The following is a 65,860-nucleotide window of genomic DNA, read 5'->3' as shown; positions in this document are numbered from 1 at the left end:
ATCGGTGCGGCGTCTGCAGTAATGCGGACTCTGCGCCGGTCTGTCGTGGTGAAGAAGGAGCTGAGCCAGAAGGCGAAGCTCTCGATTTATCAGTCGATCTACGTTCCTACCCTCACCTATGGTCATGAGCTGTGGGTCGTGACCGAAAGAACGAGATCTCGTATACAGGCGGCTGAAATGAGTTTCCTCCGCAGGGTGGCCGGGCTCTCCCTTAGAGATAGGGTGAGGAGCTCAGTCATCCGGGGGGGGCTCAGAGTAGAGCCGCTGCTCCTTCGCATCGAGAGGAACCAGTTGAGGTGGCTTGGGCATCTGGTCAGGATGCCTCCTGGACGCCTCCCTGGTGAGGTGTTCCAGGCACGTCCCTCTGGGAGGAGACCCCGGGGAAGACCCAGGACATGCTGGAGGGATTACATCTCTCGGCTGGCCTGGGAACGCCTCGGGATCCCCCCTGCAGAGTTGGCAAATGTGGCTGGGGAGAGGGAAGTCTGGGCTTCCCTGCTTAGGCTGCTGCCCCCGCGACCCGACCCTGGATAAGCGGCAGAAGATGGATGGATGGATGGATAAATTGTTACATGCTATGAAACATTCATCCATTAAGTGGAGACACCAACTTTTATTTCAATACATATAGTTCAAACCCTCCGTCATGATGGAAACCAAGTTAGACAAAAACAACAAGTCGAGTGGCCAGGGTTCTTCCGAAAGCGTCATATAATCTGCTTAATACAGAAATGTTTCAGACAGGAAGTACCCTTCTGTGGGACCACTGGAGACCTCGGCCAGACTGAGACAACATACATTTTCAAGTTGACCACCAGAGTTTCTTGTTCATCCAGTTACACGAGTACCTCTTCAAGTGTTTTAGAGGTCCTGGTTATTTCATAATAACTACTGGTGTTGTTTCCATGGTATTTTATGTGGCATTGTTTGCTGTTATGTAATATCACAGAAACAAATAATGGGATATTTTGCATCTCTTACTTGTGGTTATACATAGAGAATATTGATGTTTTTTCCATTTTATTGTGTTATTTGTCTATGTCTGATGTTTTGTCATATTACTATGAAATAAGATAATAAAATGGAAACATTTAGTGGATAATTTTACGACCCTCATTTGTGGTTATTACATAGAAACTGTCCATTTATAATTAGGTAATAATGACATTATGTCAGCATAATTACTCTTTTATTTATGTATGTTTAGATATTTGTAGACATTTTCAGACAGCGACCAGATAGTTAGCACAATGTTAAGTAAGCTAAGTTAATTAAGTTATACAGCAGCTCAGTGCTTTTTTTTAATTTATTTTTTTATTTTATTTTATGCTGAAGTCTCGGTAGCCGGGATGTGGCCTGATCTTTGATGATTGGTCTGGAGAACAGGTATGGTTCTATGATTTCACGGACTAGCATGCAGAAGCATTTTGACATCTGATGAAGCAATAAAATATGTCATTTATGACTGGGATGTTGGGAAGATAAAATTCTTGATTTATTTTGTCAACATTACCTCCCACAGTAGTGTCCAAATAGTTAGGAAATTACCGTATAACCCTTTCCAGACAAGTGCAATGACTATTTCACTAAAATCATGCTGATGTCTTCACTTTACCAGCAAACAGAAGAAACCTGGAAGAGTCACACAGTTAATGAAGTGCATCTTATTAGCAGCAGCTGCTAATTACTCACATTTTGTTAAATGGATAATGACAGTCCACTGTGGCTGATCTGAGGTTGTGAAAATTGGGAAAGATCAGATAATTATGCCCTGATTCATAAAACTTTACTCTTAAAAGATAATTTATTTTTTTTCACATGACTGATTTGTCATGTGTAGCTTGCATTTATAATCCTGCATAAGTTATTCTCAGAATCATACTGAGACCATCATTATTTTTTTCTGTTTGATTGAACTGGAGTTGTGTGGCCCCACTGCAACCCCCCCCACCCCTCTGCAAACTTCGAGGCACAAGCGTGAAACTCTGTGTAACATCTGATTTGGACAGTGTAGCATTTGATTTGGACTGTAGCCTGATGCCCACTGAGGGATTTATGTGCATAGATGTCCCCTTCACTGCAAAGCAAAAGGCAAACAAACGCACATTAAAACCACATCACTGCCATGGAGTTTCAATTTGACCACAGAAATCCTTGTATTTCCATTCATTTTCAGTTTTAGTCTGGTAATGACTAAGAAATGTGTTATTGGGTCATTACCCTTTTGGTTTTATTTGTAATCCACTTAATTCTAACAGGCAGAATTCCTCTGTTAACATCCAGCTCTGTTTTTGGCTGCTCCCAGTGTAACTAATCTGGGCATAACTGGTCTTCTACTTCTGCATTCCCTCTCCTTTTGCATTTTTTCAGGAAGAAAAACAGCTTTATTTTCAGAGGAGAGAAGGAGAGCATTGGAGCAGTTCAGTCCTCTGCACGTTTCTCTGCAAGCTGTTACTGCACTTACCTAAAACACCTGAACACCTAAAAGACCAAATGAATATTTTCTTTGCTCATTGGCACAGATAATTTCCTTGTTCAGGCTGAATATGGGTATTCTTGCTTACAGAGCACCTTTGGCTTCATGCTTGTGACATTTTATAATTCCCCAAACCATGGAAATTACCTTTAACTGCATAAGCTATTGACATTTGCCTTGGTTTTACAAAGTACTTTAGCAGACTTTAAAATGTCTTGTGGATGTTACTTTTTGCCACATGACTGTAATGAAAGATGCAGACCGCCACCTTGATCACTAACTGATGGTAACGTTACAAAAACCTTGTTGTGTCTTTTACTAAGGTCCTGAGCACAAACAACTGTAGGACCTGTGTTGTGTCCCCAAAACTCTCTGAGACAGAGCAATTAAAGCAACAAAGAAAGACAAATAAGCCCTTTTCATGCAATGGATCAAATCGCTCTGTGTAATATAAGAGGTGTTCCTCACCCGCAGAGATTTGTTACCCAACACCACAGCTCTCTCAGAGCTCTACAGACACTTTTACCAGCAGCATTAGTTTCATTTTAACTAGGGATGCACCAATACCATATTTCACAGGGAGTACTAGTACTCATTTCTAAGATAATGAGGATAAGGTCATTTTTGGTACATTATACCCATAACTGTGACAAAACACCTAAATGCCCAGAATAACCTTTTCTCACCAAGTTAATGCTAAATTCAGATATGGCATGAATGGTACAAATACAGTCCTGATCACACAAGTGTAAACTACGTACTAAGTAGGAGGTCACAAAATGAGCAAATTACTGTTTAAACATGTGAGTGTAATGATAGAATAAGTTGCTAAGAGTTTTCCCAAAGGAAGGAGTGAGGACCTGGGGCTCAGTGAATGTTGGACTTTGATCAGGTGGCAAGAAAAATGGGTCCATATGAATGCTGGTGTGTGACCCGCCACATCTGCTAAACGTGGGTCTATAAGCAGCTTGTTATGGTAACAATAGCTACATATGAGTCTATGAGGGTTCAGGTCGAAGAAAAAAAGCGATAGAAACAATGCTGACATTAATCAGGCATTATACCAATTCCAATAAATATAAGGGAATTTGCAAATATCTGTTTACAATAAGCCAAGTATGCATCACTTGCATGCATGAATAATATATCTGTACACATGAAATGTACTTGTACAAGATGTTTTTACTTTAACCTCTGTGCAGGAGCTTGAGTTTCTTGCAGCAGTAACAAATAATTTTTTACTTGCCTACATATGGATGGAGCACATTCTTGCAGCTTCCTGATCCCTGCTTCCATGGAGGAGGAGAAAAACTAGCTGCCCTGCATTTTACAGAAGAGAAACACACACGCTCAGTCATTAACTTCCCCTTTTATTGCCCAGGTAGCAAGGCAAAAAAATGTGCTATATGCAGACTTCTTTGTGGTGCAGCATGTCCACTGACACACACATGGTTAAGGGATTCAGGAATTTGGGAATAAGCTAAGAATTGTTTTCACCATAAGTGGAGGAGACAGAGGAATGCCTGCCCAAAATCCTTCCCAGACCAGATAATTTCTAAATTAGTAAAGGAAGTCAGTGATGGGAGAAGGATGATGAGGTGGATGGGGCATGATTGAAGTTTCCACCTTCTCCTCACCCTTCTGATCATCTCATTCAGTGGTCCCACACCCTACACTAAATAAATATACCATCTAGTCTGGTTCTGTTTTATATCCTCCGCCTCCCCTCCTTGCAAACGCCCTCATTTCTGATGCCCTTGACTTTATATTCCATGTCTCCGATGCTAATTCTTGGAGGTTAGGACAATAAACACAGCAGTGATGGATCCAACCCAGAGGAGGCTAAACTTCCTGTTTGCCCAGAGGTGCTCTTTGGGAGAAAAAGCAGAAGACTGACAGGAAAGTGTTGGATTAAAAAAAAAAAAATAGTAGGAAGATGAAGAGATAAGTTTGTAAGTGCTTGTGTTTTTGTTTTTCTTATCTCATTTACACTGGTTTAGGTTGTGAATAAGGTATGAATTGAAGTTGGATAGAGTTTGTAAAGTTCAGCCTGAACTGTTCATGGTCAGCAGAGGAGAGGATATTGCAGAAGAAACACAGTTTTGATATCATATATATAGACGTTAGACAAGAGGAATTTCATGGATGCGTCATTTAAGGTCTAACTTTTGATAAACTTCTATGACTGAGCTTCTCTTCATCTCAGTCAATTATTTCATGTAACCCAACATCAACGTAGAAATCGCCAAAATCTCTCAAACTGCAAGAAACCTCAGTTTTACAACGGATGACCATTCATCCTTTTTGATCATATTGTATTAGTATCTTGGTAATGTCAGATTTTACTTTATGACATCAGGTTGTATCAGACTCAGCTTGCCACCCAACTGTAAGTACAGCTTCTTGTTATCTCCCATCTCATTGCGCTTCATCTCCTCATGTAGTTTCCCCATGTATGCAAAGTGAAAGCCCTTCAGACCCTTCTGGTGTTTGATCGTTCAAAAAGGGCCTGTTTCTCCACATTTCCTTGTTGTTTCCTGGCTAGCCACACCTACTCACATCAAACCCAAATCAATAATGCTGCCTGCAGAGGTGTTCTGCCCAAACTCAGCAGTATAAACTCAGTCAGAGGTGCATGCTCTTTCTTGATCACATCATGTCTCTTAAAAATATGTTTTATACAAAAGTCCAATCAAAAGTCCAGATTTGTGGTTCAACAATGGTAGAACAAATAAATACCGTCAGAACCAGGACATCCCTTTCTAAACCTCACAAATTTTTTTAAAGACTAATCTTTTCTGTGAAAACATAGGTTGAACTTTCACTTTGGCATGCTGAAACAAATACTTTCACAGCCAACGCATGCGAAGAATCCATCCAGGAAAACGGAGGAAAAGCTGATGTATGTAATGTATTAATACTGTGCATCACCGCCAAAGAAAGCAACACTTTTGTCATGTTCATGTGACACACACAATATGACAGATTGAAATTTTTTAAAAGCATTTCACTCTGAAACAGGCTGAAGACATTTCCAGGATTTATTATGTGATCAGAATTTGTTGTTACATTAAAGTGCACTGTAGAGAAAATTCTGCTGCATCAAATAATAGCTGAATTTTGAGTTTTATGCATTGCAAGGAGTGTCAGTCTGTCTGCAGAGAGCCATATGTCATATTCATGGGGAAAAACCAAGCCTCCCCTGCAGACCGTCATTTAAATGCATAAGGAGAATGCATCACTTTACTAATCTGAAGGACAAAAAAATGACATCTTCCACTGTATAAACACAGCAAGATACACCCAATGACAACACAAAAGCACACTGTTCAGAATCTAGGACATTCTCAGAGCTGAAAAGGCATCACCGTTTCTTATTCTTGTTTAATTATAGATCAACAAGCAGCCATCAGCCTATTTGTGGTTATTAAAAGGTGGGGACACGTGCTTTTCAAACTTTGTACACCTGAAGAAACGTCAACCCTTTTGAAAGCTCTGTGTGGGGTTATGGACTTTCTCTCCCGTCTTTCTCTGTGTCTTACATCTGGCTGCAAACATCTTTAGGATTCCATTAATACCACAGCAAGGGGGAAAACCCCACAGCTGAAAAAAGCTGCCTCAGCAATCTGAATGCAGGCCAGCTCAAATCAACCCCAACAGCCTCTCCGTCTCAATGGCTTTCCAAGAGACAGGCAGAAGAAGAAGGGATGAGGCGCAAAGAGGGAGGTTGCTTAAGTCAGAGGAAAACTTAGGTAGTTAGCGTGTTAGAGGATTATATGAGTAGATCTGATGTTTTTGATACAACTATGCAGTTCCTGTAATTGTGCTGTAAAAGCAGAATCAGCTAAGTCAGCCCTCTGAGCTCTCTGGGTGTCCTGTGACACTTTCACACGCTTGCATCCCTCATGATACTCTCACATTTCCAGGCGTACACTGAAGAAACACCTGAAAATAAAAAAAACTATAGTGTGTACCCTAGGAAAGTGGAGACCCTATAGGGACGTGGTTATTTGTGCACATGTGTGCGAGGCTGTGCATGAGTGATGTGTGGTGGCTGTTTGTAGCCAGGTCTGTGTGGGCCCCTTCAGGCTGTGGCTCTCATTCTGTTCAAGCTGCACCATGTGTTGCACACATGTTCCTGTCTGCGCTGTGAATCAGCCTTTGTGTCTTTGAGCAGCATCCTTGACAGCAGTTGCCGTATTTCCCCTTGAGACACAAACTAGCCTCGCCTGCCTTTCTACCTGAGTAAAAGAACTTTCACCTTCAATATGTTTTACAAAGTGGGTGCATACACCAGTGGGAACTTAAACATTTCATTATGGAGCAATTCTTACCACAGGGAAAACCTGTTTGGTTACTCACCAATTTTTTTTTTTCCAGGTCTACTATGACTGATCCATATCAGCAAGAGACAATGGTATTCTGTAGTCCAGTGGGCCCAGTGTGCCACTTCTCATCCACCCAATGTGCGGGTTGAATTGGCTCGAGGACGTACCACAGTCCAGCATGACTTCTGCTCTGGCTAACAGCTCCAGTGGAGCTTAAAAATTCCACTTCTAGTCTCCATAAACAGAACTGACATGTGATGTACATAAAGAGAGATAAGAAGGAAATGACCCATCTTGCTGCAGGACAGCTGGGTTACAGATGCACTTTGGCATACCTGCAGAATAATCATTTAGTTCACAACAATTAACCCAAAAACTGCAGAATACAAGCATTGGAAATTACTGCAGTTCTCATCATCCAGGAACAACACTTTATCAGTTTTTTGGTAGCACTTTAGATTACACCTTGGTAATTATGTGGTAATATGATGTTAATACAGAAGAAGTAACTGGGTAATACGCGCATAATTACACATGGTAATAACAAAGGTAATATTCTAGTTGTAGCACTGGGCACACCATGGTAACAACAGACAGAGAGTAATAAGTTACCTGCAACCTACAGCAACAGGATGGTAACAAATTTACTGAGAAAGTTGGTTGTACTACATTAATACTGTGATAATTACTTGTAGCTGAAATGTCTACCAATATCCATACATACTTTAAAAAAAAGTTTAATTATGATGTCATTATTACCTAAATATAATGTGCAAAGTATGTGTATTTGTGGACATTTCCGGGCAGCCACCAGGTAATTAACACAATTAGATTTAATGAACGTGATCTCATGTAGGCAACTGCTGATATGTTGTATTAAAGTCAAACCGGCTGTTATGTTCAGGAGCCATTCTCCTCCAAACAGCTTCCCCAGCATGAACTCTTCCTCCCTTCTCTCAAATCTCTGTTCACATTCTGCTCCAGCTGACTCACCCTAAAATCCCACTCATATACTGACAGTGAATCCCAGAGACACACATACATGCACACACCCTAAGCGACCCCTGACCGGAGTGGAGCTCAGCACATTCTTGTGGGGCATGTTGACACCATGGCAGGATCTACAATATGAGGAGGTTCTGACACTGGGAGCATTTTGTTATTCTTTGGTTTTTGCTCTTCTAGATATTTCTCCATCTCAGAGCCACAGACCAAACAAAAGTTAGGCCAAGAATTCCAGTTGCACCCCATGACATTAGTAGATGTTGGAACGGGAAGTGAAACGACGTGTATTATTAAATCTCTGACTTAGCTGAGTTTACAGCCTTGAATTATATATTCAGTATATTTATGTATAGTTTTAATATTGAAGCAGATCTTTGCAGGGTAGACTACTGAACCTTACACTGCATCCCGCTTTCATTGTTATTAAAATCACATATCATCAAGTTATGACTGATATCGCCAAAATAGTTGGCTAAAAGATCAACAGCTGAAGTTATATAATGAGATTTACAAAGACGATCACTTTTCCAAACCAGATGCATCCAAGGTACATAAACATCCACACAATGTTGATATTAATTAGATATAGTAGTAATTTTTTTTTTTACCAAAATGTGTTATATTATGCTATAAAATATATAAAGAAGTTCTCATTTGCATTCTGTACTGTATGTGAATAGTAAGCAAATAAATTCAAAACAGTAACTTCCAATTTAACAACACTTTTACAGTTTTTGCCACTCAACAAATCTTCATATATATCCATATATCTATATCTAAATCTATATCTATATCTATCTATCTATATATACATCTATCTATATATACATATATATATATATATATATATATATATATATATATATATATATATATATATATATATATATATATATATATATATATATATATATATATATATATATATATATATAAAACCAATAGGGGCATCCTGTCAAAGACACCTAGAGGTGACAGAGGGTAATCGCAGGTTGTTTGTTAGCTCTCACATGAATCACACCTGTTCCCTTTAAAAAGCCGCAAAATCCTCCTTAGGACCCAAGAAGAGGAGCAGATGGTGCCGTTATACAGAGCACTTTAAACCACAAGACTTCAGTTGGAGCCCTGGATTTTCTTCTGTTATGTTAACTCTTTACTGTGCAAATGACCATATTTCATTGGACATACAAAATGTCTGCATGCAAGTCCAGGAAATCATCGAGCCGCCCCGAGTTTTCCACACCAGTCGTCAAAGATCATGGTACACCCCAGCTACTTTCTCTGAGATCAGTATTCAGCTCAAAAGTGAAAAACTGTAAATACTGCCCACTAACTGTTGAAGAACCTCTGTTATTAAAAAAAAAAAAAAAAAAGTCTTGTAACACACTCCAATCTTATAATCACACTCATTTCTATGGCTGAAAATGTAAATTTCCATGTGAGAAATACAGGGTTAACCTTTGATCATAAAACTGGTCATTTTACATGACGACTGGTTGCCAGGGACATGCAGTCACAGGTAGATGTGAGTTCACACACCACAACCCTCAGTCTTCATCACATGGTCAAAAGTTTGTGCAGATGACGCCATAGATCCGTATCCATCATCAAACAAAGATTTAAGCTTTTATTTAAACAAATGCCTGTTTATCTTACTTCTATATTACAGGTAAAAATGGCTTCAGACAGATGTTAATGTAGCCAAACAGATGAAGCACAGAAGCCTGTAAGTTTGTGGGTGGCTGGGTGAGTGAAAGCAACTGGGATTAAAATCCATCATGACAAATCATGCATTTTTTTCTGCTTGTGTAAATACATACTTTGATGTGTTGTTTTTTTTTTTTGTTTCGTTTGGTTTTTTTTGCATTAGTTGAATGTGTTTGGTGTGAACGAAGAGCAAACCTGTTGTTTTACTTTATCAAGACTTTTCGTAGGAGTATACTGGTCTTCATCATAAAGAATTCTGTGACATAATGGTAAATAAATCCAAGGTATTGGCTTGTGTTTAATCAGCTGGCATTGTGATGGACTGGCAGCCTGTACAAGGTGTACCCTGCCTCTCACTTGGTAGTTACCATGGCAGCCAGGACTCTGCATGGAAAACCAGATGTAGCCAATAGAAAGATTCATCGATAAAGCAAGAAAGTGGCTGCAGCTTCTATATCACAGCAGGAGCTTGAATTTACCCACAAATAGCAGAAGCTAACAGAGAAGATCCAAACTAAGTGAAGTAAAGTGATTTATGAAGCATTAACCAAGCGATCATTGCAAATTCTGGCACTAAGCTTTTTTGATTCAGATAAGAGGTTCACAAGGAACTTTTATCAGTGTCATTCATAAAATCCTTGGCTTGCTCGCTTTGATATGACTTTACAAGGAACCCTGAAACAACCTCAATCAGACTGATGATTTAAACAATTGGAACAGCTTTGCAAAAGTGGAACATATGACATTTTTTAGGAATCAAGAAAACCACAGATACTGGTCCACAATGAGCCAGGTTGCCTAACCATTTTATATTGCACATAGCTTATGATATTTGTAGGTTAAAGCCAGCTGTTCGCGGAGCGGAGAAAGTGAGCTATGGGGTTGTTTTACTGTATTCCTACTCTGAAATGAATCTGACTAATTAGCAGCAGCTTGTTGTGTCCCAGGTCTATAAATAGGTTTCCTTGTGACTCAGGCATCCTTTTAGTAAGTCCCCCTCAGTGGTCTTAGAATGTCTTAACCAATGTGGGGAACAGGATGGCTAATTTAAAACATATGTGGACAAAAAAAAAGTTTACAACAAAGACAAGCAGAGACGTTTCATCCCGTAAGTGATAATGACTTGATTTCTCCTGTGCGTCTCATGGAATTAGCCTTTGATCTCAGGGAAGTCAGCCTGCAGGTTGAGCACAAAATCACAGGAGAATGCAACGACTTTAAAAGTTACAGGTGCTAAGCTTATATGCGTAACTGGAAAATGACGTCCTCCCCTTCTTTCCTACTTAATTTGTCACTTTTAGTATCGCCTGTCTGTTTGCTGTGTGCGTGTTTGTGTGTGAACCATGCATGCCTCATGACACATTCACTGTTGACGATAGCATGACTCAGATGCCAGTGGAACAGGGTGCGTCTCCCCCAGCCAACTGTGCATACTTCTGAAGTCAAGATTTGCAAGTGTCTTTCAGACAGTACCCTCATTTGTCAATAGAACAAGGGTCTGGGGGCCTGTAGGAAGGAAACTGAAGCCACTTATGATGATTGTGGAGCTATCAGCAACATTCAGCAGAATGGTCATGTGTATTGTTTGTGTGTACTTCACTCCAAAACATCTGAAATGTCAGCGTGTGTATCTGACTAATCTTACTTAAAAGTCATGTATCAAAAGCAAAACATCACTTCAGAGAAAAGTCTCTTACCTTGAACAACTTCTAGGATATTTATACTCTCTATATGTAATATGGATACTGAATTTAAAAAAGACAGAAAGCCATTTGATGCCGCAGGGCTCATCTCTGGCCTCGCATGCACCCTCCCCCTATCCTTCCCACCTCTCTCCATCCCCTGACCACTTCCTCTTGCCTTTGAAACTGGGTGCTCTTCTCTGCTACTGCCATACAGGATACCCCACATCCTGTTGGAGACAGGAAGGAGCCTTGCTCGTAGCCCCAGACGTGAAATCTGTTCTCCAGCAGCCTCCAAGAACTCTTTTACACTCCCAAATCACTTCCAGCAACAACACGTTACTTTGGCTCACTGCAGAAATAGTAGTGGACACATGATGGCCCTGAAAATGTGAACAGTTTTAATCATAAAATGCTCGAACTTAAAATGATCCTGAAGTCTGATCACAACAGCTGCAACCAATTTTCTGAGACATCTTTGGATGGGTCTCAGTAAAGACAGTCCAGACCTCCATCTGCTGCAGAACTAGTGGTTTTGGTTGCTGCGTAGATAAACCACATGGAAATCAGGAGTTTGCATACCATCGATGCAGCTTATATAAACGCACAGTCAGGATCCATCAAAAGGTCAGCAGAGAAGAAGCACCTCTAACGGTCAGAACGTGATGAAGGCATACAGAGTGAAATTTATAAATAAATTCAAAGGTGACATTGGTCTTTGCCAGTGTAGCTGTGCATCTGCACCTCTACGTTAAAGGGAGTCAACCCAAGAGTCAAAGCCAAAACCAATCATTCTCTGAACTCATTTGTCACTTGTTTTCAGAAAGGCAAGCCAGCCTGTCAGAATCCTGCTTTTTAGTTCCATGAAAACAGGCACACACCCAAAATGTTTGGCCTTGGTCCAGATAGAATAGCGGGGGTGGCAGCAGCGCTTGTGACCATGAAGTGAAATAGCTGCAGAGCAATAAATGGCTGTTCTCTGTCCTGTCTAAATTCTACCAGGACTAATCAGCGTCTTTAGTCTGTCAGTTTACAGGTGTGGGAACTCTTCTCTGCCAGGCAGCCATCAAATATACTCAAGCAATTTCGATCATTAATGTTTAGCAGAGCTCTCAGAGCTGCTGTACAGGAAGCTGGCACAGGGACAGGTTCACAGACCACTCCCACGCCTTAACCAGCAGCAGACAAGAAAACTGCTGGGAAATGGACTCATGGCCCAGAAAAACAGAACTCAATTTACTTAGCTTGTATCTGAGTGGGTCAGATAACCTGCATGCTTTCAGCATTTTCATTTAAATAGTCCATCTCAATCAAGGTACAACCTGATTTTATTATTCCTGTATCTTGTTTTAAATCTAGAAATACAGTAAGGTGCAAGGCTTAATCCAATATGTACAGTATAAACAAAACACATGGCTGATGCAGGGGAAGGCAGGCAGATGGGAGAGATGAATTCCAGAAATGAAACATATGAATGAGAGATGTGGGAGCACAAAGCAGGCTGAAAGTATGCAGGTCTGGTTATAAAGCATTTTAGCTGGGTGGGACAAACTGAAGTGGAGCGTGATTGGATGGAAAGGGACTTGTGACCAGCAAAGACCGATGCACGGCTCCATTTCTGTCAGTTTATATAATTTTGCTCCAAGTGTGCCAATATCAGCTGTGTAACCCTGTGTGCTTATTTTTGCTACCAAAGTGACTCTGTGTGACTGGATTTGTGGTCCAAGGCTCATAAAGTCTACCTATGGGCCCTAAAATTGTCTCCCCGCTGCAACACTGCTCTCAGTGCGATATGGACAAAAATGAATTACAGTTTCAGTGGATGGAGAAGAATAGTGAGAATAAGTTGTGCCGTTTTATGGTAGGCTCTCTTCATTTTCGTTCCATCCTCGGCCAGGTTTTATGTAGCCTTTATGCAACAGTTGGAACGTCAAGTGTGTGTTCAGTGAACAGTTTAGGATGCCAAGACTTTCTATAGAAGAATCTAGAAAAGATCCATGACTGTGATGCCTTTTTGTTTTCTAGGATAAGTGTTGGTGCACATCTGCAAGATGTCGCTTGATTACTTTGAACAGATTTATTACTTTAGTTTGTGCTTTATTGCACCCACACAGGTGCATCACATAAAAGTGAGGCCACTAACATCCCTTTGCAGGATGTGTCAGTAGTGTCAGAACATGATTGGTTCTGTCTGTTGCCTGCTGTGAGCTTTGTATATTGCGTTTTCTTTGTTATTTAATATACCTATGTACCTCACCATGCTTGTCTGTGTAATTCAAAGCATGAGGCCAGCGCTTCCAGTCAGCAGAAACAAGAGACACCTAGTGGTCTATTTTGATTAAATGCTGAGACAATAACAATACTGACCACAGCGAGCCACTGTTATCGCCTCATTGCCTCGGTGTCAAGAGGATTTTCTACAGATGCTTTATCTGTAGTCATGTCTTGATCTTGCTGCTTCGGTTAAAGAGACAGGAGCTAAAAACTAGAAGTTAGAGCTTATGTGTGTGTGTGTGTTGGGGCGGGTTGTGCACTGTGAAAGATGTGATGTGATGATGTGCATGCAAAAGAGAGCTATCAGGTGTGTCCTTCTGATCTCTAAAGTTTTACACTTTAGTATGTAAAGATTTTATAATCAAAACCAGTTTTTATAATGTAAAGGACTTTAAGCAACATCTGTATGAAAAGTGCTTTATAAGTAAAGCTTGATTTGATTTGATTTGATTTGATAAGACATATGCTTGTCTTGTATGTCACGTGTCATGTATGTTCCCCCTTCATCATCACACCTTCTCCAGGCCTGTCTGACAGGGGCATTATTCCAGTAGTCTCCAGACAAAGTACATCCTTCAAATGAAAATCTCTGCTTTCCTACATCCTGCTGTAATGCACACGTTTTGTAACTTGTCATCACTTCTGGACTTCTTGTGTTGACATGTTATAAAACAGCTGACAACCAATGTTCTCCTTGAATTTTGAAAATGGGCCAGCATCCTCCTTCTCCTTCATGTTTTATAACTGCAACAGCCTTGTGGGCAGCAGGAAAGACACATGGGGCTACTGATCTGAGGAATAAGAGTGTGGGGGTAGGGTGCATGGACTTTTGACATTTGAGAAGTTAATATGCTTGAATTTTCAAAGGGGTCAATATAAGATAACCCCAAAGTACATTATTTATTAAGCTCCTGACAGACCAGGTGGTCCGTTTCCTATCAGACCTACTCATTCTGATGGTTAGCACCCTGAGAGTCTCGGCTGGTCATTACTCTGGATAACCATTACATCGACGCTTTAATTTCAGGAATGCCCTTTAATGAATACGCTATATGCAAACATATGTTTCTATGCTGTTACCTAAAGAGCTTGAGCAGCTCTGAGGAGCACAGGCATGGTTTCTTCCAGTATCTGAGGCATCTTTGTCAGTGCCAGCATGCCATTGGTAGAAGTGGGTCAGTCATACAGTGGAGTTAACACATGCATCACATGTGCACCTGTAAAAACAAATGGAGGGGAGAACAGAGAACTGGAATGGCATCACCCCTAAAGTTTTCTTTCAAATTTGTCATTTTTAAGGCTCTGAACTCCTCTGTATCAAGGTTGTGAGTAGGATTGTGATGAATAGATTTATTTTGAAAGCACTATACGAGAATTATATGAGTGCAATTTGTAATTTGTAGCTGTTGAACTTGGTGCAGTCTGTTGTAACTACCCTATTTGACTGAGGACAAGGACATTCGCTTGCATGAAAAGCCAAGAGCACAGCGGCAATATATTTTATTACCTTATTTGCATCCAGCGGTCGGTGCTGCCAGTTATAGCTCTTTATAGTTTAGTCTATAGCTCTGTACAACTCAGCAGTCTGAGTCATACAGATTAATGCAAACAAGTCGCTGCCAAATAGCTTCTGTGGTTTTGAATGTGTATGTTTAGGCATGTTTGGGAGGAGCAGGGTGTTATTTTATGTCAAAGGTCTCACAGATGCAAAACAATATTCAGTCTGAAGGTCTCTATAAAAGGAAAGCATAACATTTCTGTTCTGTCACACCTTAATGAACAGCAACGGTAAAGTAATTATGAAAACAAGAAATGTTTTTGCATAGCTAACAAGAGCTAACTTGCTTTTAAGAACATGTCTGACAATTTTCTTCTCAGAAAAAAACAATCAGGAGTTGACAGGTCTAATAGTTCTACTTTGTTTTTGCCATCTCAGCTTTGCCTTCAGTGAGTTAACATGTACCAAGGCTGACATGAGGTGTTTGATAAAAGGTGGTATTTGAATAAAACTTCTAAACAAATCATGGTGCAAGTGCAAAGGTGCAAAATTATGTCCCTGTTGGCCTTGTAGATAAGACGTTATATTCTAGGAATAATGAACACTTTGACTTGCTTTCATGTTTATGTATTAAACTAAAGTAAATGATGGCCCGACCAGGACAATGCCTGATGACTTCCAGACCCCTGAAGGAAATATAATAAATGGTGCAGTGCAGTGTGGGTGTCGCTGTCAAGTCTGCAAGTCTGGAGAACATCAAACAAGAGGGAAGGTTATGTTCATATCACAGGTCAGCTCACAGCATCCCTCAACATCAGTCCTGCAGAAGGAGAGTGTATGTAAACAGCCAGTGGGTGGCATACACTCGTTTGACATTTGAATTATCTCACTGTGGGTTTACAACAAGGGATATGTCGATGAATTAGGGTCTTTTTCATTAAATTTTTGGTTTGTATGAGCCAATGTGAAGAAACTAAATTACTCTTAGTAAGTGTAAGATTGGAAGCCAGGATGTGGCTCGGCATCCGTTTGTAGGAAATTTAACAGCTTTACCTCAGTGTGTAAATCATTTTATAAGTTTACTCACATTGTCTGAACTTTTTCTCATCACAAATATGAAAAGGTGGCTTTTCCCACTGTCTCTCCCCCATGTCTGTCTAATTCCCTCAGCATAGGCACCGCGTCCTGCATGACCTCCACTAAACGGCCCCTTCAAAGATTTTCTCTTTTAATAAATGAATAAATTGCTGCAGGCCTGTAAACTTTACCAGCTGTTTTGTTGCTCATTGCAGTTTCCTGCGTGGCTCATGTGTAGGGTGGAAAATGTCCCTGACAGCTTGTCTGTTAAGACTCTGCTCGTTCTCGTAAAATAATGCTTTATTTCTGTGGGATTTTTTCCAGCGCTTGGACTTGTAGGCCCGTCTCGACATTTCTTCCTATTGAGGGAAACTTGTAAAGAGGAACTCCTGTAAAGTGGTTCATTAAAAATGTTTATAACTCCTAGTTGATTAAGGGAGTTTTTATTTCAAAAACACAGATCATTATGTAGCATCAACAAAGGACTCGAGGAATGCACAAGCTAATACAAAAGATCACCTTGTGTGCTAATTAGCAGCCAAATAAAGACCACAGCCATCAAATGTTTGTTTTTGTTGTTTGCACAGTCTGTTTTGCACAAGTAGTAACACAGAGCTTTTAAAAGTTACAGTGATTAAAGGCTTATAACTCCATGAGAATACAAGTTGTTCACTGACTTAGCAGAAAAAGACTTCATTAAGGCTCGTTCACCTGACTAAGAAGCAGCTAAACAAATAGGCTGGCTCTGGATTTGAGTCTTTTGCTGGTTATAGAGTGAAAGGTAAATACCCCACTTTGGGATGTTGGCTGCATTTGAAACAATCCAGAGCAGGTAACCCTGCAGTCCAGGAGCTGCTCCTGGCAAAGTGAAGTTTGCCAAGTGCATCGACTTTAAATATACTGAGGGTGCCAGCTGTGCACACAATTCATAATAACTTGAAGTTCACTGTTTATTTACTTCCACAGACATTTCAATCTGCCACCCTGTTGAAACATTTCTGCAATGTTTATCAAAAAATGTTGAAACCAGTGAGCAGCCACTGCGCCCTGGTGAAATATTGTTGTTCCAGTTGGCAGCTGCAGCCCGTCATTTTCAGTGCAGTAATAAGAGAGTTTACCTGCAGTAATCATCAGCTTCGTATCTGCATGGTTGCAACAGATGTGTCCTCTCCGCCCCTGCTGGTTCAGAGGCAGACTGAGTGTGGGAAAAACGGAAGACTGTCTGAAATCTGCTGAGTCTTTTAAAATAATTTGCAGTAGTACATCAACCAGAACAGTGAGTTCATAATTATATGTCATAAAAATGAAATTTTTTACATATAACTTGCATCTTTTTTTTTTCTTTTTTACAATGTTAGAATTTTCTTTAAGATTTAATGCAAAAACAAACAAACAAACAAACAAAAAAAAAAAAAACTAAATTTGAGATGCTTTTAACTTAAATAATTGAATTTTTACTATCTATAATAAAGTATCCACATAGTTTTAAGGTAGGGCTAGTCACTTAATACAAATATATAAAATATTAATTAATTTAAAAAATATGTGAAGAAACTGATACATTTAACAATGAATAGCAAAATGTAGATATACAAAAATAAATTTTGAAATATATGTATAAATAAATGGAAATGTTAATGCATTACCATGTTATTTTGAATTAAATTGATACCTATAATTTAATTGTTTTTTTTTTATCTCTTTAGTTTTTAACCTCAATTATTTATAAATATTGTGAAAAAAAAAAAAATAGAAATACAAAAAAATAAAAAATACATGGGTGTTTTTTCCATTGAGAAAATTAAATAATCAGTCACATTTATCAATAATACATGGCTGTGTTTATTTTGTTGATCACTAAATAACCAAAAGTATATGCAAACCATCAGTGTTTGAGGGATAACCTTAGTATTTATCAAAACCTGTCAGTGATAATATAGAAATGAGCTTTCATGTCTCAATCTTAAGAATTAGTATTCATTGTTAAATTTAATTCATTCATTCATTCATTCATTCATTCATTCATTCATTTTCTTATCTGCTTAGTCCATAACAGGTCATGGGGAAGCTGGAGTCTATCCCAGCAATCACTGGGTGAGTGGCAGGATATACCCTGGATTGGTCATCAGTCCATCAGAGGGTCACACAGAGAACAAACAACCATCCACACACACACACACACACACACACACACACACACACACACACACACACACACACACACACACACACACACACACACACACACACTCCTAGGGACAGTTGAGAGCAGAGGTCTCCAACTCAGTCCCACGAGGTCTTCAACCCAGCAGGTTTTCTGTATTTCTGCTTCAACACACCTGAATCAAATTAAATGGATCTAACAGCCAATCAGGTTCTGCATAAACAACCAATAATTTGAATCAGCTGTGTTGGAGAAAGGATACATGGAAAACCTGCAGGATTGCGGACTTCGTAGGATCAAGTTGGAGACCTCTGATTTAGAGTAACCAATGACTCTACCATGCATGTCTGTGGACAGTGGGATGAAGCCAGAGTACCAGAGAGAGAACTGATGCATAGAGCGTGCAAACTCCACACAGAAAGACCATAGTTCAACACCCCCCCCAACAGTAATTGTAACAATAATAACAATAATAATCACAAGAAGAAGAACATCAACAACAGTTTATTATTAATGAATACTTACTACTAGTAATACTAGTAATACTAGTAATTATTCATTTATTATCCCAACCGCTTAGTCCAATGAAGAGTCACGGGGAGGCTGGAGCCTATCCCAGCAGTCTTTGGGCGAAATGCAGGGTACACCCTGGAGAGCTCACCAGCACATCACAGTGCCACTTCAGTAATTAATAAAGTATTTTTCCTTTTTATTTGTTTTCACTTCCATAAAGTGAAAATATGTGTGTTATGTACACTGACCTATGCATGTTGTCTAAATAACAGTTTCTGTATAAAAGCTTTAAATGTGATTGTTATTTGTGTTGCTTACATGAGCTGTTCTTGTGAGCTCAACGGTTCCAGTTTATGGCTTAATCCTGAAACATAACAGTAGTATATAACTATACTGTTTCATTAACTGTAAATACAGACTATAGAGTCAAACCAAGTCTTCGTCTGAATTGAGTGGCGTTCTCCTACACTGTGGTTATGTAGTTTACACTTTGCCTGTCAAATTGTGACCAGATTGTTTGACTTTTGTTTATTCATGTGTTAAACTTGCAGGAATATTTGTGGGTTGAAGTAGAATTGACCTGCACACCTTCCCTAAGCTCTACTGCAGGAGAATCATTCCTCATTACCCCACAACTTTATTTCTAACCGAGTTACAGCTCAACAAAAACATTATTTAAGTTCATACTTGAGCAAAGATTTCCTATTGCATCAACTACAGAAATCTCACTTATTTACCTATTCAAATCTGTACAGTCTTACTGGTGCGTAAGATATGTGTTAATCAAAACAAACGTAGTGCATCTTCATATGTTTTTATCATTCCGATTAGACGAAGGAAGATATTTAGCTTTAGAGTCCATCCTCTTCAACAAGTATCAGTCAAAAGGGAAAAAATGAAATACTATTCATTGAATATGATCGCTCCACGGCTTCCACAACCATAGAACATTCTTCAGTGGCATTAGAAAATATTTGGACAGGGAAGGAGAAGGAGAGAAACCCAAGACATAAACACGTGGAGCTGGGAGGGCTAACAGGCACAGAAGGACAACGTGCCAACAGGAGCTGTGGCTTCCAGGAATGTGCACAAACATACCGACTGCCTCTCCGTTACCCTCACTATGATCTCCACTTTCTCCATCTTACTTGAAACTTTGTAGATGTTTAAAAGCAAAGACTAATATTCAAGAGCTAAATTCTCAGTACTGTACTGGGGTCACATAAAATCTTATTTTATTTGTTTTTTATCAGTGCAGAGTTTAAATCCTAAATCATTGATACCCTGGGGGTTAATTTAGCACATGGCATGGGCAAGTTGCACATACAAGAAGGCATCAATAATATGCTGCCTTTCAGCCGGTGTCTTCTTTGGGAGATGGCCTTGCTTATTTCTGTTAGGGTTTGCAGGTAGTTGGCTGGATTCAGGAACGGAGTCGACAGCAGGTAGGGGAAAAAAAAAACAATACAGCTGTCTTATGAGAGGCCAAAGTCCTTGGTGAGTCACCCAAAAACAACGGTGGTGGCAGAGAAGAATACAAAATGTTAGATAGTCAAAACTGACTGGGTTGGGAATCCTTCACTTTGAAAAAAACAATACAAAATGATCTGGCAACAAGTGAATTGCAGCCTGGCTCTTACGTACGCTGAGCTGAACATCCGCAGGTGAGTGGCATCCCTCAGTAACACCAGGAGAGCAAAATCTTCAATCGGCTCCACCACTTTGCCAATAGGACCTCTGAACAGAAGAGAAAAAAAACATAACATAAAAAAAAACATAAATAACATTTAAAAAAAGCATAAATAGCATTGAAGAGAATCAACAAACTGATCAAGAAAGCGGGTTCTGTGCTTGGAGTAACTCTGAGGCTGATTGTCCAAAGAAGAATGCTGCACAAGCTGATGAAGATGATGGAGGATTCTTCACACCCTCTCCACAACACAGTGATGAAACAACAAAGTGTGTTCAGTGAGAGGCTTCTTCAGGTCCGATGTAAGACTGAAAGATACAGAAGATCATTCCTGCCAGCAGCCTCCAGAACAAGACCTCCTCAAATTAATTATTATATACTACAATATTGAATTTCCCTTTGGGGATTAATAAAGTATTTTTCAATTAATTTAATTTCATTAACATGCCCTGCGATGGACTGGCGAGCTGTCCAGAAGACTGCTGGGATAGGCTCCAGCTTCCCTGCGACCCTTCCTCGGACTAAGCAGTTAGGATAATGGATGGATTAACATGATACGAACAGTTTCAGCAAACATTGCCAAACAATATCTGGCATGTACAGCAAAACATCATTTAGAATAAAAAGTCTGCTGAACTGACCTGCCTACCTGGACAAATTATTTTTTAATATGAACTATTTGTGGAATGCAGAGTTGAAATGATAGTCATAATTTTTGGAGACTAGGTCATGAAATGTGCAATTCAAATCTAAGTCTAACTTTGCTGACTTTATAATTATAATCAGCAGTGCAGAAGCTGTCACGGCTGCTGTTGTTGCTTTTGCCCGTTTCTACCTCACCTACAGGGCTCCCCCACTGCCTGCTCATCAGAGAGTCGACAGCACATTTACACAACCCCCACCTCTAGTTTCTCCATCCATCAAGTTTGTACAGTTTACTTCACACATGTCATCCTTGCCAGGGTAATTTCCCTCATCAAGCCCCTCGGGCAGTTGATGTGCGGTCGCGGGTGATTACACTTCTGAACTTTGTGGATTGATCTGTACCATTTAGTTCACAGTTTTCTTGAAGTTGTCTCTTCACACCAAATGGTAGATCTCGTTGTGGTTGTCCCATGTGTCAACTTGACCTTTTTGTACTTTCCAATGTGATCTTTGATCACTGTCACCCGTTTATGTTTATGTGATACAATGATTACAAGATATTTAGAGGTCCAGTGAAAAGCAATATGTGTTATTTATGTCATTTTTGTCAAATCTGAGAAATACTGCCAAGAGTTTGACTCATCAGGTGCTCATTTTCTCTGGGAGGAAAAACTGAAGAAAGATTTATGTCAAGGTGTGTTTATTACTTATGTATCTCCAGGGGAATGAAAAGGTATTTCAGTATTATCGGCTGCATGTGGGCTGCTCTTTCATGCTTAATCAGAATTTAAAATACACATAGAAAGAGAGATCAGGAACAATTTATATCATGTTTAGCCAAAAACAGGAATTTGTTTGAATGAAAAAGGTGAATACACTCCTAATTCAAATAGTTAAATGTTTATTTCTAGTACAGAGTCATTCACAGCTGTGAGTCAGAGTGAATGGTAGATAAAAAGTCTTTTCATTGCTCATTCTGGGGCACTGGAGCAGAGCTGTTGTTGAGTTTAAGCCAGAGCTTTGCCCCTGCCTGAATGAAAATACAGCATGGAAAGAATTTACTGAAATGAAACTCAATCACATTTGCCACTAAACAGCAGAATATGCACCAGAGGACTCGCCTGGGCTTTGAGGGGCTTGTTAAAGTTGTTCTTGAAAATAATGGCTCAATAGCCAGACAATAACAAGAGCCGAGGAACAGGTAAAATGATTCTGCACATCCAGAGAAATGCTGTGTTGACAGACAATACATTGGGATGTAAATCTAAAATGGTGAATGGTTTTTGTGTTATATTATAATGTTCAGCCTGTAATAACTGAATGCCATCTGGATGTTTTTTTTTCCCAAACAATGCAGGTTTTCTATGGTTTTATTGTTGAGAAGCACTTTGTGACCTTGTGTCTATAAAAAGCACTATATAAATAAAGTTTATCTTATCTTATCTTGATCAAAGAAGAGGTGGCCTGATAGCCAAGGGCAGTGGTGGCATTTCTGGAGTTGGTGTGGCAGTGGAAGCAGTAATCCAGGGCTTTCCTGTGCAGACTGGTCTCTCTGAGTGTAGCTGGTGTTGTGTTTCCATCTAAGCAGCTGGGCAAAGGTGCTCGTGGTCTTCTTCAGTATTCTCTGAAAGAGGATAGTCAAGCTCAGACTCTCCATGAGGCCCAGAGGACCCTGCAACTGTTGCCTCTCAGGAGAGGTGCCCCTTTTGCAGACTTTTAGAAAGTTAAAAGTCCTTCAATCAGCTGTGGAGGTCTTTGGGAGACATTGGCAGCAGGTCTGTGCAGCACCAGAGTGAAGCCGAATGTCTGGCAACGGACTTGGAAGGTCTTGAACCTGTGTGGGAACACAGGATGTTGTCAGTATGTGGGAAATGTGTCTGAAAGAAACGGTGGGAAGAAATAAAAGACATGAGCTGCAAAGCAAATGTTTTCAGTTCAGACAGGTTGCTTAGCCACACCCTGCCGCTTGTGAAGTAGCTCTCCTGCACGGAGAGGCACAGGGTTAGATGAAGATTTTCACTTACCCCCACAGGGAAAGCAGCCGACTTTAGGAAGGGCCGTGACAGTGTGTTGATTGGGTCTTTTCGTCAGTCTGACTGATCTAGTGTTTCATGATCTGGAACGGCCGGGGTAAATGGTTTCCTTGTATTTTGCCTGGCCACACAGATGGTGGAAAATAGCTCTGTAGTGGGTTTTGCTTGGATAAGCTGCAATGTTTTATTTGGAGACTTGCACTAAAGGATGAGTAGCTCAGCTTGACTGGAGAGGGCCCAAGGCCTTCAGAGATCACACAGACACTAAAATCCATATGTGAGACGTATAAACAGCAGCCAGTGTTTATTTACAGCATCCGATCCTTCAGCATGTGTCCCATGCTTGGCTTTACACTCTTGAAAGAGAAGCTGGCATACCTGGGTTGGGTGATGGTAGGGGCCCAGAGGAAAGTCAGAAAAGAGATCTCAAAAATGTTTCATTTATCTTGCCTCAGACAGAAGTGAGATCTGTGTGGAATAAAAAAAGATTTAATAGCTTAATTCTCCACCTTCTCCTCTTTTTATCCAAAAGTCAAAAGATCTGAAAGGTTTAAATGGTTTCAAGTTTTAAACGAGATCTCATAAAGGTCTGAAATAATTCTCAGATATTCTTACCTTTTGTAGCTGTATTTTAATCTTATGCATAAAAATCAAAGCACTCTGCTAGTGAGCTCAGTCTATTCTCCCTTCCACCATCTGCTAAACTTAATTTGTAAATCTCACTCTTTGTAAATAAAACTTTTTCTCTGTAAGATTGTTTTGTTTTGCTTTGTTTTGTTTGACCTATTTTTATTCCAACAGTTCAACACTGTAAATAAAACTTAAGTCATGAATGCAGTGTAAAAATTGTATAATTTCAATTCAATGTAAAATAAATTTCAATTAATAAATTGTACTACCAACTATTACTATGTTTTCTTTTTGTTTGTTTTGTTTTTGTTTTTGTACAAGAAAATGTTGTTTCTTTAGCTTTCAAATTATTTGCTGTCTGGGAACCTATTGGAGCTGAGCCTCCGTACCACTGGCTGCTGGTTATAGAACTGTATTTATTGACCAAGTATGAAGGGTATTAGGTGTATCAGGTTTCAAACATAATCTAATAACCTATTTTTTTTACTTTAGCTGGGGTTAGTATTTCAGTTTTTTTTTTTTTTGTTTTTTTTTTTTACTGGTTTCTGGCTTTCCTGACTTAAACTGAGCATCCATCCGTCCATCCATCCATCCATCCATCCATCTGGGCTTAACCGGGCTTGGATCGCGGGGACAGCAGTGTAAGCAGGGAAGCAAATGGAGCAATAAGCACAAATCATGACACTGCCACTTCTGTGCATCACAGTAGGGACAATGATCCCACTTTACAATATAATAGTTTTTTTCACCTCAATTCAACCAGAAAGGTTTATTTTAATGTTTACAAAATACAAAAGAGTTTTCCTGCTGTATAGTCTGGTTTCTCCATGTGAGCTTTGGCAAGCCAGCTGACTTTTGGTTTTCACATTGTTGCCCTGCCGCTACAGCTGTTTTTTCCCGATGGCGAAGTCATGAAAACGTTCTTGCTGTTAAATTTCCTCCTTTTGTACACTGTTTGACTGTACATGTATTTCCAAGACTTTTAACTGGTTCTGTAGGCTGAAGAGCATCAGCCATTTTTTATCCAAGGTACTCAGAAATCTCTTCTATTTGTCCGACGATATGAATGCAAAAACTTGTAACCTCACGGTCATATTTTGATAGCACAGATGCTTAACGAAAGCAGACTTACCTGCAACCGCTGAAAATACCAAGCTCGAATCCTATGGGGTTCACATTTTTGCTATTCACAGGTATATCATATTCCACCATTTACAAACCCAGGGTCAGGGGTCTCTACAACATTACACATACCTCATGTATATGCATAGGTTTGTCTGTCAAAGGACACAACCTCCCTTAAGTATATTTCAAGGCCTAAATCTTTTTTTTTTCTACCTTTTCATGCAAATTTACATAAAAGTTCAAAAGTCTACACATGAATTATTTAGAACTGCTTGTGGCGAATGATCAGAGAATTGCATTTTAGAGACAAGCACTCTACTGTTTAAACATCCAGCGTGCTGAGATCCTTTTTTGCACACTCCAGCAGTGGTTTGAGGATGGATAAAAGTGGGCACAAAGAATGAAGAAGTCAGCAAAACTCTCATAGTTTCTGTGACTTGAAACCAAGATTAAATATTTCATCCGAAAACAGTGAAAAGCCTGCAGCCAGTCTCAGCCAGTGGTGTCAGTGGAAAAACAGAAAAAAAAAAGAAAAGAAAAAAAGGTGCATAGAAAACAAGACTTTCTGCAGTCCGGCCTCATTAGCAGAGTAAAGTCTGAGACATTTTTGGCAGCTACTATTTAATCACTCCGTAGCGGGGCTGTCCATCACGGCCCAATATGCAACACGTTATAATTTCCTCTGTGTTTGACTCTTTGTCAGCTAGTAAATTTGTCACACTTTAATTGGTGGGTACAAAACTGTGTCAGAGACGTTGATTGCCATTAAAATAACTTTTAATTTAACTGCTTTTGTCACATATTTTGTCCCTTAATTTTCCGGTGGATTCATTTAAAGTCCAGCTGCTTCCAGGACTCATACTGTACATTTTCTGTGAATGCTTGAAAGGCTAAATACTTTCCATGCCACAGTAGCACAGAGCAATTCAAAACAGAAACACTTCAGGGTCCATTTGATTTCGACAGAATGGTTGTTCAAATGTCAAGAATAGCCTGAACATCTGGCTAAAACATAATCCAGTAAAAGGCCTGAAAACCGATGTTTTTAAAGAGAAAACCCTGGCTTATCTACTTACTGACCGAAGTGTCGTAGATACTGTGAAGTCTCCTGTTATGATGAAAAAATAAGAATTTTACAATTAACCCTTTGAGTTGCTTCAGTGTCTGTACAATAATTGCTGTGTGATGTCTATTTTAATATGCACACGATAAACATCCACATAACCAGATGTTTGTCAGCTAAAAGCCCAACAAATTTGGGAAACCACATCACTTAAAAGGACACAGTCACAAAATGGCCAATGCCACAATGGAATATTCAGAAATAGCACATGCAAAAATATAAAAAGAGTGTTGATTTTGTTTTATATAAAAAAACTTTCTTATAATGAAAATGGATGAAAAAACACTTTCTTGTATTAAAAATGATAAAGGTTGGAGCACAGGTTTTATATCAATACAATAGATAATCCTCTGATTATTCCTTTTAAAAATCAGGAGATGGCCAAACTGAGACAACTGTGTATAATAACAGCGAAAGTGTGCTCTGTTTGGTTGCACGAGATGATCATTTATAGAGACACGGCATTCTCCAAGTTACAGATTAAACTCTCTAACCACATCATGCTCATATTGCAGTACAGCATCCGTATGTTGTTTGCTACAATAAAAAGCGTAGCAATGTATCATCAGGCAGACGTTTCTTTCTATAACATAAAGTAATAGTAGGTAAATGAATGAATTGTGTAAAAGAGCAAGAACACATTCAAATAACAGCATTAAAATTGCAAAAAAGAAAGAAAAGAAAAGAGAAAAAAGATGATTTATCAGACTCTGGAGTGCTGCTGTGTTGTTCTACTGTGCAGCCACCTGAACAAATAAAGCTGCTGTGGAGGAGCCATGAAAAGAAAAGCTTTCATGTGCCTTTACAACAAAATTCAGGGTCAGAAATTTGCTGATGAAACTAATGTATTTTGGATCAGATCTTCTCATGAAAGGATCATTGTGGCACAGATCAATAGGGACCACTGATCCAGTCACCCTCTACTGGCAAAGATACTCAGTGGCTCTGGGCAGGGACCGCTGATCTTGTCGCCCCCTAGTGACAGGGACTACTTATTACAGTTGTCCAAGGCTGTAATGTTTTTAGAAATAAATCAATTTAAATGATGACAGTAATTAAAAATAATTTAATGAAGGTTTTTTTGTGTGTGTGTGAGTGTTTGTCTGTGTGGGGGGAGGGGGTGTAATAATCATATCTTAAATGATGTAGAATTTGGATAGAAAACCAAGTTAGGTTCAATTAAAATCTAAAGTAAATTTAAAAAGAAATGCAAAAAATTGACTGAAGAATATTTGTCTTATTTGATTATCAGTCTAAACATTAATGTCTTTTGTCTGTTTTTTGTCTTTTGCCCACAGTTATTCCTCTGCACTGGGTGGTCCTTTATAGTTACAATTAGCAAACATTTAAAAATAGTCATTTTAGTTACTTTTAGGAAATCCTTTTTTCCCCAAAGGATTGTGTAGCAGTGCTTAACAGAAACCACTGACATTAGTTTTGCCCTCTTAAAACTGCTAACAAATACTATTGATCATGAGGGAAATACACTATACAAATGTTTAGAATGCACCATATATGTCAATCCAACCATGAACTAGGTCACCTAAAGCACTGAAACATAGAAAATTATACCAAAATATATTAAGAAAAATTATTAGTGGACAAGTAAATACAAAGTATAGCTACATGGCTGTCATTACACTGTAGTAAAAAGCCAATATCAAATCATGTAAATTGTATATGTAGGTCACATAAAATAACTTTCTGGATCAACAAAATTAAAAAATAAATGCACAAGACATTTCTCTGCAGTTTTTCCTCTCGTACCTGTTCAACATTTTCCATAGACATGAACAATATATGAAAAAACAACTTTAATAAATTCTATTTTAGTAAAACAAAAAATTCGAGCAAAAATGTCCATGAAGTATTCCCATGTATGTCCAAAAAGTCCATTTTAAAGACAGTGCCTCTTTCAAACCAATCCTGTTTAAATGTGGGCTTTATATTAATAGTTGCCACTCGAATATTATTACGTAAAGTGGAAGCATGGGGAGAAAAGATGTGTAAATAAACAAATAAATAAAATGAGCCTTTTGTTACATTGACATATGAAATGTAGCCAACGCTAATTTTGTCGCCTCCTAGTGGCAGGGATCACAGTACTTCGGACCATGGTCTGGACCAGACCACTATTTTCGCAACAACCCCACTCTCGATTGACTTCAAGATACACTATGGTTTTTCTCACTACCTTCAAACAATTATGAAAGTTTTAGATAAACAAATGCATAAATAAATGAATAAAAGCAACAACAATAATAATAATAATAATAATAATAATAATAATAATAATAATAATAATAATAATAATTTTTATTATTATTATTATTATTGTCAGCACAACTCGGCCATTTTTTATTATATTATATTATAATAACAATAATAATAATAATAATAATAATAATAATAATAATAATAATAATAATAATAATAATAATAATAATAATAATAATAATAATAATTAGAACTGTATTTTCAATGACCAGGAACAATAGCAAGAAAGACTTCTAGACTAAAAAAAGAAAAAACAACAAAAAAAAAAAAAAAAAAAAAAAAACCACACATTATTAGAATGCACTAACTATAATATAGAGAGAGCGTGATTTTTAGTGAGTCCCTCCATCAAGGAAACCACGCGCCACATCAGTAGTAAATCATGTTTTCCAGTTATGCATGATACAACATCAATTGGCGTTCTTAACAGGGGCACATAATAAACAGAACATATATGTCCTTACTTTTCTTTTTAAGTTTATTTACTATCACTTCAGCCATCACAACACGGTTGAAATACAATTTAGCTTTCCATTTGTTGTTAGATTATTATTTGACTCGAAGTTACTGTTAACCCAAACTTTTAGGCTGTTTGGGGTGATTTAGTGTGGACATTTTCCACTCCTTCAAACATTAGATTTAAATTCTGCCATGATAATAACTCAGGAAATCCATCATCCATACACAATGCCATTAAGAGTTTCGACTACTTTTTAAAATATACTATTTTTTCAGCAATTTCAGCCTATATATTTCAGTAATTCAGTACATGACAGTAATATATGAATACATGAAACACATTCTCTAGCTGTCATTGTTTAAAGAAAAATGAAGGGAAACTAGAATGTTTTTATGAGTAGAATTTCCTCTGGTTTCCCATGATGCTTTGCTTTATTTTGCCTTGTATCTCAGGGAGACAGGCAGCCGCCACAGCCACCCTCCGCTCCCACGGACCGAGTCGAGCCCCTCGCAGCATCACTGACATGCCCGGCAAGGTGGAGTCCGCCTAGCCGCCTCGGCTAGCCCCGAACAACGACCTTAAAAACATTTTTGACGCTCCTCGACGGCTGTGTGTTTTTATCAGCAAGGTGAGCTCCGAGCTAGAAAACGTCTTTAGCTTTGTAGCTAGGCTACGTCAATAAATCGTCGTAGTGTTCGCAGTTCACCTGTGTGCACAGATATTTTAATTTATTAGTCTTTCAAATATATATTTTGAACTGTATATGGTTTTATTAAACTTGTTTAATGTTGTTTTATTTATGTTTTTCAGCAGTCGAGCAGGTTGACTGCAGTAACAATGGTTATTTAATGGTTATAGAAATAAATGATAGTTGTGCGTGTGTTGATATGTGCGCAGTGTCCTGGCATATCTGTTGCGGCACGGCTCAGCCCTTTTTTGTTATGACTATCACCATCATAGTTATCACTATCACTGTCCTTCTCATATCAGATTTTCTCATTTATATGATGCGATTGGTACATTTTCTTTTGTGCACAGCACTCGACAATCGGAGGTTTTTTGTGAGGAAGCTTTTTGCAGATCAAGCTCACGAGCTTGTTTGCAGCTCCTGGAAGTGGACAGTGACCGTACGTAACATTGGTTACAAGGACAGCTTTTGTGATGACCCCACAAAATGCAGTGAAGTGGCAACCTTCATGACAGGAATCATAAGAGGAAAGGTTTTGAAGTCGCTCCCAGGCTCCCTAAGCAGAGACTATATGACTAGCGATGCATTGTTTAAAACGCTGAAGAGGAGCTAGACTTTGATGATCTTGCTTGTTGAGGCTTTATAACATTTGACTGAAGGAATGAACACTTGGCAGCTGCTGTCGGGACCTACATTTAGGGTGCTGTCCGCAATGCAGGTGCTGAAATTAAAAAGTGTCGCCCTGCCAGCTAATGCGTGTGTTTCCATCATCCATCAGCTTCAGACACTATCATTATACACTATCTTTCATTGTGCTACACATCTTCCCTTAAATGTTACACCTTTTTCTGAAAAGAAGCAACAATTCACATGGACATTTGCGTGCAACGATGGAGCCTCATTGTAGCAAGTGCCTGCTGAGCTCAGTCCTGTTATGGTTTAGGATTCAAAGTACTTGCTAATGTTTCAGGCTGCTGCAGTTCATTGATTATTTATATTCTCTGTATGTGGAAATACTGTTTGGTGCATTAGGAAAATATGAAGGGACAACCTAAGAAGACATTTGATAAAGTTAATTTCTTTATATTTAATTTGTTTTTTACTGTAAGTCATCTTGTAACACTTTAACCTCCGTGTTGTAAGGCGTTACCCACATTGATACTGAAGTTGGCTTAGGCAATGTCTTTGCAAGTGGAAAGCTTTCTGAGCTATTCTAGGAAGGAGCTGGGATGAGAGATATGCTTGCAGTGCGGGGTTTACCGGAAGGACTCCACATTACTCATCAATAATAGATTATCTCCTCACTCTCTACGATACAGTAGTGGCTGTATTTGTCATTGTCGTGAGTAGTTTGATGATGGCATTCCTATTTGTCCTCTCTAATTCCTACCAAAACAACACTGAGACACCTGCTAAAACCAGGGAGCGTGTCCTGTCAGGTGTCATGAGATATATTATTCATGTTATTGAGCTGGTGATGTAAGAGTGAGAAGCTCTGAGATGTTTTATTAAAGCACAATTGTGCATGCATGGAGACACTTTCTCTCTACTGAAGAAGGGGTGTTTCATAAGGATCGATGTGTTTTCAACCCTGCTGTCTGACAGAAGGTGGAGATGTTGGAGTGAGTGATTGCTTCTTCCTCGTGGCTTTACCAAGACAAGGACATCCAGTAGAAGACCGGGAGGAGGAAGGTGGGGCAAGGCAGGAAAGAAAAAGGCTTTTTTAAGACCTGCCCCACCCAGCGACACCCAATGCGTACCAACATATTGAGCTTTATGTATTGTTTTTCCTTCTTTAACTAAAAATCACATCTACGTTGAATAAGATTATTGTGTTTAGTAGAAAGGAGTCATTTAAGAATATGAAAAACACAGACTTTGCTGCAGAAGCTTCCAATTGCCTGTCCTCATAAAATAAAAATATGCATTGTAGATAGGGTTAGTGTATATTAGATTAGTGTTCAGATGGTTTTTGCTTGAATGCTCACACGGCTCTATCTGGCTTCTAAATCAATAAGCTCATTTCAGTGATTTGTTGTGAATTGCAGCAAGCGCTTACGTGTACACTGTAGGTACTACTACCTGCATGATATTTTGTGGGTTCTGCTTGTGCCATTAAAACATCTCTGACCCATCAGGACATAGATGCAGAAAGTGGGAAGCATCCTGGTTTGTCTGGCAGGAAAATAGATGTAAGGATCCTTTAGTGTTGCAGTTTGGAGAGTTGTGTCTCTGTTGATTGGGCTTGTTCTGGCACATCTTGTGGATGTTGTTTCATCTCAGTAGTTTTGGAGACCTTGGTCTTTTGTTCTCCATGCTCCTCTAGCCGTTCCTTAGCAAAGTAAGCATGGTGTGTGTTGTCTTGTTCGTAGCTGCCACTGCTGTCAGGGATCACTGCACCCATGAGGGTGTGGTGCTTTGTTACCAACAGTGTTAGTTGGTTGATGTAAAAGTAGCATTTCCATGATTGCAACGGCTCAAGGTTTGCTAAAGAAATGTGGGATTTTGATAAAGTTATCAGGGTTAGTCACAAGTCTCATTTTAGCATGTAGCTAAACCCACTATGCATTTGATTATATCTATGTAATTGCATTGTTTTAGAAACACCAAACAGTTGAGTTTGTTAATGAAGTTATTTTACAAAAGTGTTTAATTTAATTGTAATCGAATGCAGATTACCTGAAACAGTTTTCAGTCAGTGCAAAAGTGGAGCTTTTCCCAAAACCTGTTTGTAAAGGGAAGGGGGAGAATTAATGAGATGTCTGACTTGTTTATAGTCTTCCTCTTCTCTCTTTTTCACTCTGCCTTTTCTCATTTTCTTTTATCTTTGTGTGGAGGTTGCAAGGCCAGTGTGGGTCCAAACATAAATCGGCATGGCATCGGCCAACGTTACACTAGAAAATCAGCTGCAAAGTGCACAGAAAAACCTGCTCTTCCTCCAGCAGGACCACGCTAACACTCTAAAGGGGCTACATGCAGAGATACGCAGATTACAGCAGCAATGCACAGGTGAGCTCTTTATGAGGAACAACCGCTTATCATGAATACTTGAAGGGTTTCTGACATGCAGAGCACTTGGAAGTAGTACCTCAATGCCAATTATAGTAGGAGTCTTACTGAATTCATAGCTTGGACAAATATGTTTCTGAAGTAGATATTTGATGGCAAACGTCAGCGAGATGTTGTGGCTCTACTACTAAACTTTTCAGGAAATCTGTAGTGACTAAAAGTATCATTTCTTTAAAGGACAGCGAGCCAGTTGGCTCTGTAGTGATCAAAATACCTATGATGATACAACCAGTAGCACACTCCCTGGGATAGATACCGGTATATAGAAATAGCACACTGAATGATTTTGCTTTCATTTTCTGTATCCTCAACAGGAACTTTTATTAATCTTATTGAAAGAATACTCTGTTACAGTGCATGCTCATCCCAAACATGCTTTGCTACTAGTTAGTCTTAGTTAGGCCATGCTGTTCAATACCTGCCTTGTTCCAACCTCACATAACATGCACATATACCTCTTCTCTCTTTTTCCACAGAGCTGACATATGAGCTCACTGTGAGGAGCTCTGATCCCTCAGGTAAACAGGACTGTACATCTGCACATCATTGTTACTACTGCCATGTAATGATTGTTGTCATTAGCAGCTAATAGTATTAGATTGATAAGTGTTAGTGGTTTACTCTCTACTTTAATTGGCTGTAAGTTTTCTGCTGTGGTTTTATTTAAAAGTTGTGCTATTGGTATCAAAATGCTAGTCTTAAAGAGAAGTTTAGTGGAAGAAATGGATTAAATTCATATTATACATGCATATAGTTATTTTCAAAGCCATCATATCAAGTAGTAAAATTGCACCGCTCCAAGGAAAATGCTGAAACCGTGTCGGTGGAAAGGTCTAAGAGCAGAAGGTTATTTCTGATCCCTGGTAGCAGTGTTTTGCGCAGGAGTTACTGAAGGACTCCCTGCTGTTGTCAGCTACCCATCCCCCCACAAAACAGTGGCAATGACATGGAGTCACATCACTGGCCCACTTCAGACCCAGCTCCACAGCACAGCCAGACAGGGTTCATGAATACATATTACATTTATTTACCAGCTGCTGATAATAGCATTGATGTGTTTATATGAACAGGAAGCATGTTACATGTCAGCAGTCATAGACTATACTACATGTTGGTTTTTTTTTTGACAAAGCTGTCCTGAATCATTATTGTAAAGGTCTCCAGTGAGAGGGACCATCATGTTAGTGTGGGGCATCTCTGAGATTGGAGTGCAGGAAATGAGATTATCTGTCACAGCACTAATGCACCGCTCCAACCTGCTCAGCACAGCTGCTCCGACTAGGCTAAATTATACTGCCCCCTTCTGAAAAAATGTAATTCATGGCTGTACACCTAAATACAATCCACATATTTGACTGTAGACAGAGTTTCTGAAAATAAACATATTATCACACACTCATTCCCATTTATGTAAACAACACAAACAAATTTCATTCCATCATTTTTGCACATGTAAAGCGCCTGGTGTAGGAGAGGTGTGGCAGGGTAAGGTGGGGGCAGCAGTGGTGGAGGTCAGATGAGAGCAGTGCTCTTTTTGTCTTCCAGAGCTGTAACATGAGCTCTCTACCCGCTGCAAATGAGTCTCCATAGGCTCATGCTGTCTCCATCAGCTGACAGATTGTCTGCGCCTAATGTACTGATTACCCAGCATGCACGGAAACCAGCTAGTGCTTATTCCAAGGCTATATTGAAGGATGTTTAAAAGCATCTGACAGGTTTATCCAGTAGCAGAGCAATCCACCCCCCCCCCCCCCCTCCCCCCCCAACCCCCCCACATCCAAACACAGATGTTCTCTTACCGTTTTACACCATTAAGCTAGTTGGTGGTAATTTGGCATTTATGAATACACTTATTAGAGATATTTCCTCAGCCGTTGTTTATATTAAAAGCAGTGCTATTATTAAGGTTTAGAGCTAAAATTCCTGCAAATGGATACTGTTTATGTTTTGGCTCATATTTATAGACTCTTTGCTTTTGTTTCATCTAAATGAGGTCTATAATATTTGTGATGATTATTCATAAAGTCATGGAGTGCAACTTTATGTGCAAAAAGACAATGAAGTGTCGTATTTTCTGATTTTATGCACAGAAGTTTTCTGCAACGTTACCATAAGGTTTTCCAAACATTTATTGGGACATCATAGTACAAGGGGAGAAAGAGAATGTGCAACTAAAGAGTTGCAATAAAAAGTTTCATTTATGTCGGTAACACTTTTTCAGTGAACCATCAGACAGCTATCGTTGGCTTTTGAGTAATGTTCCAAAATTAATATAAAACAAATAAACACCATCTGGGCTCACCATCTGCGGGAGGAGCCGTAGGGGTCGGGTGCAATGTGAGCTGGGCGGCAGCAAGGGGCGGGGACCCTGGCGGTCCGATCCCCGGCTGCAGAAGCTGGCTCTAGGGACGTGGAACGTCACCTCTCTGGTGGGGAAGGAGCCTGAGCTTGTGCGCGAGGTTGAGCGGTTCCGACTAGATATAGTTGGACTCACCTCGACGCATGGCTTGGGCTCTGGAACCAGTACCCTCGAGAGGGGCTGGACCTTCTTCCACTCTGGAGTTGCTCATGGTGAGAGGCGCCGAGCAGGTGTGGGCATTCTCATCAGCCCCCAGCTTGGTGCCTGCACGTTGGGGTTTACCCCGGTGGATGAAAGGGTAGTTTCCCTCCGCCTCCGGGTGGGGGGACGGGTCCTGACTGTTGTCTGTGCTTATGCACCGAACAGCAGTTCAGAGTACCCACCCTTTCTGGGGTCCTTGGAGGGAGTGCTGGAGGGTGCTCCTTCTGGGGACTCCATTGTTCTGCTGGGGGACTTCAATGCTCACGTGGGCAATGACAGTGAGACCTGGAGGGGAGTGATTGGGAGGCATGGTCCCCCCCCTCTGAACCCAAATGGTGTTTTGTTATTGGACTTCTGTGCTCGTCATGGATTGTCTATAACGAACACCATGTTCCAGCATAAGAGTGTCCATATGTACACCTGGCATCAGGATTCCCTGGGCCGCAGTTCAATGATCGACTTTGTAGTCGTATCGTCGGACCTGCGGCCACATGCCTTGGACACTCGGGTGAAGAGGGGGGCGGAGCTGTCAACTGATCACCACCTGGTGGTGAGTTGGCTCAGATGGTGGGGGAGGAAGCCGGTCAGAGCTGGCAGGCCCAAACGTGTTGTGAGGGTCTGCTGGGAACGTCTGGCTGAGTCCCCTGTCAGAGCGAGCTTCAACTCCCACCTTCAGCAGAGCTTCGAACATGTCCCGGGTGAGGCGGGGGACATTGAGTCCGAATGGGCTGTGTTCCGTGCCTCTATTGCTGAGGCGGCCAGCCGGAGCTGTGGCTGCAAGGTCATTGGTGCCTGTCGTGGCGGTAATCCCAGGACTCGTTGGTGGACACCAGCAGTGAGGGATGCCGTCAAGCTGAAGAAGGAGTCCTATCGGGCCTTTTTGGCCTGTGGGACTCTGGAGGCAGCTGATGGGTACCGGCGGGCTAAGTATCTCTGGGGCTGAAGTCGCTGAGGTGGTCAAAAAGCTCCTTGGCGACAAGGCCCCGGGGGTGGATGAGATCCGCCCGGAGTTCCTTAAGGCTCTGGATGCTGTGGGGCTGTCCTGGCTGACACGCCTCTGCAGCATCGCGTGGACATCGGGGGCAGTACCGCTGGATTGGCAGACTGGGGTGGTGGTCCCCCTTTTTAAGAAGGGGGACCGGAGGGTGTGTTCCAATTACAGGGGAATCACACTCCTCAGCCTCCCTGGTAAGGTCTATTCAGGGGTCCTGGAGAGGAGGGTCCGCCGGATAGTCGAATCCCGGATTGAGGAGGAGCAGTGTGGTTTTCGTCCTGGTCGCGGAACAGTGGACCAGCTCTATACCCTCTCTGGGGTCCTGGGGGGGGCATGGGAGTTTGCCCAACCAGTCTACATGTGCTTTGTGGACCTGGAGAAGGCATTCGACCGTGTCCCCCGGGGGCTCCTGTGGGGGGTACTCCGGGAGTATGGGGTACCGGACCCCCTTGTACGAGCTGTCCGGTCCCTGTACGACAGGTGTCAGAGCTTGGTCCGCATTGCCGGTAGTAAGTCGGATTCGTTTCCGGTGAGGGTTGGACTCCGCCAAGGCTGCCATTTATCACCGATTCTGTTCATAACTTATATGGACAGAATTTCTAGGCGCAGCCAAGGTGTTGAGGGGATCCGACTTGGTGGCCTCAGGATTGGGTCCCTGCTTTTTGCGGATGACGTGGTCCTGTTGGCTTCATCTGGTCGTGATCTCCAGCTCTCGCTTGAGCGATTCGCGGCCGAGTGTGAAGCGGCTGGGATGAGAATCAGCACCTCAAAATCTGAGACCATGGTCCTCAGCCGGAATAGGGTGGATTGCCCTCTCCGGGTCGGGAGTCAGGTCCTGCCTCAAGTGGAGGAGTTTAAATATCTCGGGGTCTTGTTCACGAGTGAGGGAAGGATGGAGCGTGAGATCGACAGACGGATCGGTGCGGCGTCTGCAGTAATGCGGGCTCTGCGCCGGTCTGTCGTGGTGAAGAAGGAGCTGAGCCAGAAGGCGAAGCTCTCGATTTATCAGTCGATCTACGTTCCTACCCTCACCTATGGTCATGAGCTGTGGGTCGTGACCGAAAGAACGAGATCTCGTATACAGGCGGCTGAAATGAGTTTCATCCGCAGGGTGGCCGGGCTCTCCCTTAGAGATAGGGTGAGGAGCTCAGTCATCCGGGAGGGGCTCAGAGTAGAGCCGCTGCTCCTTCGCATCGAGAGGAACCAGTTGAGGTGGCTCGGGCATCTGGTCAGGATGCCTCTTGGACGCCTCCCTGGTGAGGTGTTCCAGGCACGTCCCTCTGGGAGGAGACCCCGGGGAAGACCCAGGACACGCTGGAGGGATTACATCTCTCGGCTGGCCTAGGAACGCCTCGGGATCCCCCCCGCAGAGTTGGCAAATGTGGCTGGGGAGAGGGAAGTCTGGGCTTCCCTGCTTAGGCTGCTGCCCCCGCGACCCGACCCCGGATAAGCGGCAGAAGATGGAAGGATGGATGGATAAACAAATAAAATAAAAAAAAAAAGCTAAGGAAATAACAACAAAAAGAAAGAAATGTAAACATGTATATAAAAGCTACATTTTCTCTGTGTGTGTTTTTGTGTGTTTTTGTGTGTGTGTGTGTGTGTGTGTGTGTGTGTGTGAGCACAGACAGCAGTGAGGTCCGGTGTAGAGAACTGCAGAGGAGGTGTGAGGAGCTGGAGGCCCAGCTTAAGAAGAAAGAAGAGGAGAACACGGAGCTGCTCAGGGACCTGGAACAAAAGAACGCCATGATTTCTGTCCTAGAAAACACCATCAAAGAGAGGGAGAAGAAGTACCTGGAAGAGCTCAAGATGAAGAGCCACAAGCTGGCTGTTTTGTCTGGGGAGCTGGAGCAGAGAGCGAGCACCATTGCTTACCTTACCTCTCAACTTCACGCTACTAAAAAGAAGCTTTTAGCTGGCAGCTCCTCTGAGGCAAGTCCTAATGTTAGTCCAGTTTCCTCATACAAGCCCACACCCCCACCTGCCAAGGAGAAGCAGCCTGAAACCCCACGCCGCCGCATGAAGAAGAGCCTCTCCCAGCCTCTTCACCCAGAGCTGACCGAGGTGTACCGCCTCGGCCCAGACGGCAGGCGTCTGGTTCTGCGAGAGACAGTTGACGCCATGCCTGACCCCACACCCTTCCTGCAGGCAGGGAGAGAGTCTCCCGAGCCTCAGGTGGTGCGTGAACGCCCCACTCTCATCCCTCCTATTGCCTCTGATCGCTCCCCTGTCCCACCACTAGGTGCCACAGCTAGTCCTCGCCACAGCCCTGCGCGGGACCGTCAGTACAAGGCGCATGTGGGCGTGGCACACCGTATTCCACATGGTACCCCTCCCCTGGCCCCACCACAAGCAGAACTAGAGACGCTGGCAGTGGACCAAGTCAAAGAGGATAAGGTTGTGCGGAAACGCTCAGGAGCCGACAGGACAGTTTAATACTGCAAAGCTACCATGCAGATAAACGCACACACACATCTGCTGTAAACACACTGCACTGCAAGAACTGGAAGAATCATGAGCCACTATGTAGCCTGCTTTTTACACAACACTGCAATATAAACAAATGCAAATACAAAGTTCTGGTTCTGTGATTTTCCATAAGGACTTTTTTTTAGTTAATCTACAGTAGACGAGTACTACTGTAAAGCATGCCAAATGTTCCTTCATACATCCCAATGAGTTATTCACACCTTAACCTTTAGCTTAGACCTTCACTTCAGCCCGTCTTATGTGGCGCGTACATCAAACTCGCAGCCAGATATCTGCATCAGTGCCTGCTTAATCGGTTTATTCATACACAAGCTGTGAATTGTAGTCATGGCTAATAGTAATCTTTACATATCTCTGCTCCATCTTCTCAACAATACATCGGGCATATCAACAAACTATATAACAAGTATCTTCAGCTGCATAGGCTAGAACTAAAGTAATTAAACTACTATTCCCTGAATGTCTTTCATCTGCTTGTGATATCTGTATTATCGTATTACTCTTGGTAGCGGCTGCAACTGTAATCTTGCAGGTGATCAATTAGAAAGCTGTAATTTGAACTTTTTCTTTGCAGACAGGGGAAAATGGCAACGACGGACTTGTTTTAATGCAGTAGGACCTGACAGCGAAGTGGGAGTGCATTAGTGTGTATGAGTGAAGAAAAGAGTTTGTATGTCTGAGAAAACGTGAAAGCCACTGGGAGAATGAACTTTTGGGTTTATTGATATCCATTGATGCTATTTGTGATACAAGGGCATTTCTAACACACTGCTGTACTAGGACTTTGTGATATTTAATATACTTTATAAAGGCTGTGAATTTGTAATGAGTTTTTTTTTTTTTTTTATTTATTGTGTAAAATACAACACACTGGAAAATACACCTCAAATATTGGATGTAGTTACTGCACCAACATGATAATTAAATCTCTTAATAGCCTGCTTTTCACAATGAGATCACTCATCATTTAAGTATACAAATTAATATAATAAAGCAATGATTTTTTATTGGTTTGGTTACTTGTTTTTTTGGGTTTTTTTTAATCCAACTGTATGGCAAGCAGAAGATGAGACAGGTTTTCTGTTCATCAGGACAGTCAGAGAATGACTTGTGCACCGTTAATCCCCAACGTATCCCTGTGTTTCTCATATTGGTCAGCATCTTGTCATTTTTCATTCTAAATATGTATCATTCTTACCGTTTTTATTATCAAACTAAAATATTTCATGCCATGTAAGACACCCGACGACACGCACTAGCATCTGGCAACTGTACAGTACAGTAACTCATCGCAGCATGAATACACACTACCTTGAAATAGAAACAAATAGGAAATAAACAACTGAAAAGTCAGCTGTAGCACAAGGTCATTGTGATGGGCTGGAGTGACTTCCTGTAACAATACTTACCGCATCATAGTTAAGAAGCCTCTGACTGAATACACGTTAGTCTAATCAGCATGTTGAAGGTGTGTTTGGTGGGCTGTTATCTTTATTAGCTTGTATGGCATTCTTCTATCGATGGCCACTTCCAAGGACACCAGAGCTGGCCAGCTTTCGTTTTGCATTTCCAGCCAAGGCTGTTGCTCGGGTGAGGTGTCAGGTTTACAAAGTGATCCAAAAACTCCAGTTCTTCTACCAGATATGTCAGTGTCTACGGTCACTTATAAAGATGCATCGCACCTGGCACAGCAGCGCATCTGTTCAGACTCAGTCCAACCAGACAGCCACACAGTGTTCCTCTTGGATTACATGTTTTTTTTTTGTGAATTTAGTGTTAGAAATCAGAAGGCCAAATACAAGTTTCCCTATCAATCCAATTCTGGATTACCTGAGAATAGTACTTTGTATGTATTAGAAGATTAAAACATGAGTAAATGTAGGAATCAGAAGTACCCTGGTGTGACATGTCTGAAAACAGACTGATGAGTCACATACAGTATAACACCACTTAATATTGGAAGGAGTAGTGTATTACTGCATGTTAACAGGCGATGCTAAAACCAAAACTTGCTCCCAGTAACAAAGAAAAGCAGTGATAACTCCTGCATCTTGTTGGTTGTTGGTGTTACAGCAGCTGTCTGCAGGCAGAATTGAATGCAGTAGGCTGAAAATAACATTTTCATCTCCGCTTGACGTGAAATTTCAGTAACACCATGTGATTAAAAGAAGTTTTATTTGGACAAACATATTTGGTTACACTGATTTAAGGTCTGTTTCTGAGTCTTCACCCACATCTTAGTGAGATGTATTTAAGGTTATAATAGATCATTTGGCATGAAACTTTTTATTATAGGCTCATATTTACATTTCAAAAGGTCACTTAAATACACTTTACAGGACTGTCAATAACGGACATCCACAAATATCAATAAACATGGAAACCCACTTATATTTTGCTTTCTGGTCAGATTAAATGCATTCCTGGTGGCGACTTGATTTCAGAGGATTTAAAATGTTCATTTAGACCTGCAAAGCTTCAGATTATGAGGAAATCTGAAGACATTCAAGTTAAAAAGTGGGTTTATTTGTGAGGGGTTTTTTAAAAAAAAAAAGTCTTTTTATGCATGCCTCCACTGTAAATGAATTATTTTGGAAGGAAAGTGCTTCTTTTTCATTATATTGATTTTACAAGTCTATATGCAGAACTTTTTTTGTTTTAACTTGTGTGAAAGCAAGTTCCCTTCAGCGATACAACTCGTCCTGATATGTTGATGAAGACCTTCAGACAGGTATTGTCTTGCCTGTGCCATTACTGTGCGTACTCCAATCTCTTGTCTGGCGGTGTTGCTTTCTTCTGTTGACAGCCTGCACAGAGAGAGTTAGCTGGGTTATTTAATAAGGAATGCTTAAAACAGCCTTACTGAGAAAGAAATTGAAAAATCTGAACGTGGAAACCTGTATCTGATAGAGTTAACTGATTCAATTCTGCCTCCAGCTGCTCAGTGGTAATATCCCAGTGGCTCTGAGGTACAGCGGGCAGAGAGCTGATGGTCTGCTCACCAGAAGCTCCCAGACCACCTGTTGGAACTGGAGGTAAACCTGAGATGGAATCTGGCTTTGACTCATCCAACAAAGATGCAAGCTCTTCTTCCAGATCATCCATATCTTCATCTACAAACACAAACAAACGTCAAGCTCTGCAGTATCGTTGCATACAGTAAATTAATGAAAAAGGTGAAACAGAAAGCCATACCTGTGGTGATCACACCACTGGAGATAGTTCGGTTCACCTCATCTTGTGTGTCACACAACTTTAGATGTTAGAAAAGACATAAAAAATACCTTTAAAATCAATTAAGCAACGAGACGTGATTTGTTATCTTAAAAATAAACAAATACCTCCTGGATTTGATCCACAAGGCTCTCGGCACGTTCCACTGTAACATCTTTAAGAGACAGTCTTAGGGCCGCCACTCCTGCCTGGTATGCTTGCATAACCTGCCAACATGCCCAGAAAATACTTTAAAACACTGACAGGACTCTTAGTAACACACATCTGAACATGTGCATGCAGCTCTTACCATCTTATCAGTCTGTGACTGGGCAATACGGTCCAGGATTCCTCTAATGGTCTCCAGTTTAGCAGACAAATTGTCTATTCTCTTCTCTACCCTCTTGCGGCCTCTTAAACTCCTTAGAGCCTTTGGGACAAAAAATATCACAATATGCACTAACTGTTAGAAGATAACTGCATGAAAGTAATAAAAATGATTTTGCTGTTAAGATTAATAGAAACCTGTGATTTCTTTCCCTCACGAAGCAGATTTCTTGCTTCCTCTTTGCACCTGCAAGCAGAAAACAGAACAAATAAAGCAGATGGTGCATTTAAGTGTCTGGAGATGAATAACTCGGGTATCAACAGAGCACTCACTACTCATTAATGAGATTTAAACAATTTAATCCTAACCAGACCAAACACTGTGCATGTTGGGTGATGTAAACAGTCACTAGGGTGCCACCTGCAGGGGAGCTGCTCCAATAGCATGTCAGATTTTTCTAAAACTTTATCTACGAAGGTTTTCTAAATAAAAGAAACCAGTTGGGACTGAAATCATCCAACGGGGGAAGACAGGTGAAATCTGAAGTTGGTAATCAATTCTGATTTATCTTCACTTAGTGTAGATCATGGTATATGAGTTCAATTTATGCTTTTAGAGACACATTAGGTAACTTTCTGACCTTAAAACTCCCTGTAGCTGATTTGTTCGATGACACAGTGACATCTATAATGTGCATCTCTGGAGCCGCTGCTGCCCAGCAGCTTCCTGAGGCTCAGAAACCGCACTATACAACTTTTTCATCCAGGACGCTGCGCAACATTGCAGTGGTCTTGCTTCACGCTATAAAACTCACTGTTTTTTTTTGTTTTGTTTTTTCAAGCAATGGTGCTTACGGCTAGGGATGCACCGATCCCCTTTTGGGAGTTCCAATCCAATACAGATATCTTAATATCTGCAGAAACCGATATTTGCTGATACCAAATCTGTTTATGTGAACATTATTGTGACTATAGTTATTATTGCTGTTACAACTGTGTAAGGTTTCATTAGGTTGTAATAAATTACCCATCCTCGCTTAAGTTACCTCACCAATACAAATATAATAACGTTGCAGATCTAACAATTTCAACAAGTTTTATTTTGATTTGGCACATTTTACTTAAATATAACTATAAATGTGTGGTTTTGAAACAAAGATCTAACTTTTAGTGTAACAAAAACTGTCACATTTTAACATTCAAGGCATTTATTTCTTTTAAAACATGTCTGAAGCATGCCATAAAACACATCTGCGCTGACTTAACTAGTGTGGTATCGGGTAACGGTCCACAGGCTTGGTATTGCTACTTACAGCGTAACTCGGTCCTTTTCCAAACAATGAACCATGTAACAAAAAAATGGGGTAGGAAAAACAAATAAATATATATATCATAATAAACAAGTTTCGCCTGAAAGGCAGTGAGAAATCTTATTTTATCCCATTTCTACATCCACATCACTTGTATTAACTTTACTTTAGCACATGCAACACCGCTGATTCAGCAGATTAAAGAAGATTAAAATGGAGCAAGGTACAAAACAAGTCATTGTAAGATCGCCTTTTGTTGGCAGGAGAGATCTAACAGGTCAGGTAGGATGCAAGATGGATTCTGAATCAGCCGTCGATAAGGCGTGCTAGAAGGAAAAATGGCAAAAGTTCTGTAGTATCTTTAAAGCACAGTGATGGCTTACTTGTGTTTTTCTACTTCACATTTTTCTTTCAAATTAAGGTCATTCTGTTGTGTTTTATTGTCCACATCCTGCACAAGTTTGTTGAGGAAATTATTACTTTTTTTTTTTTTATTCACAGACTATGTTCATTCATGTTTTCAGTGATATCATATCCCTTTTGTCATTTGCTCTGATGCTGTGCTGTGTACAAAACAGAACATCTGCAGGTGAATGCTACACTTCTGTAGCATGACGCATTCGTAAAACACAAATATCAACTTTACAAATCCAGACGAACAGAAATGTGATCTGCTCTTTAATCTAGAATTTGACTCTACATCTTTTAAAGTGATAGAAAGTCCTAAACTTAAGAAAATGTGACACCTTAATGTGTTCATTTAATGCGTGTTTTTTTTTTAAGCCGCAGCTAAGATCAGCAAGTTTCAAATATTTTACTTTATTTACATTTAAATATACGTTAAAAAAACTAGATAAAAAACTTTTTAAAACGTTCTGCTGTTTTAATTCCTTCTATTTTTTCATCAGTCCATGAAGGTCTCCTACGTTTTTATGAGGAGTTATACAATCTACCAACGGTTACCACTATTACTATCTGGCCTTCTGTCATTCATCAGAGCTAAAAATTGAATATTAAAGTTTATGTCTGAGGTGTACCTCTCAGCCTCCAGGCCCAGTTTCTGCACCCGCTCTGCAAGCAGCTTTTCACTACACTGCAGCTGGTAGATGCCAACATCCACATCGCTGACTGCAGACACACGCTCCTGTCCAGCTTGACAAAATTTGACAATCTGTTGTAAAATAAAACCCAAGTGGACAGATATTAAAGGCACAAGTAGTTTCATAACTTAATGAATAATCTATTAAATTGTGAGCAAGTTATAATTTACTTTTTCTCCTTCATGCAAGTAAACTGTGACTTGCTTGTCCCTCTGCAGTTGCAGGAGAGCCATGCAAAGGGTGCTCTCATCAGTACAGATGTCAGAGGAGAGGGTCAGGAGCTCTTGAAATGACATAAGCGAGCAGCTTGAAAATTCACTGGTTCGGTAGACTCTGAGTAATTCCGCTGCTTTCTCCTTGAAGAAAAACAGAAGATAAATGTGTACGCAAAAGCTGACAAAATAACTCCTGTATAACAGAAAGAAGAGAGATGGGAAAACAGGTCAGTAGGGGTGGGAAAATCAAATTGAAAAATCGAAAATCTGGATTTTTTTTGGTTCACAATTTTAAAATAGATTTTTGGTTTAAAAAAAAAAAAATAAAAATAAAAAAATATATATATATATATATATATATATATATATATTTTTTTTTTTTTTTTTTTTTTTTTTCAAATAAATAAAAATAATCCATAGTAAAATTTTTGCCATTTTTATTGGTTTTATTGATCTTTTTACTTGTATTCTTGGGCATTATAGCAAAAGAATGATGGCCTGGCCTATTGTGTTGTTTTTTCCTCATGGAAATCAAGAAAAATGACAAGCAAAAAAAAAAAAAGTTTTATACATTTATTTTGTTTTTAATCTACAAAAATTAGCAATATCGAAGGATTGTAAGAATCGCAATTTAAATCAAATCGGCACCCAAATAAATCGGAATCGAAACGGGACAAAAGCATATCGTCCCAGCCCTGCTGTTCAGGGTGGCTGGAATGGAGCATGACACTAATTTGCACTTCTCCTTGAAAACATCAACTTTTAGCTCTACTGTACAATAAAGAGGACTTTGATTTGCAGTATGCTGCAAGGTAAGTTGGATAAGATTATGTCAAAATGAAAGTGGATCCAGTGTTACTGCCACTGGCTTGTGCTTCAGGAATGAAACATAGCTCTATGAAACATTGAGCTTGACAAACCTTCACCAGTTCAATGACAACAAAAGACTCTTCCAGAGGTACCCTGCTGCTTCCCAGAAGAGTTGAAAAGGTCCACTTCAGTGGCTTCACCAGCAGCAGGCCGACACTCCAGGACAGCCAGCCACAGTCCACATTGGCAGCAAACTCCGATTCCCTCTGGATCTTCCCACATCTGTCACAAGGTAACACACACCATAATCAGGTTGTTAACTAAAGTAGAGGCAGAGGAGGCACAGCTGCAGTTACCTGGCCATGGACTGGAGGACAGTCGGCAACCCCAGCGGGGCTTTCTCTTTCCTCCTGAACGCCTTGTTGAGGTCTTGCAGGCTGACACACACAGAGCCGCGCTGCTTACATCTCTCTATGATCAGAGCCGACCAGAAGTCCATCTTACTGTCCCAGTCCGTGGTGTTCACATCGCGGTTCTCTTTGAATTCAGAGAACATAAAATTCATGCGCTCGTCGTCGTCCCACTCAGCCGGCAGGGCCATGTTAGTGGTGTTAGACACACTTCTGAAGTTTAGCTAAACCCGTCGGTCGACACGACTAAGACGGCTAGCTTAAAACTAAGGTAACCGGAGGTTAGTAACCTCCTCTACCAGCTCTCAAGAGGAGGTAACTATCACCAAATAATAACACAGACGTTCAGACAGTCTACTGGATTTTAAAAAATCACAGCAGCTGTTTTTATGTCAGCTGTCACGTCAGTTCACTTGATTCGCCATCATGTTGAAATATCCTGCTAATTTCAGCTAAGCTAACTTTGTACACAACAATGATTGTGTGCGTTTATAATTTACACTCGTACAGAAAAGCGGTGATAGCTTAAAAAGTGCATGGTACAATACTCGAGTTTCCGCCCACGTCGACGTTCTGGAAAGAAAATCAAGCGCACCTGCAGTTTTGCAACTTTTGCAACGTCATATTAGCGCCATTTATACGCATTTACAAAATATTTGACTAATTATTTCCACATATTTATAATAATGGAATATAATCATACGGAATTGACCGTAATTTTAATAGCTTTTATAATTTTTTTCCCTTTTCCTTGCTTTCTTGTTTTAATTTAAATTATGTTTATTTTTATAATGTTATTGTCTCTGCACTTTGAATCACCCTGTTGCTAAATGGTGCTATATAATTAAACTTGCCTTGCCTTAATAATTAAACTGTAAGCCTTTTTTGTTGTGCAATTAAGTGAAAACTATTTACATTCTTGGTGCATCTTAGGAGCTATCAGGGTTATTATCACTGATAATCAGTGTTTCCACATAAGAAAAAGTTAAGATAAAGTTTAGGGTCACTAAGCAATATATAATAATAATCCTTTCTTGAACAAAATCAGAACTAATATAATTGATTATCTGTCACATTGTTTAATGCACATCATGTAACCAAGAGAACATATTCACTTTAATGAATCCAAGTAATATATTTTTAAACTTTTTAATTATACTTTACAACTATGACATTTTAAAACAAAGATTTTTAAGAAAAATAAATAGAGCAATACATAGTTCACATTTTCCAATGATTTTATGGCCTCTTTTGTCCATGCCAGCTCTGATCCACTGTTATTATTACAGAGGAAACATTCAGTCCACAGCAGATTCAAAGACAACTCATATAAATATCAATATAATGAAGTTTTGGGTTTTTTTTTTTCTGTATTGCATTATATACAGTTTTCTTTATTTGTGCAGTGGCATGCAAAATATTTCCCAGTGCACCATTTAACTTACAAAACATCCAAAGTTTTCTTCTTAGCTACACAATATTCAGCCCGATCCAGTGGATAATTAAGTAAAAGACTCATGCAAACTGTTTCCATGTAGTTCAGTGCAATACAAACATAATTATCCGAAACAATAATGCCCTAGTCATAATTCAACAGAGCAGAAATATTGCAGCAGTGATATGACACACTGACATGTTAATCAACACATTATTTCATTTCAGTGTTACGTAACAGTGCACAAAAATAGATTAAACAATATTAATCAATTTCCTCACATATAACATAGAGGAAACTTTTAGCAGAGCAGACTTTTAGTTAACATGGCTTAAACATTTTGCGGTCTTATTTGGCACATTTTCTATATACTGTAATGAGAGATGCTTCTTAGTGCTCTGACATGTTCATTTGGCACTGAGATCCACCACCAGGTGCTGGTAGGCCAGGGTGTTACCTTTGAAGCTTGCAGCTAGCAGGATGTCTTTGTTGTCGACGGATACGAAGTTGAACCCCCTTGGGGCTCTTATGTTGAGCTCCTGGAAAGGCTGAAAGCGCTGAGTGAGGTCATCCCACAGGTAAACTCTTGAGAAGGAGAAATCACTTCCAAGAATGAGGTACTGGCGGAGGCCAACAGTGAAAGGATACACTGCCATGGAGCCCCGGGAGGGAAGTGTCTGGATCTCAACAAAACGCTGTCCTTCCCAGCGGAGGATCTTGGAGTCACCAATGAAGCGTGTGAGGCAAAGGTACAGAACCTTCCTCACCCAAAAGTGCTTAACCATTTGCACGTCAGCTAGCTCTGTGATCTGGGAGTAAATCACAAACAGCTTCTGGTTTCGGTTCCACTGGTAAACCACTGGTGGTTGAGAGGCACTGGAGAGGATGAGATGTGGCTTTCCTCCAACATCCAGGAACTCCACATGGGTGTCCCGATGCCAGGGGTGGAGAGACTGATGGGAGTAGAAGCCATTGCTGTTCCAACGATAAATACTAGTAGAGCCTGCCTTGGAACTGTCTGCAACAACAAAGTACCATTCTCCATCCACCTGGAAAGTCTCCACGAAGTTGGGTTTCCTCACCCTGCTGGTGTCTATATCTTGAATCTTTACAAAACGCTGCGGATCCTCCTCCCACCTGTGTATAGAAGAAGGCTTTTTAGTGTAATTGTGGCCTCTTTACAAGAGACAAGTGGTTCAGCCTCTCAACAAATAGATTTTTTAATAAGTTAGAAAACCAGTGACAGCCTCATGTATAAAGCCCAAATAATAATCACAATAATAATTAAAACCGAAAGCGGCATCCATTGGGTCCGAGCCTCATGCTGAAATCTCCCGCTCCTCATAATGCAACATGTTAAGGAACTAACAAATATGAATGCTGTTAACTTTGGTGCAGATCCGATATGTTTCCATGGAGACATACGATGCGTATAAAGTGAGAAAATAGTACTGGTCCACCAAACCATGACTCATGTGGACATGCTGTTCAACCAGCTGCAGAAGAGAATAGTTGACCCCGTCTGGATAAAAACTCTTCTTCAGAGGTTCAAAGACAGCCTGCTCAACATCAGGTAAATATTTATATGTATTGTAATTTAATAATTAACTCAGTTATTGTTAAATAGAGCGATCACTTATTTAAGACTGTAAAAGCCTTAAGTTTATTGTCTTTACATCACAGCAAATTATTTGTATAAAGCACATAGCATTTTATTCTTTAGGTATTTAAAGAAAGCATCTTTAAGTTTTATGATAAACTTTGTCTTAATCCAGACTGTTACATAAACAGATCCAGTGCTCAGCAGATTTATATTATTATAGTGTTTCATAAGTATTTTTAGTGCATAAAAACCTCAATTATGTTTTTGTGTTTGGACAAAGATGTCAATCCTGTCTCTCTGTGATGACAGCACTGCTGGACAGCTGCTAAGCTGTCGACAGAGGATGCTGGGACCAGGAGAACAGAGGCTGGCTACAGAAGTCAGACATATTTTCTTAGACCAAGATGGCAGACAATCGATTGTCATAGCAACTGGTGTGCGATAGACTTGTTTTGCTTGTCTTGGGGTGTTGGACAGATGTGCCAAAAAAATTTAATTATCCTACGTCAAAGTAGATGCTCAGAGCCCTCACGACTTATGGTCAATACATGGTGTTATGTGTTAAGGGCCTAATAATTATGAAAGCATTTAATTTTGGTGCAGATTGCATGCATTTCTTTTACAGGCTTTTGTTTATGCGTTGCCACAGTAACACGTTTTTTTCCGATTAGAAAGATTTGAACGAGTTTTGATCCCCATCCTGTCAGAAAGCTTCATGCCAAATTATGAGTCAGTCGGATGAATCCCCTCAGACTAGTTCGTTCAAATACAATGCGCAAAAAGTGATAAAATGGGTGTAAACACCAAGATGGCAAGCACCCGTTCCCATGGCAACATGTGAATGTCTAGGACCCTCATGGGTTGCCACGGTAATACGCTTTCCCCTCAGACTAGTTTGTTCAAATACGATGTGCCCAAATTTAAAAAAAAAAAAAAAGTGGGGAAAAATGGTGTAGACGCCCAGATGGAGGACACCCCATTGCCATGGCAACAGGTATGTGATTGACTTTTTTGCTCATCTTGAGGTGATAGATGTGTCTGCCTGATTTCGTCATCCTACGTCAAAGTAAACTTTGTTGACCCAATAGTATGGCTACGGGGCACTGTCGAGCCATTTAGCATTAAAGTGTATGCTGACCATAGATTTTTGCCGGGATTGTGGTGTGTGCCAAGTTTCACAACTTTTCAAGGAGTCTAAGGGGATCAAATCTGACCAAGTTGTGCTGAGAATAATAATAATAAACATTTAAAAAACAAGGGAGCCCGATGTATAGTTTGTATAGCTCGGACCCTAATAATAATAACAATCAAGACTTTTTATTGAAAAAATCTCTAATGTTAAGACTTTCCATCCTTACTTGTATATATGTGATCCACCAAAAAGCTGAGCCACAACCATGTAGAGTGTGTTGTTTATAACCACCGGTTTGCAGTACACAGCAGAACGAGCTTGAAGAGAAACACACACACAAAGAAGCCAAAAGCATTAGTTATGATATCATATTATTATGATATCAAAACGTTGTCATATTATATTGTGCAGTTCTTATGCAGTTGCAGAAACTTACAAGTAATATTGTGAAACCTCCTGAAGACCATCTCCACATGATCCCATTTGTACAGGGTGCAGAACCCTGAATCAGGCTGAGCAAAGGCCACAAACTGATCCCCACTGAACTCATACGACTCCACTGACACAGAGTAGAATGGGAAGGTTTCATAAACTGCAAAATCTGTTGGAAGAGAAACCAGTAATAAACAGCTGTAAACCAAGATCATCACACCATCACTATGTGTTATAGTAGATGAGAACTGAGAGGAAACCTGCGCTGATGCAGTTGAAATCACGCGGTGTGAGGTCATGGATTCTGCGACCCTGGAATTCAAAGGGACTGGCACAGTAGATGGCAGGAACAGAAGTGTTGGTCTTCTCCATCCAATCTACCAGCCACTTGATCTTACAGTCACAGCGGAAAGAGTTTCCACGCAGGTCACTGAGTGACATAAAAACATTTTCAGTCTCAGATGCTCAAACAAATCATACACACCTCCTTGTCACTAAGCATTAAATCACAACAGAGCCTCACACACGCCATTTAATTTCCACACTTACAGGTCAGTGAGGATGTCCAGGTGTTTGAAGAGATCTCTGGGAAGCTGCTGCAGGTTGTTGTTTGAAAGAGATCTACAACATTTTAAAGTGTTATTAATATGTCAAAACCTGGATATTTCTAAGTGTGTACGATCGGACTTCATCAGACAGTGAAAGGATCTCCCAGACACCAATACTCACAGGTGAGTCAGGGATTTGAGTCCTCTGAAGGTATACTTCGACAAAGCCTGGATGTCATTATTCTCAATGAACCTGGAGAGGGAAGAAAAAAAAGGATAGCAGTGAATTTTCCCAACTTTCTATCCGAGGAACAAATCAATGTTGTTTTCAGTTTGATAGATCATGTCGAGCATCTGTGCATTATCTGATATGATAAAAAAGGAAACACGTCGATGCTAATGTTCTGAGCTCCGTTCCTGTCTAAAAATGATGCACGAGTTGCAGGAAGCACTTCAAAGGCTTGTATGTCAGCATCATTTGATCCTCTACTGTCTCTGTTTTTGTCTGTTCTCCATAGAGGCCGTACAGCATGTGCAGACTCTCTGGAGGGGGTTGGATGTGATCATTTCACTTTATTAGCATTCACAGCGGGTAAAGGCAGTAGTAGCGGTGAGACAGGCCTGCCGGCTGTGCTGCAACCATAGCCACACAGCGAGCAGCCCGAGGCATGGCTATAACAGAGAGCTGCACTCTCCAAACCATCAGCTAACTATAAGCACATCAACCCGCTGGATGGCACATTCAGCTTTTTCACACTGCAGGGCAAAGTACTGGCTGTCAGAGGAGGATTTATTTTCAATTTTACGTTTGGCATTCATTGGCTTACTGCAGAATTCCCCTCTTCAATTTCCAGGGTGCAGGTTGAATGTATTCCTTATACAGTAAATCATTCAGAAAAGCAAACCAGTGCAGAACGCTGTGGAAATGGTGCAGGGCTTTGCTTTGATACAGGACAAGATTACAGAGCAATGATAAGCCCCAAAATATTATACCACATTGAATGATGGTGAGTCAGAAAATTAACTCTGTAAGTTTAGTTCTACTGCAATATGTATGTAAAGTTTGTTCAGTTTAGCCAGACTGGTCATACAGCACCAGGCTGACTAACTGGATATCACATCAGCAAAGCTGGTGGATGTGAAAAGTTTAGCAATAATGCCTTTTGTTAGCTTTAAATGAAAGTTTTTCATTTCTAGGAGGGACAATATCTATTTTCTGAATTTAAAAAAAAAAAAAAAAAAAGTAATGAAAACAGTTTTTTTTTCTTTAAAAAACCATTTTAATGTAGTAATATTTTAAATGTTAACGCATACTCACAAGTACTGCAGGTGAGACAGACCAGCAAAAGCATCATCAGCAATCATGGTGAATGTGTTGGAGTTCAAGAGTCTGCAGGAAGGAAGGAGTGTAAAATGGTCAAATATTTACTAATAAAACTAACTAAAGTTACAGGGAAATGTCCAAACATTTCCTATATTTAAATAAAACAAGTAAATGTCCTGTAAGTGATAACAGTGAAGTTTTTACATGTATACATAGTTAATAAAGACAACTATAATGCAAAGATTTTATAAATGTCAATTATATTAGAAAACTCATTTAAGGTTTAATTTATTTAGATTTTTATTCTACTCTCTTTTAGATCAATAAGACTGAATTTCCCTAACTGTACCAGTACCAGTACCTGGACCACCACTTTGACATATACAAGACCTGTCATAAATAAATCAGCTGTAACACAAGCTTGAACGTAAATTACATTGATAGTCATCATTCATAGAAACCCCTTTGTAAAGACTATGAATTATTTTCAGCCTCATATTTTTCTTACGATAACTAAGCTTCAAAATCCCTTTAAACCTACTGTGGGGTAATTACCACAGTAGGCTTAAAAGCATATTTTCTGAGTGTATTGACATTGTGTCATAAACAATCCTTGTATTCTTCTCAATATAAACATTAACCATATACATAATTTACTTTTGTCAATTATGTTATTGTTAGTCATCCAAGCGGACTGTGTAATTCAGTTATGCACTTCTCAAAACAATTCTTGCTGCCTTATTCTGTGGTTTTGCACACAAACAGGCACATGAGCACACACTCATGATTGCATCTGAGGAGATAATCAAGCCTTTGTGTGGCTGAGCAGAACTGAAGGGAGTCAGTCATTGGCGCTGACAGTGATACAGAGCCACTTTACCCTTATTACTGCTATGTCACCACTGTTTTCAATACCCATTCATTTGGAGTAGAGCAGCTGAAGTCTTTTTGTTGTTGCTGCGAAACAGAATATGTTTGCATGCAGAAACAAACCAGTGATATTAGGGTCTGTTTATGTATTCCCTTAATAAGAGACAACTATAAACTGAGAAAGTAATGAGCTGAATGTCTTGCAGCTGCAGTCGTGCTGTGTAGTGGGTCAGCGCACTCACAGGAACTGCAGCAGGTGCAGGTGCGAGAAAGCTCCCTCTGGGATTGTTGTAAAGGCTGCGTTCACCATTGTCCTGGTCAGACAGAAAACAACATGCTCCATCAGATTTGTTCTCTTGGTGACAGCATGGAGGTTAGCCAAGCAGCGCAGAAGCTCTCACACATGACGTCATGCGTTTCAGGGTATGAAATGGCCCTGTCCTTTTATTAAAGCTGCATCCTGTCTTCTCTCAGGACATGCCTGAAAGCTTGAATTTCAGAAACTTTTTTAAAAGTAGGACACTAACTTTTCTTTTTTTTTTTTTTTTTTTTTTTTTTACTTTATTTCATCTTAAAAAAAAAAAAAAAGAGAGAGAGAGAGAACTTCACCCCTTTCTCATTTGTTCCCTTAACTCTTTAAACTCAATATTTAATAAAGGTGACTACTGGAACAGATGTTCCTTCTAATCATCAGTAAAACACAATCTCAACTCTGTCATGTTAAGCTTGTTTCTTTAGAGCAGTCTATCTCCATAAATCCTTCAAGATGAAATCTCTCATAGGAGAAGCAGATCTCCTGCAGCGAGAGAGGGAATCTATTGTTAGTATTCCTCTCTGGGGCCTGACAGGATGGAACTCAATCATCTAAATTTAGTATGTGGTACAATAAAGAGATTTTTATCATTGTGATTATGCTGTTCAAGCAAAGGAACATTGCATCAAAATAGTGTGAGCAGGAAACACGCCTACATTCACCTTAAAGTAAGGAAAAGACAGGCATGAGTTTGATAGATCATTATATAATTGTAGATGACATCAGTGATGTAGCCGTACCAGCCTGCTTGATGCTAAGGCTTCACACAGGTTATGAAAAGATGCTTGTGGTGGATGAAAGGTACACATGGATTCTGGACTCACAGCGAGATGATTCCAGGGGGGAAGCTCTTGGGGATAGCTTTAGTGTCCACGCAGAAGGCACTGTCTTTGGTGCAGGAGCAGGTTGCAGGACAGCGGGGTACCTTGGGGGCTCTTCTGGCATCTGATTCCCTCGGCAGGCAGAGACACAGGCACATAGCCAACAAGCACACCAGCCTCATCCATCTCGGTCCCAGCGCCAGCATCCTTGCGCAGGAGGAAAAGGAAGCTGTGCGAGTGAGCTTCTTGAAGTTTCCCCTCGGTGGCAAGTGGCTTGAGGAGGCGATGGACTGCCTGCCTACGAGACAAGCAGCGCTGTTACGGCTGAGCGCAGCACTGAGAGAGACAGCATCAGGGAGAGAAAGGAAGGGAGGGAGGAGGGAGATTGAGGGTAGCCCTGTATCCTCAATGGGTGTGGGTGCTTTGCAGCTTCTCTGGATCTTATTCTGTGTCACTGCCAAGAAGCTGCTGCCATTATGCACACTGCAGGAATGATGAGCAAGGCTGGCTTCGCTCTACTAGGACCTGTAGGCAGTGTCACTGATCATCAATTATTTACTATTACACGCACAGAAAACCTCAGTGCAACCACAACAGGGAGAGAGGGATAGAAGAGAGCTCACATCAGCACTTTTCAGAGGTTTTTCTCTTGATGTTTCATCAGGTGTCGAGTCCTGAAAATCTGCTGCAGTCATGAGAGCAGACAGGAATAGATGTGAAAGATGCAGGGAAAATGTGGGTGCAAGCATTCCTCTGTCAGTCGTCGATTGTGTGGGAGGCTGCTCTCATTCTGGCTGTTTCTAACAAGCAACCGGTGTGTTTTTGCTCTTGTTTTTCCTTCTCCGAGGTACAAAAGAGCATTGCCTACAATAAAGTCAAAATGAATATGTCAGACATGCAGAGGATGTATAATCTGTTGTACCAGATAAAAAGTGTCCTGTTTAATCATCAAATGATCTATTTCTCATGGTGATCATTAAATATTTGGCAGAAAATTGGGTGTGAATACTGTTGTGTGTAATACCAGCAACATTTTGAGAGTTGTGTGCTATTTGTTATCATTATGAATTGAAGTAAAAATGAAGAAAATACCAAAAAGGAGAAGTTTTTCAGCTCATTATCTACAGCTACATTAAATTAAATAAAACTTTATTTAAAGCACATTTCATAAAAAGCAGGAAACATGCTTTATTTAATTACAAAGAAGTAAAATCTTCACACACCTTTTTTCACACACATCACACTCGCAGAGTGCCCCCACCTCTCCCTGCACAAATATAAGCTCTAACTTCTAGTTTCTGTCTCTTTAACTAAAGCCACAATAAAACTATAACTAGAGATGAACATCTGGTTGTGGTGAGGAAACGACATCTGTCCACACTAGGAGCTGCCTCACCACAGAGGGCGCGACCACAGGAAGTGTCCACATCTTTGCAGGCTGGGGCCCACACCGCAGCTAGGATTGCAATGCAAGGAACCCCCAGCCACCTCAACCAGGGAGCTCTCCACGGCAACAACCTCGCAGACTGAGACAAAGTCCAGTGTGGCAGAGCCTCATGTGGAAAACACTGGGGTTGAAAACTAAATAAACCTGAAAACAATAACAATAAAAAACAGAAAATAATTAGTAAGTACATAAATAAGTACATTCTACATCGACGCTTTTTATCCAAAGCGACTTACATATGAGAGTGAAAACACACACACTGATACCCCGATAGGCACATTGGGGGGCAACCTAGGGTTAGGTGTCTTGCCCAACGACACTTCAGCACATGGTCAGGGCATTATTAAATAAATGAAAGACAGACGCTCATCACATGATGTCTCACTGTAACTTTTATTTTCTAACTTTTGGAGCACTTAAAAGGTCGGTACCAGAAACTTCAAGGTTCATAAGTGCTCATATTTTATGTAACAGAGATATATTGGACTCCTCTCTATTCTATTCTATTCTATTCTATTCTATTCTATTCTACAGTCTTTTGGCAGAAGCTTTTATCCAAAGTGACTTACATCTGACTTTCAACTTTGATGGATGAAGCCAGAGAGAACCCATACACAGGGAGGACCTGCAAACCTCCTCTCAGTCAAGGCTCGAACCAGCAATCTTCTTTCAAAATTGTAATGTAATGAAATATGTTAAAAAAAATAGATATCAATCAAGATCAGTGAACATTTTTATGCAATTGTTTATTTGGTTAATATAGTTTACGCTGCATTGTGACATTGATTTCTGCTGTCCAGGTGTACCCTGCCTCTTGCGTGATGATGGCTGGGAAAGACTCCAGCTTCCCATGACCCTTAGATGGTCCAAGCTGTAGAAATAATGAATAAATGATTATTAGTTTGTTTTTACCTTGATGCCATTGAAATTCAGTTTTTTCCAGTGTGGGTGGGTGTAAAATATGGACGTTGTCAAAGTGATTATTAAAGACAAATCTTCATCAGTGGTCATCAAAACATTTTGAGTCATTTTTAAAGTTGTTTATTTCATTCCACTTTTTTCTCCTCCTATTATCCTCTCTATAAAAAGGGTGACTGGTGGAGCTGAATGACTACAGACTGGTAGCTTTGACACCTCATAATGAAGACTTTTGAGGGGCTCCTTGTTTCCTTGTAGGCATATGCTTACCTGGAAGTGCCTGGTTCTTATGTCAGGATCATGTTCTTCGACTTCTCCAATGCTTTTAACATCATCAGGCCTCCCATACTGAAAGATAAACTTTTGGATATGGCTGACATCCTCCCTGCCATCCTGGATTATGGACTATCTAACGTCAAGACCACAATATGTCAGGATGAGGAGAAGTGTTTCTGGAACTCGGGAGTGCGGCACTGGGGCTCCACAGGGGACTGTTTTAGCTCCCTTTCCTTTCACACTCTACACTTTAGACTTCAGAGTCCTGTCTCATACACAAGTATTCAGATGATACAGCTGTTGTGGCATGTGTGAGAGGTGGACAGGAAGGGGAGTACAGGGACCTGGTAGAGGCCTTCACAGGAGATTACATCACACATAAAGCCAGTCTGTATCGATGGAGAGGAAACAGAATGTGAAGACCTGCAGGTACCTTGGGGTGGTTCTGGACCAGAGGTTGGAATGGTCAGCCAACACAGATGTGGCATACAGGAAGGGACAGAGTTGCCTTTTCTTCCTCAGGCGACTCAGTTCCTCTGATGTCTGCAGTGACCTTCTGCAGATGTTCTATTACACAATCATCGCAAATGTGATGTTTTGCACTAGTGTCTGCTGGGGGAGCAGCATGACAAACAAGGACTGCAAACGTCTGGACAAACTGGTCAGGAAGGCTACTTCTGCCCTAAGCAGAAGTCTGGACCCTGTCAGAGCTGTGGTGGAGCAGAGGATTAGGAGCAAACTTCAGGATATTTTGGATAATAAAAAACATCCCCTCCATAATACCCTGGCAGGACAGAGGAGCAGCTGCAGTGAGAGGCTGATCTCTCCTCGATGCAGGACTGAGAGGTTCAGAAGGTCCAGAAGATCGATCTATCTATCTATCTATCTATCTATCTATCTATCTATCTATCTATCTATCTATCTATCTATCTATCTATCTATCTATCTATCTATCTATCTATCTATCTATCTATCTATCTATCTATCTATCTATCTATCTATCTATCTATTTCTCTCACTGACTTACTCTCCAGTCAGAAATTTAAACTTTAAGACAGAGTATTTGTATAATTAACAGCACATGAACCAACATCATCAATGCTCTAAGAATATTTTTGCATTGTCACTCAGTACCAACTCATAACACCAGAGAGCGCTCTCAGCCACAGCATAAACTCACTTTGTGCCCTCAATTGTTCTAAGGAGCGTAAGGCCAGTGCCAGGCATTACCAGCTTTTCTGCACAACAGCTTCGTTGTCACAAGCAAAGACTCTGTAACATACTGTCTGTGCTGCTCTCAGAGGCACAACATGTGGCTTGAAACATTTGATCCAAAGCAACAGGTTTTTGTACTAATGTCAAAGCAAATGTCAACCCTAACAGGATGATTGGATTTACTTTATTTCCTTCAAATACTCTTGTTTTCCTTACAAATGCTCTCTCAGAAAGAGATCCTGATGGATGAAAGAGTAAAACCACAGACTGTCTTCCATATTTCAGCTAAAGACAGTTTATTGTCTGTCAGCAGCGAGCAGCCTCTAAAGAATCTGATTGTTTTTATCATGTATCAAGATTTTTCCTCTTCACACTAAAGTGTTACAGATTCAGATGTAATGCAGCTCAAGTATTTTAGATGTTTTATCTTCGTGCCTGTTTCAGTTATCAGTTTCCTGCACAGCAGCCATTTTTAAGGCCCATTTCCCTCTGTGCTATTCTGCAACATGTTTGTACACGTCTCAGCTTTTTTGTGCTGACTCTATTTGTGGATTTATCTGAGTTATGCTCAGCGAGGAGCAGTTAATGCCTGAGATTACTTCTTGCAAAGTTCCACCCAATCCAAACCTCCGGTGGGAACCGGTATAATTGCATGGCACAGAGACAGGAGCATGAAACAGCAGCTGGAAACTCTAACATGCCCTGTGTGAAGCGGAGGAATCTGAAATGCTGCTGAGATTAGTTCAGTAAATTCTCTCTGCAAGTATGCTTCCTAAATCACAGGCCTCAGTTTTAAATACTGTTTTGGAAACAATTCTTTGTGTAATAAGTTTCTTATGACATTAAAGCATGCATGATTCATTGTCTGAGATGAGTGCTTTGCATCTTGAACACTGAACCCTTAAATCTAGTTTGATTTTCAATTGCTTTCTGTTGAGGTTTTAAACTAAAAGTTACTCCAGCTGACTGTTAGAATGGCTAACCACTAAGCTAGCCTTGTGAAAAATCTACAATGTGATGCATTATTTGGCTTTGGAGGTGGTGGATGATACAATGCCGTGCAAGAGTCTTAAACAAGCACTTATGGGCTTTATATAATTGCAGGAAAGTGAGAAGGAACTCCAGATAGTTGGACTTCAAGTTCATTTGTACAGTTTCTGTCTTATATACCAAATTTTGATTTAATTTGCACATGATTCAATAATTCATTCATTCATTTCCTAAACCACTTAGTCAGATTAATGGTCGCAGGGAGGCTGCAGCCTATCCCGGCAAACATAGGGTACAGTGGGTCACACCGTTAGACCTGTTGCCACCAATTATCACTCCAGCTCGTGAGCCATTTAGCGTAATTTAGCCTTTTCTTCTTGTTTTCCATCCTTCAGAATGGCTTCTTGACACCCTCCTTTCCACATAGACCATTTCTGATGAGGCTTTAGTCAACAGCAGATTGATCACAACTGAAGGTCCAGCTCTCAGATTCTGGATCAAGTCATTACGAGATTTTCTTTTGGATATGAAGTACTCTTCATGTAGCAGATAGCACAGAAGAAAAGTAAGGCACTCTTCTTTGGAGTATTTTTGTGCTATCTAGTCTACTCTACCCTATGCGAACCTTGGACAAGAACAGATGAATCCTGGAAGTGCTCCTACAATGTAAATTTTTTCAGCGTTCATTAGCTGTATAGATTTTATAGTTTAACCTGACACTTCTTATTTTGTCCTGCACTGGTACAATTTTCTCAAACACTTTTAAGGACACCTCTAGTTTTCAGCTCTTTGGGAATCACCTTGCTGCTGCTTCTGCAAAAGTACCACTTGATGCCTGTTAGTCTCTGTCTTATCACCTTTATAGAAGTTACTAAAGAAATGGAATGAAGTCTCAGACAACTTATATTAGTGCCTATAGATACGATGTGTAACTGGTCCTCTGGTAGGTGGTCCGTTATGGTTCATCTGTTGATTGGGTGTCTTTTTTTTTATGTTTGAATGTTTTACTGGTCAGTTTTAAATGCTTAATTAACAAAAATCCCATTTAGGTTTAAAAAACAATTGCCATAAAGAAATGTGTTGAGAAGCATTACATGTCTAAATAAAATCTTTTCTGGAGAATTATGCTGAAGACCACTGAACAGTTGCATGAGGTTTGGCTGTTTGCAGGTAAAATTTAACAAAATGAAGATCGGATTTTACGTAACAATGTCAACAAGAAATAAAACAAACAAATTTATTCTATCTGTTTCATTCTTGTATTATTTGGATAAAACAGTGTTCACTAGATAATTTTTCTTCAAAGTTCATTAATGATGACACATAAAGCCGCTCACAGTAACCAAGGCTGCTTATTATAGAGACTTAGCGAATATTTTCTAAAGTGTATTTAAGCTTAATCCCATGTCTTATGTCTCTCTCAACCTTAACTGTCTATCAGAGTGAAAATGCTCAGTTTTTTCTCTTTTCACAGGACCCAGGCAGCCCCTCCCTCATTCACACACAGGAGACAGTCAGAAAGTGAACAAACAAAGCTATAAGGAACAAGCTGAAAACAACATGTTTTTAGTCTATTCTTCACTTTAAAGCTTTATTTGGGTATGTTGCAGCCCTAGATTAAACATTTAGAAGTTTTTTTGTTCTGTAATCACAGATTAGGCAACCCAGCTGTTTATGTAATATTCTACCTAAAATCTGCCTTAAACATTAGAGTATACAGGGTAATTACTCAATAATCAGAATTCAGTCGTATAATGTCCCCAAAAAGAACCAATTAACCAATGAAAGTAAATATAAACAGATTCAGACAAGACAAACAGCCAACAAGCTTTAGCATGGAGGATAAGCAGCGCAGCTTTAACGCACATATCAGAGAGGAGATGTATAGAGTTAGCAGCTGTGCCTCAAAATGTCCTGTTTCGTAACATTCTTTCAAGTAATTTAAGAAAGTTCAGCCAAGCTACCACTCAGTCTGAGAGTTCAGCATAAAAACAGCACTTTGGACTGGTATATTTTAGGCTGCACGGGATACAGAAAAACAAATAAAAAGAAAGATGAAATTAGTTTCGCATCAGTTCTTTTTCAGGGAAAATTCCCAAAAGCTTCACGGCAGCTTTGTGGAGACTTCAGTCAGACATGTGTGCACATGTTTGGATGTTTTTACCATAAAAAAAAAAAAAAAAAAAGCAGCACAGCTGGCGACATGGGATTCTGTACCTCCTCTGCTATTTTCTTTCACACTAAGTGATTAACATGGGGTGGGTTAGGGCACCCATATACAGGTGATTCTGAGGCAGTACATCAAGAAGTGACTTTTCATGTGTCTTTGGGGGCACACTTCCTGATTCATACCAGTAAATCAGTTTGGCAAAGCTTGAGCCCATGTTGACGTCAGTCCTGGTGAGTCAAGAACCTCTAATGCACTCACATGTGACCGTGAATTTAATAAGATAAGTGTTTGTCACAACCGGCCTTGCTGAGCACAAATCTATCTTGTCTGATGAGTCCGTCTTTAACTGGGAAAGGTGGCAAACATGCTATTAAAATTCATCATACTTTTATTGTAATTTTTATTTGTACAATGACAGTAATAATGTCTTTGAAAAGAGAGTGAAAGGCAAAGGCAGGCAGGAGGATGCCTTCTAGATTTTTTTTTTTTTTTTTTGTTCAACTGTGCCAAGAAAACAACCATTGGAAACCGCTTTAACTCCTTGCCTCGCTCCCCCAGCGTGGCTCAGTCAGGGGAAGGTATGTCGGCCAATCTCATTGCTGGCTCAATTCAATTAAAGAGAGTACAAAGACATATGGCTTCATGGCAACTGATATGATTAGAGTCTTGTGCTCTACGACATTGCTGCTTTGATTCACATCCTCCCTAAACTGGGCACTTTCTAAGCAAAGGCTTTGAGCTGAAACAACTTCAGCCAGGCAGGGCTCCTTCAGTTGGTTTACAGTGGCCTCAGGCGGGTATAAAAGCCTTACGGAACAATTGCTCACAATCAGCATGTCATATTGTCACTGTCCTTACAGTAGAAGCACACTGTGCTCACAGGAAAACTTACAGAGGGATATTCTCTTGGTCAGCAATCTGACATTCTGAGACTCGAGGGATCAGAAAATCCTCCAAACCAACAGTCACGCTGCTATCTTAGCTTTCAGTCAGCACAATACAGAGGAGCAACTGTACCCCAGCTACCCCCCCACCACCAAGCAGTGCTGCCATAAAAGACAAGCGATACGCCTCTTGGGATAGGGATGTGTCGAAGGAATGCGTGTGCAGGTATCCTGCTGCCTGTGGGGACTGTGGAGAAAGGCCCAGCACACCAGTTGATCCTGTTTGATAAAGGCCCTGACAGGCCCAGATTATATGTCTCAGCCTGGAGGAGGTGTCTGTGTCTCATTCCTGCGCTGAAGAAAGTCGATCTGGTGGGAAATAGGCGGGGCCATGCCTGTAGGCGTCAGTTTTTGTATGAACCCCAACACACACCTTGTCAGACCAACAGCACTACCACCAACCCATCACGCCCCCTGCTCGTTCAACAGCAAATAAACATCCTCACCCGTCTCATTTACCAGCCACACCCGCTTCTCCAGACGCCATAAATAACACTGTTACAAAACATGACGGTAATAAGGAATATTGCTGAAATTTTTGCTTTTACAGTACCTCACCATTAAAAAGTTTCGAACCTCGTGTTTCTGATCAAACCGAATTTTAAGAAGAGCAAAGCTACCATGCAGCACAATACATTTCGGTTGATATTTTACTGTGCAGCCCTCTAGGATAATGACATATAAAATATAATGAAATAATTCAGACTTCTTTAGTCTCATCAATGAAAGCACAGCATTCTGGCTCTCAATAAGTGAAACAGATCCACATTATGATACTACCACCACCATCTTTCACAGATGAGAAGAGGCATAGCAGGTTTTCTTTCTTATTTTAACAAAAAGGTTTTTGTTTGATCTGGAAGCATTTCCCATCACCCTTCCTACTGCAAACTGGCAGCAGCTGCTGTCCTCTTGCAGTCCTGCAATGAGCTGTGTTGTTGTTCCATGTTCTTATAACGTTGAACTAATGCAGTAAATGCACAAGATTCCTGGCTCAGAGGTCAATCTGCGCTCCTGCATGGCAATAATTTTACCTTGTTTTTGTTTAAAATCTGAGTGATTTCATGTCTGATATTTCGGAGTCTCCAGATTGTTTGGATATGGGTTTTATAACTCTTTCCAGATTGAACAGGTGCAACAGGGATTTCTCTGTGACCTTTGCCTATGTCTGTCCTGCATGGCATTGTGTTAACGTGCATCTGAATGTTACAGACCAGCAGCTGCCAAAACCTCTGCTTTGTAAAGGGTGCTCAGTCGGATGGTGATTAATTAAACTGACAGTGTAATGCAAACATTTGCTTATCTTTGGTTGTACCTGCATCTCATGAGCTGCTCTGAGAAACAGTGGACATTGTGTCATTCATCAAACAATTAAAATCCTGCAATATTTGCCTTAAACAAATTTTTACAGATACTTGTTGTGTACCAGCTACTCTAATGTAGTACTTTTACTGGGCCCTGCAGATGTTTCAGTATCATCTGCTACTGGACTACAGTATGGCTTAAAAATCAGTTGCATTTGCAACTGGCGTGAAATAATTACTTACTGGACTGACAGATTGCAGCCTGGAATGATATAGATAATTCAGATCTTAAGAATCTTAGCTTGAAACGGAATAAAATACACATTTATTTGTCATGTCCTGCACTCAAAATGTCTGGCACCAACGGATTAATAAAACCACCTACATACCTTGAGACAGCAACTATGTTTCATGCAGTTTAAATCTTTTATTCTAAATCTGCACACTTGCCTCTTTTTTCTGAAACTAATGCTTTAAGAAAGAGTCTTGTAAGTGGTAAATAATTACTGTCATTACTGCAGGATGTGATCTAGAGCGGCTTTAAGCCACCGAGATATTTCCTCATGAACTTACTTGCTTATGTTTTCTGCAATGAGGGGAAACGTAACAGTGAGGCGTGCTGTGAATGACAGTGAATGACCCTGCCTCACCCCTTCTGTCATGTCTGTCCCACAGAGCAGCAGGGCACCAGGGACCTGTCATACAGTCAAGCTCTCACTTAGAGGATCCTGAACCCTTCACAGAGACAGAAATATCAACAACCATATAGCATGGATAAGGAAAGGACGGCAACTGTCTTCAGCTGTCAGTGTGACTCCATAAGGCCAACAGAAAGTTCAGTAACAAGAGTCTGACAGACACAGATGAAATATTTACATCTTTTTAAAGTATTAGATATTTGGGCCTATAACAAAAGAGCAAACTACGCCCAAAACCACGGTGACCACATTTAGACCCAAAACAGCTGTGCATCATCCTAACAATAGTTAATGTGGGAGGAGAGCGCATCAGAGGGAGCATGCAACAGAAAATTAAAATTCCAGCTCAGTTTTGAAATCACCAATCTGTGACACACTGGAGATGAGCCTGTCTCTGTGGTTACCCCCACACTTTATGTCTGAACTGCCTCAGCTCACTTTTTTATGTACTTGGCAGAGTGAGAGGAGTCAGGATAAGAGTCTCCTTCACTTTGTCCGTGGATGCTAGCCAGAATGAGTCTCATCAGTTGAAGTGTTGAACTGCTGTAGCCCCTCTCTCAGTCTGTTCTGTCTGAGGATTCAGAAGTGCACAACAGCAAGCTGATGTCACTGTTTCATGTTTCCTGGAGGCTCAAGCACGCAGAGACATAAACATCGACACCGGTGGCATCTTCACCACCAGTGTCATCCGCCCAGGACCTTCTCTCTAAACTGCATGAAGCTGAGAAATTATTCCTGATCGACAGCGTCTCTGCTGCAGTGCTGGCAGAGAGTTGAAGGGCAGGTCATCTGTCACCGACATGAAACACATGGAGGAGATTAATGAAGAGGATCAGGCTTTTCTCAAGACGTGCAGACAATAATCCCCGACTGAAATAAATCAAACCTTCACTGGTAAACAACAACACGCAATTAATCTAAAAGGCCTCTGAGGAAACATGCATGAGGGTCCGACTGCTTGTATCACTGACTTTAAGAACAGATGGAAAAATGATTATATATGTTTATTTACACTTTCAGGATTTGATGACTTTATGTATTTAGAATTTGTTAGTCTGTTCTGTAAACTGAAACATTAAACTTATTAAAAATTAAAAAAAAAAAAAAAAAAAAAACATTTTGAGGAACCAAACAGAAAAATTGAGTGTTCCCTGGTATTACAAACAGCCAGAAGAGGAATTATTAAAAGAAAAAAAATGAATGCAAATGTCTAATAGCAGTGCATAAATAATACAGAGCAGTACGGATCTATAAGCGGTCCAAGTCACAGAAGAGATTATTACAGTGCAAAGTTCCTTCTAGTTTTGAACTTTTAGCATTTTTGAGCTGCTCTAAACAGCAAACTGAAAAGAAAACTCATAAAGAGTGCATTCTTAAGATAACCATGGTCAGAAAACTGGTCAGAACCACTTACTTTGTCTCAGAGGTGCCTCGAACAATTGGCTTTATGAACTTCTTTGCATTGTGTGAACGATAAACATTTGATAATGAAGGTGATGTAGATGAGCTTTCATTAGGACCACCTTT

At 40.4% G+C, this 65,860-nt stretch overlaps 3 protein-coding genes across 4 annotated transcripts; 1 reads left to right on the top strand and 2 right to left on the bottom strand.

Annotated features, from left to right (window-relative positions):
• Positions 1 to 32,268: 32,268 nt before the first annotated feature.
• On the top strand, positions 32,269 to 38,454 carry ccdc92 (coiled-coil domain containing 92; the record flags this gene model as incomplete). The annotated part of the gene is made up of 3 exons (XM_079250904.1): positions 32,269 to 32,404; positions 32,941 to 32,982; positions 37,646 to 38,454. 3 exons carry the CDS (start codon positions 32,269 to 32,271, stop codon positions 38,452 to 38,454), a joined length of 987 nt encoding a protein of 328 aa, XP_079107030.1.
• A 2,210-nt stretch (positions 38,455 to 40,664) lies between these two features.
• chmp7 (charged multivesicular body protein 7) lies at positions 40,665 to 46,341 on the bottom strand. Of its 2 annotated transcripts, none has more exons than XM_079251251.1 (10): positions 45,840 to 46,341; positions 45,594 to 45,765; positions 44,629 to 44,814; positions 44,396 to 44,529; positions 42,247 to 42,295; positions 42,032 to 42,151; positions 41,850 to 41,948; positions 41,704 to 41,761; positions 41,406 to 41,621; positions 40,665 to 41,315 (listed from the first exon to the last, which is right to left on the bottom strand). In XM_079251251.1, exons 1-10 carry the CDS (start codon positions 46,082 to 46,084, stop codon positions 41,260 to 41,262), a joined length of 1,335 nt encoding a protein of 444 aa, XP_079107377.1. In that variant the 5' UTR covers positions 46,085 to 46,341; the 3' UTR covers positions 40,665 to 41,259. The 2 variants fall into 2 exon arrangements, with proteins under 2 accessions (XP_079107377.1, XP_079107378.1); XM_079251252.1 differs by having other exon boundaries at positions 41,511 to 41,621.
• Positions 46,342 to 47,735: 1,394 nt separating this feature from the next.
• On the bottom strand, positions 47,736 to 54,577 carry lgi3 (leucine-rich repeat LGI family, member 3; the record flags this gene model as incomplete). The annotated part of the gene is made up of 9 exons (XM_079250884.1): positions 47,736 to 48,465; positions 50,290 to 50,380; positions 50,500 to 50,664; positions 50,756 to 50,925; positions 51,045 to 51,116; positions 51,225 to 51,296; positions 52,362 to 52,433; positions 53,480 to 53,551; positions 54,375 to 54,577. The coding sequence occupies 9 exons, from the start codon at positions 54,575 to 54,577 to the stop codon at positions 47,736 to 47,738; spliced, it is 1,647 nt and encodes a 548-aa protein (XP_079107010.1).
• Between the last annotated feature and the right edge of the window lie 11,283 nt (positions 54,578 to 65,860).

The sequence above is a fragment of the Telmatherina bonti genome, assembly GCF_933228915.1.
Source record: "Telmatherina bonti genome assembly, chromosome: 13".
Taxonomy (NCBI): Eukaryota; Metazoa; Chordata; class Actinopteri; order Atheriniformes; family Telmatherinidae; genus Telmatherina; species Telmatherina bonti.
The sequence above is the reverse complement of the archived record's forward strand: the minus strand, read 5'-3'. Positions and strand labels throughout refer to the sequence as shown.

Excerpts from the sequence above, each read along its gene's own strand:
- chmp7 (XM_079251251.1), bottom strand. The coding sequence starts at position 46,084 with ATGGCCCTGCCGGCTGAGTGGGACGACGACGAGCGCATGAATTTTATG. Across the intron at positions 41,622-41,703 it reads CAGTGGTGTGATCACCACAG|ATGAAGATATGGATGATCTG; the intron begins GTATGGCTTTCT and ends TTGTGTTTGTAG. Across the intron at positions 41,316-41,405 it reads GTTAACTCTATCAGATACAG|GCTGTCAACAGAAGAAAGCA; the intron begins GTTTCCACGTTC and ends CTCTCTGTGCAG.